Source organism: Erythrolamprus reginae, chromosome 4 (genome assembly GCF_031021105.1).
Source record: "Erythrolamprus reginae isolate rEryReg1 chromosome 4, rEryReg1.hap1, whole genome shotgun sequence".
In the NCBI taxonomy this organism is placed as follows: domain Eukaryota; kingdom Metazoa; phylum Chordata; class Lepidosauria; order Squamata; family Dipsadidae; genus Erythrolamprus; species Erythrolamprus reginae.
This window is the reverse complement of record NC_091953.1, coordinates 65,147,273-65,219,361: the sequence shown is the minus strand read 5'-3', so window position 1 is coordinate 65,219,361 and position 72,089 is coordinate 65,147,273. Positions and strand designations below refer to the sequence as shown.

The following is a 72,089-nucleotide window of genomic DNA, read 5'->3' as shown; positions in this document are numbered from 1 at the left end:
CGACTGGCCGAAACCAGCCAAGAGGGACACGGATCCAGTAAACAGGTGGCGGAACTCACAGCTCCAATGGCCTTGTCCACTTCATCAGGTGTCACCAAGTCAAACTCCTCCCAGACAGATGGACAAAGACGTTTAGCCCCAGTCACCTCGACTGACTCATTGTCAGTCGACTCTGTTTCACAATTGGAGTCGAGTTCCGCTCGGATCCGGGCGATTTTATCAGCGAAAAACGTGTTAAAATCCTCGGCACTACTCTGCAAGGGCTCCCCAACTCCCCTCTGATTAAGAAGGGAGCGGGTTACCCTAAACAGAGCGGCTGGGCGGGATTCCGCTGATGCAATCAAGGCGGCATGATACGCGCATCTTGCCGCCTTGAGCGCCACTTTGTAAGTCTTAATATGAGCTCTTCCAAGTGTTCGATCGGATTCGGACTTACTCTTCCTCCATCGCTTCTCCAGACGTCTCTTCTGGCGCTTCAACACCCGGAGCTCCTCGTTGAACCATGGAGCTCTACGGGGTCTAGTGCCGCGGAGAGGTCGCAACGGCGCAATCCGGTCAAGAGCCTCCCCTGCAGCCTTGTTCCAGGCCTCAGCAAGAGACTCTGCCGAACTGTGGACAAGTGTATCTGGAATAACCCCAAGCGCCATCTGGAAGCCTTCTGGATCCATCAGGCATCTGGGGCGGAACCTCCTAATTGGTTCCGCCTCCCTGCGGGGAAGGATTGGAGCCAGGAAGTTAAGCCGCAGTAGGAAATGATCTGACCACGACAAAGGCAACACTTCTAAGCCCCTTAATCTCAGATCATTACTCAGTTGCTCAGAGAGGAATATCATATCGGGTGCGTGCCCACCCTCGTGAGTCGGACCCTGAATTACTTGAGTCAGGTCCATGGCTGTCATGGTGGCCATGAACTCCTGTGCCAGTCCAGAGGAACCGCCAAGCGACGGAAGATTGAAGTCCCCCAGGACGATAAGTCCGGGGAACTCCACCGCCAGCCCGGCCACCTCCTCAAGTAGCACAGGCAGGGCTGTTGACACGCAGCTGGGAGGCAGGTACGTGAGTAACAAGCCCACCTGAACCCCTAAGTCCAACTTCACCAGGAGGGACTCACAACCCGCAACCTCTGGAGCAATGAGCCTACGCAGGCCAATACTCTCCCTGGCTATAATAGCCACTCCTCCCCCCCTTCCCTGGGGTCGAGGTTGGTGCCATACCCGAAACCCAGCTGGGCAAATTTCAGAGAGAGGAACTCCTCCCTCTGGGCCCAGCCAGGTTTCGGTCACACAAGCCAGGTCGGCCTCCTCATCCAGGATCAGATCCCAGATGAGGAGAGCTTTATTTACCACCAACCTGGCATTGAGTAGCAACAACTTGAGCCCAGGGCCAGAATTACACTCATCACCAGTGCCTTGAGTTAAGCTCATGGAGCCTGAAGAAGGGATCGCTACTAAGCAGCGATCCCTCCTTCCCCTGGAACGGCTAGCTCCATGGGGTGAGGTATCATCAATGTGCTGATGATACCCAGTTATACATCTCCACCCCATGTCCAGTCAACGAAGCAGTGGAAGTGATGTGCTGGTGCCTGGAGGCTGTTGGGGTCTGGATGGGTGTCAACAAGCTCAAACTCAATCCAGACAAGACGGAGTGGCTGTGGGTTTTACCTCCCAATGACAAGTCCATCTGTCCGTCCATTACCCTGGGGGGGAATTATTGACCCCCTCAGAGAGTGTTTGCAACTTGGGTGTCCTCGATCCACAGCTAACATTGGAACACCATCTCTCGACTGTGGTGAGGAGGGCGTTTGCCCAGATTCACCTGGTGCACCAGTTGCGGCCTTATTTGGACAGGGGGTCATTGCTCACAGTCACTCAGGCCCTTATCACCTTGAGGTTCGATTATTGCAACGCTCTCTACATGGGGCTACCTTTGAAAAGTGTTCGGAAACTTCAGATCGTGCAGAATGCGGCCGCGAGAGCTATCGTGGGGCTTCCTAGATTTGCCCACGTTTCTACAACACTCCGTGGCCTGCACTGGCTGCCTATCAGTTTCTGGTCGCAATTCAAAGTGTTAGTAATGACCTTTAAAGCCCTACATGGCATTGGACCAGAATACCTCCAGAACCGCCTTCTACTGCACGAATCTCAGCGGCCGATAAGGTCCCACAGAGTTGGCCTTCTCTGGGTCCCATCAACCAAACAATGTCATTTGGCGGGACCCAGGGGAAGAGCCTTCTCTGTGGTGGCCCCGGCCCTCTGGAATCAACTTCCCCCGGAGAATAGAACGGCCCCCACCCTCCTTGTCTTTCGCAAGTTACTTAAGACCCACCTATATCACTGTATGGTTTTTAATTGTTGAGGTTTTCATATATTTTATTATTAGATTTGTTCCACTGTTATACTGTTTTTATTACTGTTGTGAGCCACCCCAAGTCTTCAGAGAGGGGCAGCATACAAATCTAATGAATTGAATTGAACTGGTGCCTAAGTCAAACTGACAGTAACAAATTGCAGTTCCCTGCCATCTAAGGTGAGAAAATGTGTAGTGTTCTCTATTAGCATGACATTCAGTTGATACTTATTCAAACTTTGTGGCACTACGAAGAGTGTGGCAAAGATCATGTATGGTATCATAAGAATCACTGTTTTGAAATCCTTCAGTATTAGTACTTCTTATTAGCCTCTGGAGTGTGTTTCGTTTTTTCAACAGAAGCAGGCAGACTAAAAATAAATATTGATCTGAGCTTGTTCCTTTGGGAAGTCTTGTTTTCGGAAGTTTTATAATCCAGACAGGGTGGATTTTAATTTATATATGTGCTACAAATTGCCCTGCTTTATATAAAAATTTGCAGGCCCAAAGTGGAGCACAAGCCCTCCCCTCACCACATTTTCGCTTCCAGGGTGGTCCAGGAAAATATTTCGGATTTTTGCATGATCATAACTGTGGCATGTTTCATTACCAAACTAGGTAACTTCATCAGTACTAGAAGAAGAAGTGGGTTCCTCGCGTTTTGGACTGGTTCAACCAAACTGGTAGCGACCCACTGGTGCTGTCACAATGACATCACAGAAGCGGTTTGATCAGTGCCAGGTCATAAGCACTGCCATCTCTTTTTAATTTTTTTTTCTTCTGAACATGCGCAGAAGCCGAGTTTCCGGTACTGTGCATTAAGTGGGCATCTTGTTTTTGGCTTTTTTTGGCTTTTTTATTTTTTAGGCACTGTTCATGTGTGCGCGACCACAAGTGCAGCCACACAGCGCGGGAGGAAGTGCAACAACATTAGAACCAGTGTTCCCTCTAATTGTTTTTTTGGGGGGGCGAAAAAGTATAGTGTCTGAGTGGCAGTCCCTTCGGGACTGGGCGGCACAGAAATAATAAATAAACAAACAAACAAACAAACAAACAAATAAAAAACCCACCCTGTTTTGCCTCAGAGAATTTCAAAATAAAATACTGTACTGTGTGTCTATAACAATGAGCTCATAATAGGGCAACTCTATCAATATCAAAATGCCACTTAAATAGTTGAGCTAGTTTCAAACTAGATTTTGATTTTCTTTCTCTCTTCCTTACTCCCATTCTTTTTCTTTCTCTTTTCCTTCCTCTCTTTTTTCTATCTGTTTCTCTCCCTTCCTCTCTCTCTCCTTCTCTCTCACTCTTTCCCTCTCAGCTTCTGGGCAGGTTTGGAAAACTCTGAGTTGATGATGATTTTTAAGTGAGTGATTGCTCACTGCTGAGCTTAGAGGGAACTATGATTAGAACCCACCCCTAGCTAGAAGGGGAGTAGAGTTTGCTCTTTTTTTCATACATTAGTGGCTTACCCTGTCAGTGCTGATCAGTTGCTTCACAAAAAGAGTTTTGATTGGTGCCAGGTCTCTACAGCCTCCAATACAACCTCCAATATGCAAAATATGGTTACTCATCCTAAGATGAATCCTCTTTACCTGGAAGCTGAGTGCTGTCACGCCCCCTGGCTAGACCCATCCCAGCCACGCTTATCCCGGCCATGCTCATCAAATTGGTTATTAGGACAGAGAACCAGTGGTTAAATTATTTGAAGTCCGCCACTGATGGCAGCTACAACAAAAATTATGGCATTATGACAAATTGAAATCCACTCCATATGTATGAAATTACTTTTTTGTAGCATCAAAAAAACCTAGTTTTTCAGTCTTAATATTTTTCCAACAAATCTTTATTTTCAAGAATATACAATCCTGTAGAGTCAGCAAAGGTAACACTTTCAAATTCCATCATAGAAAGGTGTGACAGATCATGTGACCTCTAGACTAAAGTAATCATAGCTTTGAAGACTGGATTGAAACCGATTGCTGGAATCAAGTGAATTAAACATTTATTGCTCACATGGCCTTTTTACCTAAAAGGGGAAAAAATGAACTTATGATTTATGGTTTTGATGATTAGATAAGATAAAGAAAGAAGAGTCATGTTGCAACTGTAGAGTGAATAGTAAAATCATAATTTATAACTGTACTTATAACTACTATAAAAAAGATCGGAAGCTTTTTTCTTTTTCTCTTCCTTTTTCCATTCCTTGCACTTTTAACTTTCACTTTGATTTCTTTCTTTTGCTTTTCCTACTCCTATTTTGTATTAATTTTAAAATTATTTCTTTTAAAAAAAATAGTTGTTGACTGAAAGGATAAAGAAATAAGCAGACAATTTATAATACATGAAATTTTGTGAGATTTTGTGAAAATGGTCCTCTCCAAAAACCAAGACACTCAAAAGCCAGCCAATATTCGGTGCTAAGGCTAAGCCTGTTGGATGGAAGATGGCCGGATGTCTGGTAACCCTAACCAATAATTGGTTGCACTGGATTAACATGTCAGCCAGTACTGATACATGGTAACGCCAGAGAAGGGCTCATAAAGTAAAAGTAGGAAATAAAAACCTAAAAACCACAGTTTTTAAAATAGGCCATTAATGTTTTCATAGTCCAACTATGTAATGTGTTCTGTCTGGGTCACTCTGGAAGCTATGACCAACCCAAAAACATAAGCCAGACACACCGGTTGAATCCAAACACAGTTTTATAATGGCAAAAAGCAAAGAAACCAACAGAAAATTTATTTATTTATTTATTTATTTATTTATTTATTTAGTTAGTTAGTTAGTTAGTTAGTTAGTTAGTTAGTTAGTTAGTTAGTTAGATTTGTATGCCGCCCCTCTCCGCAGACTCGGGGCGGCTCACAACAAAGTGTCCTTACAAGTCAGGAAAACAGTGGAACTCCAAATAGATACATAAAGGCAATTGTTCATACAGAAACACAAGATCCTTAATGCCAAACGAGGCTGTTGCTTAACAGACACAAACCTTCCATGGGTCTTCAAGACTGCTGGACCATGAGCCAGGAACAAAAACACTGAGAGAAAATGCAGATAACACCAACTCCCCTTTGATAACACTCCACGCTGCCAGAATGGTTCTCATGCCTTATAAACCCTTCCCTGCTAATGAAGACCACACCCAACCCCCTGGTGTTCCTCATTCAACGCTGATAATATCTACGCAGTTGATTTCTCCTTTGAGCTATGCGTCTCTGTCGCATACTAATGATAGCTTGTGCGTCATCATCCAGGGACTCCAAGGAATCACAGCTACTTGCTTGAGATAGCTCTTCCCCAGGGCTCCCAGGCCTTGCATCACCTTCACTTTCGTGACTACTGTCTGCACTGTCTGACTGCAAAGAACTCTCCTCTCCACTCTCAGCCTCCCCCGGGCATGGAGCCAGCAGAGACGCAGCTGGTCTTTGATCTGACTCAGGCTGAACCACAACAGTAATGGTATGTGAGAATGACCTTGAGAGATAGGAGAAAGATACAGTGCATGGTTAGATTAAGAGGCAGATGAATCGCCTTGCCATGTCCCCTCACATTCTCTCCCTAAGGATCTGGTCATGACCTTGCTGTGTTACCCCCCCTCCCAGCTCTTCGGCCAAGCGGGGGAGGGCATATGTTCCAGCCCAAAGTGGCAAGAATTCTGCCACTTTGGGCTGGAGCTTACATTCTCCTCACTGGTCTGAAGAGCTGCCTACGGGGGGGGGGGGGGGGGAGAGAGACAGCAAGGTGATGGCCAGATCCTTAGGGCAACTGTGTCCAAAGATCCTCCTTAAGCAAGCCAGCCAGGGAGTCACTAGAGGAGAAGGATGGTCACCCAAGGGGAAGCCTCCATTGGGGGTGGCGATTGTTCCTCAACAGAGTGAGAGAGAAGGGGAGAGAGATGTGAGAAAGAGAGAGACTGGAGAAAGAAAGAAATGAGGGAGGGAGAGAGAGGGAAAGAAAGAGAGGAATGAGAGAGGGAGGAAGAAGGAGAGATAGGAGAGGGAGATGGGAAGGAAGAGAGGAAGGGAGAGAGAGGGAGAGATGGGGCGAGAGACAGAAATGGGAGTGGGAGAAAGAGAGAGGAGAAAAACGAAAGCATTATAAAATGGTATTAACACTTCACAGGATCTTGATTCTATTCCTATGTTAATGAAGCCTAGGACTGTGTTGGCTTTTTTGGGCAACTGCAGCACACTGCAAGCTCATATTTAAGTGATTTCGATTAGGATCCAAGATCTCCCAGTTACTACTATTGAACCAGGTACCATCTATTCCAATGATGGTGAACCTATGGCACAGATGCCACAGGTGGCACACAGAGCCATATCTGCTGGCTTGCCCTAGCAGCTGATTTTTGGCTTTGTGCAGAGGCTCTGGGAGAGTATTTTTGGCTTCCAGGGAGCCTTCTGGGGGGTAGGGGAGGGTGGTTTTACTCTCCTCCAGCTCCAGGGAAGCCTTTGGAGCCTGGAGAGGGCAAAACACAAGCCTACTGGGCCCACCAGAAGTTCAGAAACAGGCTATTTCCGGCCTCAAGAAGGCCTCTGGAGGGTGGGGTAAGCTGTTTTCACCCTTCCTGGGCATTGAATGGGTGTGGGCACTCGCACATGCGCAATAGCAAGTGCCCATGCTCTTTTGGAGCCTGAGGAAAAAAGGTTCACCATCACTATGATCTATTCTATATCTGTGCATTTTGTTTTTCTTGCCTAGATATAGGACCTCACTTTTCTTACCACTGAATTTAATTTTAATTGATAGGACCCAGTATTCAAGTCTGTCAAGATCCTTCTGTACCTTAAGCCTATCATTGGGAGTATTGACTATTCCTTGCTAGCTTGCTGTCGTCTGCCTTCACCTTGAACTTACTTCTCTCATATTTATAGTAACATGTTCATTTTCCATTCACCAAGTCACATTGCAGATACAGTAATTCTGAACTCCTGGTGACACAGTTCCAGAATGGATTACTTTCTTCAGACACCCCTATTTGCCAAGTGGTTTCTGGCTACATCTGAGAACACAAGCTCAACATATTGAAAACTGATTGTATATTTTTCTTTAACCATTTGTAGATATTGAAGTGAGATTATTTGAGAGAATATATTTCTATTACAAGATTTAAAAAGGACTTAATCCCTGGATAGTTGAGTGGATTTGCAGCTGGCTGAAGCATAGATATCAGAGAGTTGTTGCTAATGATGAGTATTCTGAGCAGAGCCTGGTTACAAGCAGTGTGCCACAAAGGTCTGTTCTGGGTCCTATTTTTTATAATATCTTTGTGAGTGACATAGGGGAAGGTTTGGTAGGGAAGGTTTGCCTATTTGCCAATGATTCTAAAATGTGCAATAGGGTTGATTCCTGGAGGCATCTGTAATATGACAAATGATGTAGCTTTACTAGATAAGTTGTCAAAGCAATGGAAACTACAGTTTAATGTTTCCAAATGTAAAATAATGCACTTGGGCAAAAGGTATCCTCAATCTGAGTATTGTATGGACAGTTCTGTGTTAGCAAAATCTTCAGAAGAGAAGGATTTAGGGATAGTGATTTCTGATAGTCTCAAAATGGGTGAAGAGTGCAGTCAGGCAGTAGGGAAAGCAAGCAGAATGCTTGGCTGCATAGCTAGAGGTATAACAAGCAGGAAAAGATAGACTGTGATCCCGCTGTATAGAGTGCTAGTGAGATCACATTTGGAATACTGTGTTCAGTTCTGGAGACCTCACCTACAAAATGATATTGATAAAATTGAATGGGTCCAAAGACAAGCTACAAAATTGGTGGAATATCTTAAGCATAAAACTTATTAGGAAAGACTTAATGAACTGAATCTGTATACTCTGGAGGACAGAGGGGAAAGGGGGAGGACATGATCAAAACATTTAAATATGTTAAAGGGTTAAATAAGGTTCAAGAGAGAAGTGTTTTTAATAGGAAAGTGAACACAAGAACAAGGGGGCACAATCTGAGGTTAGTTGGGGGAAAGATTAGAAGTAACTAGTGATGGGCGAACCCAACGGTTTGGGTTCAGTGAGTTCGGACGAACTTCACGCAAAGTTCGGCCAAACCTGAACCCAAATGGTCTGTGGCATCAAAGCTCCGCCCCCACAGTACCATCATTTTTTATTTTTACAGATTTTTTATTTTTATTTATTTTTATTTTTACAAAAAAGGACACTGCAGCAGCGCCGCAAGCAAAGGGAGATCCTTTCATGTAAAAATATTTTTTTTATTTTTACATGAAAGGACCTCCCTTTGCTTGTGGCACCACTGCGGCCTCCTTTCACATAAAAATATTTTTTTAAATTTTTACATGGAAAGACCTCCCTTTGCTTATGGCACCGCAAGCAAAAGGAGCTGGGGAATCCCACAAAGAGATTCCGGAGGCAGAGCTTTGACATCACGTTTACAGGCAGGTTGCTAAGGATGCCCAGGTGATCACTTCCTGGAATCCTTTGCTTGCGGCACCGCTGCGACGTCCTTTTTCGTAAAAATAAAAATAAATAAAAAATCCATAAAAATAAAAAACGATGGGATTCCAGGGGCGGAGCTTTGATGTTACATATACCGGCAGGTTGCTAAGCACGCCAGGGCAATCACTTCCTGGATTCCATCCTCCCTCCATTATTCTAGTGCCGCCCCCGGATGATGATCTTGGCGTGCTTAGCAACCTGCTGGTATATGACGTCAAAGCTCTGCCCCTGGAATCCCTTTGTGGGATTCCCCAGCTCCTTTTGTGCCTCCCCCCCAGCCTGCTGACCATCCGACAGCTCCCCGGTGTTCGCCTTCCTCCGCCGCCACCAGCGCCCAGCTCCTCCTCCTCTTTTCAGTAAATGAGGAGGAGGCGGTGGCGCTTCGCAGTATTCGGCACGAACGCTGAACCAGAGCAAGGGTTCGGGTTCGGTATGCCGAACACCGCAAAATTCGGTACGGACCCAAATTGTGCAGGTTCAGTTCGCCCAACACTAGAAGTAACATGAGAAAATATTATTTTACTGAAAGAGTAGTAGATGCTTGGAACAAACTTCCAGCAGACATGGTTGGTAAATCCACAGTAACTGAGTTTAAACATGCCTGGGATAAACATATATCCATCCTAAGATAAAATGCAGGAAATAGTATAAGAGCAGACTAGATGGCCCATGAGATCTTTTTCTGCTGTCAATCTTCTATGTTTCTATGATGTTTCCTCACCTCTCAAACTGTGGTCTTAAAGGACCACTTTATAAGTCTGTGAGAAATGAAATTATCATTTATAAATACAGTATATTAATCTGTTATGATTGGAATATTAGCAAAATGATTTCAAAAATCCTTTCATATTTTGCAGAATGAGGGTGCCATTCATGTGCGAATATGTGTATCATAAGTTGATCCTCACCAAATCATAGAACGTTCTATAAAAACTCTGCCTTTTTATATGACCCCAAAAACATTAACAAAGTGCCAAAATTAAACAGATAAATCCCTTATACAGCAGCACTTTTGCCTTTTTGAAAGTGATTGTACTTCAAGACTGAAAAAGCAACCTAAAAGAAGCTGGAGGGTAAAGAGAGCCAACGTCCACCCCACGTGCCTTCCTCCAAGGTAGTTTATTGGTTTCTGGAATCATAAAGCATGAATATAAGTGAGCAGAAAAGGCTTTCGGACAATCGTAACAAGCAAGGTGGTGAGAAGGTGAGCATTTCTGCAGTTAATGCCTGATTATGTTTCTTTACTCTTTAGCAGATTTGATAACATATGTGCAGACTTGGCATTTAGATCTGACTACTGTTTACTGATGAATTTGAAAAGGAGACTTTAAGATAAGCACTTAACATAGTGCAGGAGTTACAGCAATAACAGATTATTACACTTGTAAAAACCAGTATCTTAAATTATCCATAAAATTATTTGAAGATTAACAGAGTCCATCTGTGAAATAACCTTATGCTTTCTGCTAATTGACTATGCAATTCAATCTCTGCATTTCTGTTAACTGATTATTTTTGAAAAGGTGCTTTATGTAATGTGTTTTTAGGTATGTTTTTTTAACATATTATATTTAATCAATTAGCAGAAGAAGTCATTTAATTGCTAACAACATTGTGGTCTCATAAGAGATACAAACAATGCATGAGCTAAATAATAAAATTAAGGCTATCAGATTTGAAGTACAAACCTCCAGATGACCATTGAAAACTAGACCAGCAATCCAATCATATATTTCTTTTTCACCATCTAGTGTAGTCCAATTATTTGTATTCCAAATCTGGAATTCCTAACAAAATACATTAGGAAAAAATATTATTTCAGTTAGTGTAAATGCCGACCAATAGATTGTAGCACAAAAATTGCCAATTTAATTATATTTATCTCCCACTAGACATCAACAATATATTATTTATCCCTTTTGAGATAGCAATTGACTTTACCGGGGGAAGTAGTGTATTAGAAAACTTGCCTTTCTGTCATTCCTTCCTCGTGTTGTGTTGTGCGAGTTGTGTCTTCTTTGTAAATTTTGCGACCTCTTTGAATACTTCCGTTGGTAGAAGGGATTTCAGCTCTTGGACTTTGCATTCCACTCTCTTTTTCAAAACCTCAATTGTAAAATTAATCTGTCTTATTCTTTCATTGAGAAACTGGAGCTGTGCTTTGTGCAGGATATTTTCTGCCCTGTGTCCTTTCACAGTTGCATATAGGTGCAGGCTGTTGGGGATGAGTCTGTGTTGTCTGCATCTCAAATTGAAATGGTTCCTGTGATCTGCAAGTTTTCTTCAATAAAAACAAACAAAGAAAGTCCAGTTGCTATTTGAAAAGCACCTTTGGAACGACTATGACTTGGATTATTGAGAATCTCCAAAAATATTGTATAGGCTTCCTAACTATAAGCTACCAACTGACAAGTCAAGTGATGAATTGTTCTTTGCTGGAGGTCTTCAAACTGAGACTAGATATTAAAGATGCTCAAGTGATCCTACACAGAGCAGAGGGCTGGACTAGATAACCATCAAGGTCATTGCCAACTTTCTATGAGATAACATGCTCTGATATGGCTAACAAGGGCTGCAGTGATATGAGTGCAAAATTAATTACGGTCCCACCAACCCTACAGAAGAGTCTGAAATGAGAAGCAAATGGGCAATGGAACATGTACGTGTTGATAACAGGTTGTCTGCTAGGAAACTGCAAAATATACTCATAAAGGTTTTGTGTGATGCAGAAGGGAAATGTGTGTAACTCCCTGCTTTGGTTTGTAGAGCAACAGGCTGTCTTAAAGAAGCAATTCAAAAAGATCTGCACTGACATGGGTTTTCAAAAATCGTACAAACAGGACATGCTACTTCAGTTTATCCTGATCTATTGTTTGCCTAAACTGTAAAAGTCCTTGAAGCAGCACTAAGTTACAGTTATAACTATTTCCATTAACATTTATTTCCAAGGAAACAGGCACTGTTTTGTCCTGAAAGAAAGATTTGTCTTATTCTACATCTAACATGCCAGCTTTTCCCCCACTGATTCACCCAAGCCATATTTTCATTAATGCACATTTAAGGAACTCATTAACTCTGGTGGAACGTCAAGGGTTCATCAATTTGTGGACTATATATTTTGTCAAAAGCCTGGTCAAACTACAAAACTACAAAAGACATGCTAAGCAGGCTAGCATTTTGAAGTTGTAGGATATGGTAAGGATGCTCATAATCACATCAGCCAGTACCGCACCTTGTTGCTCCAATCTTACTCGGAGAGCAACAAACGTTAAACCAAGTTGACTTTGGATAACCTCAATAAAGTTCAGTGGGGAGAAAAAAAAATCAAAGGTAACAAGGTTCATTCATACAATAGGGTTGTAAAGATTACCGGTACATTGATAGTGCCTGGAAATTGGTAAAAAAATATAGCCATGCTTTCAAATAACAGACTTAATAGGCTTAACAGATGTATGTATTATATTGTTGTCCATAATTGGCTGTTTTAAAATTCAAAGTCTATTGAAAGGTAAGCTTAATAAACCAGCAGGTAGTTCCTGAAACACAGAACCAGAAGGTAAAATGAATCTAAGTTTTAACCACCTTCATTCTAAAGTCACTTGGGCCTATAGATTTTCTGAAATGTTACTGTACAGTGTTATTCCTCCTCTGAGCTGATGTTATCTACAGTAAATAATGGAGTAGTCTGGCCATCTGCTAAGTAGTTTTATCCAATAAAGTTTTGGTGCTCGTCATAGTAAAGCTGCAGACAAAAATGGAAAAAAAAAATCAATTTCACATGTGTTTAGAAGGGCAAAAAGCTATATTTGGAAAATTCTGGTTTCTTCCTGAATTCCGTGAGAGGGAAAACTAGCGGCCCCAGCAGCAGGAGAATTCGGCGGGGTTTGTTTTGTTTTGTTTTGGAGCCGCAAGTCTTGGGCTCAGTGTGCTGGCGGGTAAAAATGGCTTAGGGTACCGGTTACCTTCTCTCTGGTGCACGTTTCCTCGTCGCCAGATGTTAGATCCTTGGCGGAATGAAGGACTGCAATCTTGAATAACAACGGTTCTTTATTAACAGAAGTAACAGTTACAGAACTGGAAACGAGACCAAACATGGCCGTGCCTGGCAGCTATATATATGCCGGGCTGCCACGTTGAGCCAACCAATCGCCTTGCAGTATTTTCCCGCCCAAGGAATGTGGGGCGGCTACAAGGCCTAACTGTCCTCTGGACACAACACAGAGTTGCCTTGAAAACTTCAAGGTGAGGGGTAGTATTCATGTTGGTTAAATATATGGGGAATGAAAACATTGGAAAGTGTGGGGAAGGTATAAAAAATTTAAATCTCATTATGTTATTTTGTTCCTGAGTCAGTATTAACTTCTGGAGACTGCCTGGACTAGTCCCTGATGTTTTCTAGACAAGATTTCAGAAGTGGGTTTGTCCTTGTTTCCTTTCTAGACCTGAGAGAGAGTGACTGGTCCAATTATCCAGATGGCTTTGTGTCTAAAGCAGAAGTCACCATCCCTAACACCATCCCTTTTAACCCTAACACCAAACTGGCCCTCATTTAATAAAACAGACTAATGTCATGTACTTTAAAATATTATCTTATTTTTAAAAATTGCGCAAAATATTTTATTTAAAATAATCGTTCATGAGATATTTCACTCCAAAATCAGAAGCTGAGTAACCAACAGAATGCAAAAGAGTAGTTGGACGCACATCAGGAATTAGGTTATTTAAAAAAGAGAGGGGGGGAAGAGGGAGGGAAGGAAAGGGGAAGGGAGAGGTGGGGGGGGAAAGAATGAAAGAAAGAAAGGAAGGAAAGAAGGAAAGAAGAAAATAAAATGAAATGAAATAAGAAGGAAACAAGGGACGGGAAGGGAAGGGAAGGGAAGGGAAATTCAAAAAATCTGCTCAACTGTGTAAGTTATGAAAGCTGCAGTTCAGAGCCAATCTTACAGTGGAAGTAGTTACAGAGATTACATTTCATAGTTCTTCTTACTCAGAAAGCACTGATATTTGTGGGGGGATGATCCCACTTCAGATAATGGGTTTCTTTAAAAAAAGAAAAGTATATCTCCTCACTTTCCCCAGTATAGATAGTTATCTGCCTAATTATATATCTATTTTTGCCCATAATTGTTTTAGAGTTCTGTCTTTGACACTGGCATTTCTCAAAAATCAAAACATGAGAAAGATTTATTTCAGTATAATAAATGAAAAACTAAGTGTTTTCTCAAATAGTAAACATCAGTAATAATAGATTATTGGTGATTAGAAAAATATTCAAATAAAACAAAGATAGATAGATAGATAGATAGATGGATGGATGGATGGATGGATGGATGGATGGATGGATGGATGGATGGAGGGATGGAGGGAGGGATGGATGGATGGATGGATGGATGGATGGATGGATGGATTGAAATGCAGCTGGAAACAAAATTAAAATTCAAAATAGGTTTGTATCTTCATAATAATATGTTAACTGGGGAGGTGTTTTGACTTTGCTGAGTGAGTGATTCGTTGCAGGATGTCAGTGATTATACCATAGAATTGTTTGCTTGCACCTTGATCCTGTTGAACTCATTGTTCAGGAAGTACTTTGAATTGTAATTGAGGCTAGAGATCTTTCTTAAATAAACTTTGAATGGGTGCAGTGTTCTTCTACATGTCAATGGGGGCGAGGCCTTCCTGCCCCAATGCCAGCTCCATTCCCTACACAACTTTGGCTAAGTCTCCTCATAACCAACAGTTATTTTTTACAGACTACCCTTGAAATCACCCAGGGTTGTATTTACAACATAATTTTATCATCTTTTATCATGTTTTGTAAACCATAGGTTATTTTTATTCAGGGTATATGTGTGTGTGCGGGAGGGTTGGGATGGTTCAGAGTGGCTGGGGGAGCTGGGGGCAAAGAATAGAGCACCCTCCGCTGAGCGTGCAAACAGAAGCGGATGAGGGCACAGATATGACCCTCGGCTTGATGTGAGTGGGAGACCTTACCTGCCAGGTGTTGTGGTTAGCTCTGGCCCAGCTCCTGCCCCAAGGACTGTGGATGTGGGGGAGACATCCACATGCTGCAGGCCTGTTTTGCCCCCCCCCCCCAGTGGAATCTGCTGATGAAGGCTCCTCTGACCAAGAAGACATGAGTGACAGGGAGGAGGAGAGTGTGGCAGACAGCTCAGAAGGAGATCAATTATCTAGCTCCTCCTTGGATTCAGAACAAGAGTTAATGATACAGCCACGCATGCGGAGAGCAATGCATAGGCAGCAACAATTGAGAGATTATTATCAAAGAAAACGAGGCCACCTGTGGTTGGGTGGGGCTGTGGTAATTAGTGAGGCTGCTATAAATAGCAGCCTGTGGGTTTGGCCATTGTGGAGGATTATCTGATCATTGAGTTTCGTGACTGCTTTACTGACTTTGACCTTTTGTGTGCTGATTTTTCCCCACTTTGAAACTAAACCAGAGCAAAGTGTGTTTCACTTTGTGAAAGAAGAAGGACTGTGAATTGCCTCACAGCTGCAAGCTAGAAGAATCTTGCTCCTAGCGGGATCCCTGCCCTGGAGTTTGTTGAGTGTGAATCTCTCCTCTTGAGTTTGGACTCAGTGGTTCAATTGGATTTGTTGTTGACATAGTTGCCTGATGCATTGCAACAACCCTGCCTTCATTGCTACAGGCAGTAGCCGAGTTGGCGGTGGAGTTCCCCGGGATTATGGTACTGGGGGACTTCAGCTTACTATCACTTGGATGTGGCTCAGGAGTTCATGGTTTCTATGACAACCATGAACCTGTCCCAAGTAGTTCAGTGTCCAACTCATAGGGGTGGACACACACTTGACCTAGTGATCCTCTCGGGGCAGTGGAGATATGATCTGGAATTAAGGGGTATAGATGCTTCTCCCTTGCCATGGTCAGATCATTTGTGGCTGAGGTTAGACTTTAAGGCACCACTCCTCTATCACAGAGAGGCGGTGTCAATTAAGTGGTTCTGCCACAGACACCAAATGGACCCTGTAGGGTTCCAGAGGGAGCACCTGACTCCCTTGTCCACAATCCAGCTGAGTCCCTGGTGATTGCCTGGAATAGAGAGACATATGGGACACTGGATTGGATTGCGCCTTTACGACCTCTCCGTGGCAGTAGATCCATGAAAGCTACATGGTTTACCGAGGAGCTCCAGGAGATGAAGTGCTAGAAGAGACATCTAGAGTGATGCTGGAGAACCAGTACTGGTTATTGGTTACTGATTAACTCCGAATCTGACCAAAAACTGTTAAGAGCCTTTATTAGGATTTATCTAGTGGCAATATTGATGGCAAAATGTTCACATTTTTCCATACTTATTGCATCCACTGGTTCATGCCCAGTTGCCCTCTTTAAGATGACTTCTCCCTGTTCCCTTCTCAATGTAGAGGGAACAGAGGAGTCCCTGCAGCGTAGAGCTGAGGAATTTGTTCAGTTTCTGTCAGATAAAGTTGCCCAAATTCAGATGGACCTGATCGAGATGACAGGGGCAGGTCTTAGTCTTATTGTATGGGATGAATTTGATCCAGTGACTCCTGAGGACGTGGACAAGGTTGTAGGAGTGATAAGTTCCTCCACTTGTTCATTGGACCCGTGGCCCTCCTGGTTGGTTTTGGCCAACAGGGAAGTGACAGAAGGCTGGTTCCAGGCTCTGCTTAACGCCTTCTTGAGAGAGGGGTCCTTCTGATAACCATTAGAAGCAGTTGTTATGCTCTTCCTCAAGAAGCCTTCCCTGGATCCAGCAGAATTAAAAAACTTTTGTCCAGGCTCCAAACTGCCCTTTGTGGGAAATGTTATGGATCAAGTGATGGTGCTCCAGCTCCTACAGTCATTGGATTAAATGGATTATCTAGACCCTTTTCAATTGGGTTTCAGATCTGGCTACAACATTGAAACTGCTTTGATCATTCTGATGGATGATCTCTGGTGAGCCCGAGGTGGGGGCCATTCCTCTATCTTGGTGTTACTTGACCTCTCAGCTGCTTTCGATACCATTAACCATGGAATCCTTCTGCGATGACTAAGGGAGCTGGGAGTGGGAGGCATCATGGTACGGTGGTTCTCCTCCTATCTCTCTAGCCAGTCGCAGTCGGTGTTGGTAAGAGGACAGAGGTCGACCCCCACAGCCCTTGTTTGTGGGATGCCACAGGGTTTGGTCCTCTCTCCTCTCCTATTTAATGTCTACATGAAATTACTTGGTGAGATCATCTGATGACACGGAGTGAGGTATCAGCAATGTGCTAATGACACCCAGTTATATATCTCCACCCTGAGTCAGTTCAGCAAAGCAGTGGATATGATGTGCTGGTGCCTGGAGGCTGTGTGGGTTTGGATGGGCTCATACTTAAACCCTACAAGACTGAGTGGCTGTGGGTGTTGCCTCCAAAAGACTATATCGACTGTCCATCCTTGGTTTGGAGGGGGGAAGAAATTGCCCTCCTCAGAAGGGGTTGACAATTTGGGTATCCTCCTGGACTCACAACTATGATTACACCAACATTTGAAAGCTGTAGCTAGAGGGACATTTGCACAGGTTCACCTAGTGCACCAATTGTGACCCTATTTGGATCAGGAGACTTTTCTCACAGTATTTATTTATTCATTTGTTTGTTTGTTTGTTTGTTTGATTGATTTTTATGCCACCCTTCTCCTTAGACTCAGGGCAGCTTACAACATGTTAGCAATAGCACTTTCTAACAGAGCCAGCATATTGCCCCCACAATCCGGGTCCTCATTCCCTTGTCACCTCACAGTTAGATTATTGCAATGCACTCTACATGGTGCTAACCCCAACAGTGTTTTGAGTCTATAGTTGGTCCAGAATGCAGCCATGTGAATTGTCGTGGGTGCACCTAGGTACACCCACACCACACCAATATTCTGCGAACTGCACTGGTTCCCAATTGGTCTCTGGATGCAATTCAAAGTGTTGGTTATTACTTTTAATGTCCTACATGACTTATCTTCAAGGCTGCCCTGGCTCTTTTCAAAGTGTTGGTTATTACCTTTAATGCCCTACATGGCTTATCTTCAAGGCTGCCTTCTACCACTTAGCTCCCAGAGGTAAGGGCCCACAGAGTTGGTCTTCTCCAGGTCCCATCAGCTTAACATTTTCTGGTAGGTCTGCAGGGCAGGGCCTTCTCTGTGGCTGCCCTGGCTCTTTGGAACCAGTTACTCTTGAGATCCAGATTACCCCCACCCTATTGGCCTTCCGGAAAGTGGTAAAGACCTGACTTTTCTAACAGGCCTAGAGCCGCTGATCTTATGGTGGTAACCAGTGAGATCCGGCCATAAACAGTACACAGGGGTCTAAATGTGTGAATTGTAAACTGTTTTTAACAGTTTTAAAACTTTTTGTATTATTATTGATGTTTTATATTTCTGCTGTAAGCAGGGAGTTGGGAGGCATAGAAATTAAACAAACAAACAAACAGACTCAGAATGAAATGAATAATGGAAAATGTAAGATAATAACTTTGAAAACAACTTGGAATAATGTAATGTTTTAGTATTGCTAAAATGTAACACTGCAGTATAATTGTGAGAAATATTCCTTCAGCTTCAACAAAAATTGCCATGGTGCTGGATTGGGGAAGCACAGCAGAATGAGTATTTATTCTGGAAGTACAGGGAAAATATGCAGTGAAAATTGTAGCTCTTGAGACTTCCGGAGGAAGAAATGGCAGATTGAAGACAGTCCCGTGAAAAGCGGAGCCAATGATCATGGCGAAGAATAAGAGTCAGTGATATGGACTGACTCTTTGAACTTCTCCAGACAATGAGAGGATGGGAGATCACCCATAGGTGCTCCAGACAGTTGCTACTTCCAACGAGACTACAAGACTGGTGTATTTTCAGAAGTGAAACTTAAATTGCAGTAGTGCCTTTAAAAGATACTAAGTTCATATAGTTCCTTTCTAATCCTATTTAGAAATTGCTTATTAGCTACTTTTCAATTAATAGAAACCTTTGTATCTACACATTTGAAAACACAAGGTGAGTCTGCCTTCAATTCTTAATGAAAGAAACATCTGACTTTAATCTTAGGAGCTAAATTTAAAAAAATAAAATAAAAAGGTTGATTAAAATGTTGGTTTTAGAAAGCTACAAGTCCAGATAAATTTAAAATAAAATTTTAGAATTAATTATTTAAAAAATCCTTGCTGTGGAAAATGCTTTTGTTTTGATTTTTTAAAAAACACAAAGTTTTAAAAATTGGACACTAGAAGACATGAAAGATTTCAAGTAAATGAGAAGAACACATAAATGTGATGAATTGTTACAGAATGGTACAAAATAGTGAAGAACACTTTCAAAATGGGAGTTAGAAATTATTATTGACTCTGTCGACAGCAATATTTGCGTCTATGACTAGACTTTATATAAAATGTATTATGGAACAAGGACAAGTGTTACTTGACAAGCCAGAGATTCAATTGAAAGTGGACTTATTTTACAGGTACAGGTTACAAAGTTGACATGAAAAAAAATGCTACAAGAAATTGGCTGATATTTTAATAATTAAAAATTCATAGCAACAATAAACCAAGAGAATGATAATCTTTCTTATAAAAGAAACTTAAATTCTTGATGAATCTTGTAAGAAAAAAAGAAATGAAATCTAGTTTTAGATCATGATTTGAATGAACTAAAGATTAAGGTTGTTATGAGTAAACAGAAGGAATAGAAAATTAATTTATTTAATCAGGATTAGAATATAGGGGAAACTCTACTTATGAACTTAATTCGTTCCGTGACCGGGTTCTTAAGTAGAAAAGTTCGTAAGAAGCATTTTTTCCCATAGGAATCAATGTAAAAGCAAATAATGCATGTGATTGGGGAAACCACAGGGAGGATGGACGCCCTGTTTCTCCCAGGAGATTCCTAGAGAGACCCCACGGAGGCTTCTCCCTGCATTTTCCGGCCCTGTTTCCTTCTTGAGAGAGGGGTGTCTGATGCTCTGGACCCTCCTTCCTTTTCTCCTCCAGGAGCGGTTACAGTTTCGTAGGCTCAGGTTCGTAAGTGGAAAATGGTTTGTGAGAAGAGGCAAAAAAATCTTGAACATCCGGTTCATATCTAGAAAAGTTCATAAGTATAGGCGTTCTTAGGTAGAGGTACCACTGTAGATACATTCATATTTCTGATGATCCTTAATGGTCTTTTACTGAAACTTGGGAGTCACTTCTTTATATATTTCTTCTATTTTTTTCACTATGTTTTTACTTTTTTTCTAGTATTTTCTTTCTTTTCTAATTTATCTCTTTGCGCCTTTTATTCATTCTTTTTTATTTTATAGCATTCTAATTATAATCTTTAATAAAGTTATTTTTTTTTAAAAAAGAAAATTGTAGTTCTCTAGTTATTGTTGATAGTATCCCAGTAGAGATTATTGTCAAATACCTATGAAACTCTCAAAAGATGTTGGTTTCCAGAAAGGGAGAGAGGAGTGAATTCATAGCCTATAGTTGATTAAGATGAATATTCTGCTTTACCTGGACTGATGTCCTCATATAACTGACATGCCTTCCTTTAATCTTTGCTTACCCAAAATGATTTTAAAAGTCAGCTATAAAATGCTATATGTTGCAAAAGTAGTAATACCTTCTATAATACATAAAGCATATATATACTGCTCCCAAAAATAAAGGGAACACTCTAATAACACATCCTAGATCTGAATGAATGAAATATTCTCATTGAATACTTTGTTCTGTATAAAATTGAATGTGCTGACAACAAAATGAAATTGATTGTTAATCAGTGCTGCTTCCTAAGTGGACAGTTCAATTTCACAGAAGTTTGATTTACTTGGAGTTATATTCTGTTGTTTAAGTGTTCCCTTTATTTTATTTATATTTTTTTAGCAGTATATTTGAACATGGTAGATGCTTTCAATTAGTTATGCTTTGTTTTACTGGAGTTCAAGGTTTTGTTGAAATGCTTGTTTTTCTATATTTCCTTTTTTAGCTTATGATGGCTTCTATTTATACTTCAAACAAAAAAATCAGAGTTTGTTCTTTCCTCAATGGCGATATAGAAAACCCAGAAGCCAAAAGTAATAACTGGATTAGTCCCGATTTGCCTAGCAGATGCACTTGGAAACCAGGAAAATCCATCCCAGAGTCACCTCATCACTATGTGACTCAGTAAGTAGCAACTTAAAGTAATGTCTGCTTTAGAACTGTATCTGGAACAGGAAACAAAGATACCTTTGGCTCACAGCAATATGATGTGCTAAGAATTTGCTTCTGATAAAAGATACTTTAATCCAGAAGTGGGTTTCAGCAGGTTGTGACCTGTTCTGGAGAATCAGTAGTACAATTTGGAAAATTACACAATTAGTACAATTTTGAGTAGTTCAAAGAACTGGTAAATACAGTACTACCTTTGACTGGCTCTGCCCCATCTATTCTCTGCCTCCCGAGTCCCAGCTTATCGGGAGGAAATGAAGATTTTACAATAACCTCCTCCTGCTGTGCCGACCAAGGCACATCCACAGAATCGGTAGTAAAAAAATTTGAATCCCACCGCTGGTTCAATCCCCTAAATCTCCTTGTCTTCTAACACTTTAGAACAGTGGTTCTCAAACTTTCTAATGCCGCAACCCCTTAATACAGTTATTCATGTTGTCGTGACCCCCAACCATAAATCTAGCCCCAATTCTCCCAACAGAGCTTTAAGCTGATTGGCAGAAAGGTCAGAGGGACACCCCCACTGTAATGCTTGATTGGTCAGATTGTAAAAATATATTCCAAGGCACCGGAATAGAAGCTTTAGTTCCTAACACCATGGGAAATATCTTTTCCCACAGTCTTAGGCGACCTCTGTGAAACGGTCATTCGACCCCCCCAAAGGGGTCCCAAGCCCCAAGTTGAGATCCACTGCTTTAGAAGATGTATTCTTGTCATACATACATTTATACAGTGTATTAATAATAATAATAATAATTTATTAGATTTGTATGCCGCCCCTCTCCAAAGACTCGGGGCGGGTCACAACAATAATAATAAAAAATATTATAGCGAAACAAATCTAATATTAAAAAAGAAGCATATAAAACCCTATCATATTTAAAAACCAAACAACACATACATACCAAACATAAAATATAAAGAGCCTGGGGAAAAAGGTGTCTCAACTCCCCCATGCCTGGCGGTATAGGTGGGTCTTGATTAGTTTACGAAATTTCAGCTTTTATTAGAAATTAGAAATAAATTAAAATCACTTTAGACAAGAATTCTGAAATGAGAGAGAGATAGACAGCTATGACCGGCTTCAGCACTAGCTTCAGCATATTCCAGGAAATTTATGCAACCTTTTGTTATTTTCATATATTGAATAGTGTGATCAACCTTTGTTAAATTAATGACTTTGGACTTTGAATTTTCTTGGCAATAGCTTAGAAACAATCAAAGCAAAATTTTAAATATATGTTTAATTTAAAGAACTAATTAAGGAGTGTTGAAAGAGCATGCACAGAGTTGGATGAATGATGAGTACAAACTTTTGATAGTGACAAATGTCAGAAATAAATTACCAATTCTGTTCCAAAGCTCATCTCTCAGTGAAGGCACAGATTAGTGAATACATTCATGTTCTGCTCACTCTGGATTCACCTGGTGGATGAACTGTACTGGAAATGATCCTTCACATACCGATCCCCTGCATAAGATTCCTCAACTTGATGATGGAATCAAATGTTCCTTGCATAGAGGAGGCCATGGTTTGTATCCATTTCAGTGTGAAGCCAGTTGGATGTGCTTTCACATGTGCTTTCAATGCCTAAAGTGGTTCACAGATTACTAGTGAACTTAAGAAAACAATACTTTAATGGAAGATAACCATTATAGTTCTTCTGTATTGTTAATATTAATGGCATCTGCCATATTACCATTGATTTGAACAATGACAGGTTATAATCTGAGCCTAAGGTTGCTATGCAATTGAAGAGTGGAGAATGCCTCATCCAAAGAGCCTGCAAGCTTGAAGGAATGATGGTAGCCATCCTTTATTAGTACAATAGCTAATCAGAGACAAATTGTTCTACCTCTTTAAAAAAATCTAGACTGATGAACAGAAATATAAAATAGATGCAAAATAGGATATTGATTTAAGAATGGTTGATAAGAATGCATAATTGTGTTATGCTGGGCTTCACCTTATGAGCCCCTATTAAGTCAGAAATGTAAATTCAAACACACACGCTGTTGTAAAGTAAACAGAAAGTCGGTTTATCAAAACAAAAGTATTATACGCACGCACTTTAAACAGCCAAAGTGCTCTCCCACAAACCACAAGCCTGGAATGCTGCGAAAAACAAAAACAAAACAGAGCAAATAAAGGCAGCTGTGTAGGCGTCACAGCCACCCCCCTTCAAAAGTCCACAAAATATAGTTAACTCTGAAATATCCAAAAAGTCTTTGTAAGTCCTGGAACAGTCCAAATCAAACAACACTCGTCCTTCTCCAAATGGATAATCTCCCACACATGCTCTCAGCGATGCTGGCAATTTATCCCTTATCGTCTATAATACTTCCACAGTTGTTCCCTTCTTGTCATAAAGCTGTGCCTGCAAGCATCTATTAATCTATCTTCCTCTGAGTCTAATGACTCACTAATAGGGTCATTAGCTAATGGGCTGCCTGCATCTACCTCACCGTCCGATTCTGCTTCACTCCCAGAGTCTGCCCTTGACACAGAATCTTCACTGTCCAAAGCTGTTGGCAGTAAAATCAGTCTCTGAGAACTTGAGAATTCTCCCAAACCAAGAATTGTTCTAAAAATGCAAGTTCCAGGTGTATTTATAAATGGAGAGGCAACAGCCATCACAATCTCTGGAACGTTTAAAATTTATTAAAAACTACTAAAATTACTAAGCTTTTGTTAGTCCTCTACTAACATCGTCAGAGTATTATAATCCCCATTGAAGACATAGTTGGCTTACATAATGCTGCTCAATTTTCTCATTGCCTGCATCACAGGCCCACACCCTTCCTTCCATCCTGTAATTCCTTTATATATATATAAATAAATTATGGAGAAAAAAATATTTTTTTAAAAAAAAACACTCATTTTTTATCAGCGGATTCACGGGTTCTGTAGGGAGGGAGTTATCTAAAAAGTTAGGATAGTGGCCACAGTCATGATAAAAACAAAATCTTTTTTAAGTCTGCCAAAGGACCACATAAAAACGTTTTGATCATAAGGTAGTGGCCACCTTAACTTTTCTTCCTGTCAGTAGACACACCTGTAGGTTGTTTTTTTAAAAAAAACCTGCCTTCAGAAATGAGCTATATGGGAAAACAAGGTGGTTTTCTCAAGGGATGCCATTCTGAAGAACTAAACTCTACTATGTTAATTTTGGACAAGTGGAATATAATACAAAAACAGTCTGATGGACCATGACACAAAAGAATTTGATTTTTCTCACTATCATTCCTTGTGTTCAACTGTTAAAAATAAATCAAAGCCAGGCTTTTCTTTAGTACACCGGCTCTCATTGGAGTCAATAATGCATTATCCTTTATCTTTGTGCAGGAAAAAAGAACCTAAGATTTTGTCAAATGTCTTAGAGAAAATTGGACACACTCCTCTGATCCGTGTCAACAAGATTTCAAAAGCTTATGGTCTCAAGTGTGAACTTTGTAAGTATTTCTTTGCCAAAGTAATCTGAAATGCTGTTGAATTGGGGCTAGAAATGAAAAGAAAAGGTTTTCTCTTTTTTTAAAAAAAATCTTCATTAATTTTTACAATTTTAAACATCATAACATTTCTATACAGATCTACACCGATATGTATATATTATTATTAAGTTTACATTGTTTATACATTGCTTATTCATATTTATAGAACCTTACATCCTCATCTCACATTGTCTATTAAGTCTTCTTATTTTTTGGTCCAGTCATACCATTTTATTCATATGTCGTAATATTCCAAGTCCTTTCGTCCTTTCAATTCACTTATTAATCTGTCCATCTTGGCACAATCATATATCTTTTTCATTATTGTCTATTGTGTATGCACAGTGTTGTGTATACACAATCCTTGCCGCTGTCACTCACAATATACAATATTAAGTATTTGAATTTTTGGGGGTATTGTCTTCTGATTATTCCTAACAAAAGAAATTCTGGAGTATATGCTATTGTTCTTCCTGTTATATCTTGGAACCAATTATGTATTTTTCTCCAATACCTTTTTGCCTCAGGACATGTTAACCACATGTGAAAGAAGGTGCCTAAGTCTTTTCTACATTTTCAACAAGCCTAATTCAAATTTGGATATAGCTTAGCCCATCTCATTGGGGCCAAATGCCGCCGATAGAACATTTTATAATAATTTTCCTTATAGGCTACTGATTTTGTCATTTTATAATTCCTGTTTCAGATTTGCTCCCAGTTGGCCAAATGGATGTTGTGACCTACATTTCTTGCTAAGGCTGTCATTGGTCCCTTTACTATTTCTTCTATTTTATCAAATTCTAATAAGTAATTGCACAATTTAGAAATAATTTTATCTTCTGGGCCCGTCAGAAGTTTATCCAATTGTTGTGATTTGATATCTATACCCGTCCCTTCTATATCTTTGTATATCTAGATTGTAGTTGGAGATAGGGCCACCAGTCAATTTTTATGTCACATTCTGCCAATTCTTCCCTACTGAAAAAAAAAGTTTTCATTCCAGTATATAGATTGGGCTATACAATGGATTTTACAGCTGACACCCACCAAAGTGGCATAATGTGAGTGGAGTCCAAACAATGTGTGGGACAGAGTATGGGTAAAATTGGGACAAAAATGAAATGTGAATTTAGTTTAATTTAATTGTTTAAATAAAATATATTGATGGTTGTTGGTAATATTTTCTATTTTCTGCCACATTAATAACAATTATTGAGTGAAGATTTGTAGAGGATCTCTCACATTGGGCACTGTGATCTAACTGACACTTAATAAGAAATACTGAGTATAGAAATAAAAAGAGATGAGGAGTGATGGGCAGTTATTAGAAGACAAAACTTCTGATTTTGGCTGATTTGTCTGAATGTCAAGATTCCAGGATTTCCCTAGCATTTTTGGGTTTTGGATATTCATAGTTTCCCAGCATTTTTGGATTTTAGATGTTCATAGTTCCCCAATTAACTGTGTTGGGTCTGTCCATGTGTTGTAAGATTATTACTGAAGGATAAAGAAACGTACTTCCCATAAACACCAACTCAATATAAAAACTGCACATCCTGATGAACCCACCCACTTAAGCCAAGAGTGCTGAATGTCTAAAATATAAAATACTGTACCGGAATATAATTTCAATAGTATAAATGGTTAAAACTGATTCATCTGTCTATCTTTAACATCATTTCCACAATATTAGAATTGTGTGTTTTTTTAATTTTGACAAGAATAACAGAGATTTTTACTCCAAATTTAAATTTGTTCTTGTTCTGAAATTGCAGTGGCCAAGTGTGAATACTTCAGTGCTGGAGGGAGTGTAAAAGATCGAATCACTTTAAGGATGATAGAGGATGCAGAAAAAGCTGGTATCATAAAACCAGGAGATACACTCATTGAACCTACATCAGGAAATACAGGTATAAAACATGAGTAAGGTAGAATAGCTTTTTTAAAAGTAGCCTCAATGTTTTTTTTAAAAGATTTTTATCCATTCCACAGCTTGGCATTTTTCAGATATATAGGTTTCATAATATTGTTTGACAGTTTTGAGAGTTACAATGCTAACATATCTAAAGTGCCCAAGGCCGAGGAGTTGATTTAGATCAAATTAGCATCATTAGCACCTGGAAAGAAACATTCGGAGCAAGTAGAGCAATGAAAAAAACCCTGCCACCACATAATGGGTCTTAAAAATTATCTGTAGGGTGGACCAGGTGACTGTCTGGACCAGCATTGGTTCAGTGAGTGCCTGGGCTTTCTCAAACATGTATGTGCACTCGTTTGTGGTTGTCTGATAGCCCAAGGAGGTTGTTTGCCCACATGAAGCATTTGAAATGAGTCATGTAGGTGTCCCAGTGCTCCTGTGCTGGGTTGAAGTGACTCAGTGGGGTGTGTGTCATCATGTTAGCTGAATTGGCGCTTTAGAAAGGCCGTTGTGAGGTTGTCAGCTCTTTTCTGGCCTATCTGCCTTCCAATCCCACCTTCGTCACCAGTGTTAGATAGGGTGAATGGAAGACACAGACAGAAGTGGCTTCAAAACAGCAGCTCTAAATATACAGATATTTGGTAAATATTTACAACCCAGCAAAGGCTCTGTCTGACAGCCATCCCTTTAATAGGGAGCTGCCAGACAGTCTAACCAATCAGTATTTTAACACCATAATGGAAGACCTGACTGAAGCCTATGTGTTTCAACCTGAGAATGTAACGAAGGGCTTTATCGGTGATAAGCAGCAGCTTGAATTGTACACAGAGGGTCACGCTGTAGTTTTTGGAGCAGTGATGTTACATGGATCCAGGAAGGCATGTCTAATACTGCTCATGATACTGTGTTCTGGAACAGCTGTAGTTTCCATGAGGTCTTCCAGGGCAGCTGCATGTAGAATACATTAACAATAATCCAATCATGAGTGACTGCTTGAAAGACTGATGCAACTGAGATACCAGATGAAGTTGTACAAGGGCACTTTGACCACAGTTCCTGCCCCCTATTCTTTGGGCAGGAACTGTGAATCTAACATGATTTCCAATACTAATGCTTAACCAAGGGTGGGCTACTGCCCAAATGGTGGAGAACGCAGTGGGCTGGTGAAAATGGAGCTCCACCCCAGAGCACCCAATTTGCACTGAAAGATGTTGAAAGAAAATGCAGGGCGTCCTGCATATGCCACGCCCACAGTGTGGTACTAAATATTTGGTAGCCCTTCACTGTGCTTAACGTCACAAATGCAACCAACAATCACTTTTACTCTATACATTGTCATACTGTTTTATCCAAGTTAGAATTTTTAAATTAAATATTACCTTACATTACCAGCATACTCAGACTACAAATATAGCAGCTATTTTTATACAATAGAATAGTGTATATGCTCTCAGTGTACATAAAAGAAAAGATACATTCATCAAGGTACAGCACTTAATGATAGTCTGAGTACAAATAAGCAAGCAAATCATGTTAGAAACCAGTCAATATAAATTGTAATGATACAAGCAACAAAGTTACTGTCATACAGTCATTTGTGGGAAGAGACGGGTGATGGGAACAGTGAGAAGATTCATAGTAGTCAGACTTAGTAAATAGTTTGACAGGATTGAAGGAATTATTTGTTTAGCAGAGTGATGGTGTTTGGGGAAAAACTGTTCTTGTGTCCAATTGTTCTGGTGTGCAGTGCTCTATAACATCATTTTGAGGGTAGAAGTTAAAACAGTTTTGTGTCCAGGATGTGAAGGGTCTGTAAATATTTTCACAGCACTCTTTTTCACTCGTGCAGTACAGAGGTCCTCAATGGAAGGAAGGTTGGTAGCAATTGTTTTTTCTGCAGTTCCTCTGAAGTCTGTGTCTGTCTTGTTGGGTTGCAGAACTAAACCAGACAGTAGAGAGGCAGATGACAGACTCAACAATTCCTCTGTAGAACTATATCAGCAGTTCCTTGGGCGGTTGAGCTTTCTGAGTTGGTGCAGAAAGAACATTCTTGGTTGTTGTTTTTTGATGACATTTTTGATGTTAGGTGTCCATTTTAGATCTTGCAATATGGTTGAACCTAGGAATTTGAAGGTGTCTACTGTTGATACTGTGTTGCCTAGTATTGTAAGAGAATAGAATAGAATAGAATAGAATTTTTATTGGCCAAGTGTGATTGGACACACAAGGAATTTGTCTTGATGCATATGCTTTCAGCGTACATAAAATAAAATATACATTTGTCAAGAATCATGTGGTACAGCACTTAATGATTGTCATAGGGGTCAAATAAGCAATGAAGAAGCAATATTAATAAAAATCTTAGGATATAAGCAACAAGTTACAGTCATACAGTCAACATGGGAGGAAATGGGTGAAAGGAATGATGAGAAAAACTAGTAGAATAGAAGTGCAGATTTAGTAGAAAGTCTGACAGTGTTGAGGGAATTATTTGTTTAGTAGAGTGATGGCATTCGGAAAAAACCTGTTCTTGTGTCTAGTTGTCTTGGTGTGCAGTGCTCTGTAGTGACGTTTTGAGGGTAAGAGTTGAAACAATTTGTGTCCAGGATGTGAGGGGGTCAGTAAATATTTTCCCCGCCCTCTTTTTGATTCGTGCAGTATACAGGTCCTCAATGGAAGGCAGGTTGGCAGCAATTGTTTTTTCTGCAGTTCTGATTGTCCTCTGAAGTCTGTGTCGATCCTGTTGGGTTGCAGCACCAAACCAGACAGTTATAGATGTGCAGATGACAGACTCAATGATTCCTCTGTAGAACTGTATCAGCAGCTCCTTGGGCAGTTTGAGCTTCCTGAGCTGGCGCAGAAAGAACATTCTTTGTTGTGCTTTTTTGATGATGTTTTTGATGTTAGGTGACCATTTTAGGTCTTGAGATATGATAGAACCTAGAAATTTGAAGGTCTCTACTGTTGATACTGTGTTGTCTAGTATTGTGAGAGGTGGAAGGATGGAAGGGTTTCTCTTAAAGTCTACCACCATTTCTATGGTTTTGAGTGTGTCAGTTCTAGATTGTTCTGGTCACACCACAAGGATAGTTGTTCAACTTCCCGTCTGTATGCGGATTCATCATTGTCTCGAATGAGTCCGATCACTGTTGTATCATCTGCAAACTTCAGTAGTTTAACAGATGGAAGAGGTGGTAGAATGGGAGAGTTTCTCCTAAAGTCTACTACCATTTCTACGGTTTTGAGTGTGTTCAGTTCCATATTGTTCCAGTTGCACCACCAGGTTAATTGTTCAACCTCCTGTCTGTAAATGCTTTACTACGAGCTAAGAGTACTTATAGCATGCTCAGGCTACAAACATAAGAGCTATTTTTTTGAATAAATGCTTTGAAGTACATGATGAAGAAACTAAAAAATACAGGAAAGTTATTTCTCATGGTAATTTTGTAGGTTTGCTTCACCTCTTGCACAAACAGCTACTGTTAAATCTTTAAATGTTCCTTCCCCATTCCCTGTGGTATTGAAATACAGCTACATAGAGTCATAGATTGAGCTTACTATTGCACATTTTTAACCTAAAAAAAACCCCTAATTAGTACAGTGTGTTTTCAAGCTTACAGGAAACCCAGCCAATCTTCTTTATCCTTTTTATTTTAGCGTATATGGGAAAACAGCTGAAGAAAAGATGCCACATTTTTATTTTATTTTTATTTATTTATTTTTTTATTTTGTCCAATACACAATGAGGGTTTTAGTGGGTATATATCAATATACACATAGTAAAATACATGATGAAGGTTATAGAGGAGATACTCATAGTAAAATATATCAAAGAAATAATAGAAAAGAAGATATAGGAATAGAATATATCAATGAAAGAATAGAAGAAGAGATATAGGAATAGAGGAAAGGTATAGGAGATATAGGAGAGCAATAGGACAGGGGACGGAAGGCACTCTAGTGCACTTGTACCTTTTAGAAATGTCAGTGTGACAGATCTTTCCATCATTTTAAGCTAAGACTCAGGAAGATTATTATGACAGCTATTGCAAGCTGTTCCAATCTCCTTTGTGTTAGAACCTAGCAAATAAATTGCTTTATGTATTACCATATCTCATATGCAACCTCAGCCTTCCATCCTTCTGAGGTCAGTAAAATGAGGACTCAGATTATTGGGGACAATCTGCTGACTCTGTAAACTGCTTAGAGAGGACTGTAAAACCACTGTGAAATGGTATATAAGCCCAAGTGCTATTGCTATTGATTTTTATCTAAAAAATATTAAAAGATCAGGAGGTTTTTAAGATGAGATTGGACAACCAACCAAAAGGATATAGGGGAGTGATGGCAAACCTTTTTTCTTCTGGTGCCGAAAAAGTGTGCACGTGCACTATTGTGCATGCGCGAGTGCCCACATCATAATTCAATGTCTGGGGAGGGCAAAAAGAGCTTCCCCTACACCCCAGATGCCCTCTGGTGGCCGCAAACAGCCTGTTTCCAAACTTCTGGTAGGCCCAGTAGCTCATGTTTCACCCTCCCCAGGCTCCAAAGGCTTCCCTGGAGCTGGGGAGGGAGAAAACGTCCCCCGGAGGCTCTCTGGAAGCCAAAAATGCTTTCCCAGAGCCTCTGTATGAGCCAAAAATCAGCTGGCCAGCACACACATGCACATTGGAGCTGAGTTAGGGCAATGGCTCATGTGCCAGCAGATATGGCTCCATGTGCCACCTGTGGCACCTGGGCCATAGGTTTGCCCTCACTGGTATAGTGTTTCCTGCTTGAGCAGTGGGTTGGATTAGAAGACCTCCAAGGTCTCTTCCAACTCTGTTATTCTGCTATTCCATTATCTTCAAACTGAATATGCAGGAACATTCATTCTCCCCCAATGTTTTAAAATGAAAATCTGAGTGGTGCCCCATTGGAAGAGAGAGAGGACTTAGAGGTTTAATTAACTTGTAGCTATAATTCCTACTTGCCTTATTTCTTATTCTTTTTACCACCAGGAATTGGACTGGCTCTCGTAGCTGCATTGAAGGGTTATCGCTGTGTCATTGTCATGCCAGAGAAAATGAGTATGGAAAAGGTGAGAGTCTTCTAAGTGGCTCAGCAGAAACATAGCCATAGCCTAGTCGTTTTTTCCTTCACTTTCCTGCCATTAGCACAAAGCCTGTCTCCTGGGCAACGGAGTTCATGAAGTGGGGATAATCTGTTAACCTCAGAGAACACAGAATTTTCATCATTCTTCTTGTGGGAAGCAATTACATAAGAGCAATTTATTTTCTTTATTTTCATATCTATCTATCTATCTATCTATCTATCTATCTATCTATCTATCTATCTATCTATCTATCTATCTTCCAGCTATTGCTGTGCTGTTTCATAATGTCTTCTGAAGCTAGCAGGGTTCGTGGTGCTTCCTTCCTCTTCTTTCTTTCTTTCTTTCTTTCTTTCTTTCTTTTTCTCTCTCTCTCTTTCTTTCTTTCCCCCCTCTCTCTCTTTTCTCCCTCCCTTCCTTTCTTCATCTTTCTTCCTCTTTCTTTCTATCTTCTCTCTTCTGCTCTGCTCTTTCTTTATCTATTTTTCTTTTTTGTCTCTATCCCCCTTCCTTCCTTGCTTCCTTGCTTCCTTGCTTCCTTGCTTCCTTGCTTCCTTGCTTCCTTGCTTCCTTGCTTCCTTGCTTCCTTGCTTCCCTGCTTCCCTGCTTCCCTGCTTCCCTGCTTCCCTGCTTCCCTGCTTCCCTGCTTCCCTGCTTCCCTGCTTCCTTGCTTCCTTGCTTCCTTGCTTCCTTGCTTCCTTGCTTCCTTGCTTCCTTGCTTCCTTGCTTCCTTGCTTCCTTGCTTCCTTGCTTCCTTGCTTCCTTGCTTCCTTGCTTCCTTGCTTCCTTGCTTTTCTCTCTTATTCTCTCCCTCCCTCCCTCCTTTTATCCCTTCCTGTGAAAAACCCTAGTCTTTGGTAACAGGAAGAAAAAACAGAAGTTTTGAAACTGAGAACATGCCCACTGATAATCTGGCATTCTTACAGCTCCACTGTTAATTAGCCTAGTCTGAGAAGGATAGTTTAGCAGCCACTTACAATAAGTTCTCAATTCAAACTCAATGCACAGGGGATCCCCAAACAGTGAGAGTTTCTTTCTTTCTTTCTTTCTTTCTTTCTTTCTTTCTTTCTTTCTTTCTTTCTCCCTTGAAGCCCCCCTGCACCCTTCTTGGGCCTAGCAAGCAGGGATTTCCGTTCCATGGGCAGAAATGGAGCGCATAGGCTTGCTCCATTGTTACTGGGCGTGCACATGCTGTGCATGTGCAACAGGCACAATTCTGGTAAAAATTACCAGATTTTTTGCTTCTGCGCATGCGCAGAAGCAAACAAATTGGCAATTTTTGCCCAAGTCTCACTGCCGAATCTCACTGCGGCGCCTAGGGTGGCAGCTGGGGCTAGCAACAACAACAGCCTGCCCAGGCTCCAGCTGTGTGTCCTGCTATCTGCTCTCCTGGGGCGCAAGCATCCCTCAGCACACATGGGAGAGCACACAGCAGGCCACATGGGGCCACCCTACCTGCTCCCCGCACCATGGCCCATTGACCTGCAGGAGATCGAGAGCAAGGTAAGGGCCATGGAGCGGTGGAGGTGCGAGTGGACAGACCTGCCGCTTGTGGTAGCACCAGGGGGTAGCAGGGGCAGCATGGTGTGGGTGACACGGTGTGGGCGACATGGCAGCGGGAACATGTTTAGGGCTCACGGGGGCTTGCAGCGCAGTGGGGGGGTGAGCTGATGGAGCTGCCGCTTGCAACAGAGCTGATAAACCGCTAGTAGCAGCGGTGGGGGCTCGCAATGTGGTGGAGGGATGAGTGGACAGAGCTGCCGCTCATGGTAGCACCAGGGAGCAACAGGGACAGCACCACGGGGGCAGTGCAGCAGGGGTTCACGGGTGCTCACAGAGTGGCGGAGGGGCGAGCCATGAGCCCCCACGGCCCCCACGGCACGGCCACAAGCAGTCCTTACCTTGTTTTGCTGGTTGCGTCAGAGCGACCGGCAACTCTTATGTCCATTTTCTGGGTCTTTTTGTTTCTGTGTATGCGAGGAAGCGAAACCCAGGAAATTGCACACGTATTTTTACATGTGATTCGGCTTCTGGGCATGCACAGAAGCCAAAACCTGCGATGTGGGCGCGTGCGCTCCCAGCCCGTTCCAATAGGGATGGGAAGGATAGCCTACCACTGCTAGCAAGCCTCTCTACAGCCCCCTATGGCCCCAGGGTTATGGGGAGACCCTAGAAGTAGGGGTTGATTCTAACTTATCTTGCTATCGGTTTGCTTCCTCTCTCGCCACATGGCAAAATAACAAATCCAAGAATAAGATGGCAACTGCATGCACAGTGACAGAACTCGGCTTCTGCGCATGCTCAGAAGATTATTTTTAAAAAATAAAATAAAGATGGGGGCGCCCACGGACCAGCACTGTTTGATCCAATTTGGTGACATTACTTAGCGGGTCACTACCAGTTTGGTTGAATTGGTACGAACTGTGAGGAACCCATCCCTGATTAGCTTATGATGTTGCATGCATGTTTTCAGAATCCCAAAGGCAGCAGAAGTAAAGGTCACAGGTTGATTTCAGATTGCTTTGTCAGAGATTGGGAATGGAAATAATGTGGTTTGGAAATACCTATTAGTTGATGATAAGAATCCATAAATGAATGACTAAAGGTAGGTAATAGTTTGCTAAGAATTATGGAGTTTGTCTTAAAACATGTTAAAGGTATTTGACTGATTAGAAACAGTGACAATAAACTATAAGGTCTTAATTTTAATAATGTGATCAGTTTTTTCCCAACTTTTGTGAAAGAAGAATTGTCAACTTAGTTATGCACAACCATGTATATCAGACAACTTTTTGTGCTCAGCAGTGTAATGTGCATCTACTGTAAGTGTGGGTTTTTTTTAAAAATCAATCTTGGAGCAAAATATTCCTTTGTGTGGACAGATCTGCAGCTGTTTTCCTGTATCCTTTTTCCTGGAAAATATCACACCAAGTATAGTGAGTCTTAGCTCAGATCAAATAGGCAATAAGTCAACATAAATGTTAATTTTCTGGTTTTTAATGGCCACAACTAAGCCAGTTGTATTATTGATACTGTGTCCCACTTGTTTTTAATTTACATTTTTTAAAATTATAAGCCACCCGAAGTCAGTTGAATTTGGATAATATCAAAATTGAAAAATAAATATTTTATGATGGACTACTTCATTCATTTATAAAGCATTTATATATTTATCTCAATTAATATTAACTAATACAGTGCAGATAATTAATTTAATTTTTGGTTTCTACATTATCCTTATAGGTGGATATTCTGAGAGCACTTGGGGTTGAAATAATAAGAACTCCTGGCGTCAAATTTGATGACCCAGAATCCAATGTTCGTGTTGCTTGGAAGCTGAAAAGTGAAATTCCAAATTCACATATTTTGGATCAGGTATAGACTCCTACTTCTGGTTTAGAATGGATCAATATATTCTGAATTATTTTCCATTCAGTTGCTTTACTCAACCTGGTATGCAAAACTATCTGTATAATATTAATTTGAAAAAAAACTAACCTTCTTCAGAAGTCTTATGAAAGGAGGGAGGAAGGGACATAAGAGATTCTGAGCATAAAATTAGGGCAGAACTACAAACTTTCTAACCTTTAGCACCAAACAGACCTGTAGCAGCCCCAACCCTAAATACGCAAACATTGATTTCTAATGATCTTTTTCATCTGCAAGGAAGGAAGTAGTAATAGTTTCCCAGTCTTCTAGACAGCATCTGAGTGTCCAATATCAGTATGGCTGGCTGAGGAATTCTGGGCACTAAAGTCCACAAATCTTAAAGTTGCCAAGGTTGGAGAGCCTCGCTTTAAAGAAATGTCTATTGCATGGCCAAATTACTTATCCTGTGCCATGTGCTGCCAACACAGAAAGGTATATCTATTAATGGGAGGGAGGGATCTTTCATGCTGTGTAAGAAAACCATTCAGATACTGTATTCTCCATCAGATTACTAAAAAGCAAGTGGTAGTGTGTCATCATATTTACCCCAAAGTTCATAAAATTTACTAAATGAATATACATATTAAACAAATCTCTATATTATACCTGTTTAACACAAATAGAGTTTTAAGAAGTAAAAGAACAAGAAGATGAAACGATTATTTAAATGAAGGGTTTTTTTATGATAATGAGTTTAGAAAGAAAGTTGCAGGATTATTCGTTGGTAGGTGACCATTTCAGAAAAAGAGGAACCAGGTGGTGTTGTGGTTGAATTACAACCAGCTCCTTTACTCACAGACTCTGAAGAGGAGGAACCGGTTCCGTCTGAGCATCATAGGCCCATGTGACTGTCAGAAGAATCAGATAGTGAGGGTGAGGAAGGGATGGAGATTGAGGGTCCTGCAGAGAATATAGAACACCCAGCTAGGGCCTTGTCTGGATCTGATGGTGAGGGGGAGATTGTGGATCCTATTTTAGATGCACGGGTGAGAAGAATGTGTGAGAGACAAGAGCAGTTAGGCAGACGTAGAGGGAGGCCTTGAATACTGCTGTGCACAGTGTGTAATCACAGAGTATTTAAAAGGGGAGAAAACTGGGAGGTTCCCTTTGCAGGGAATCAACGTTTCTAACTACAAGAGGGAAAGAGCAAGTTCTGAGTTTTCCCCTCTCAAATATTGCTGTAGTCTTGAAAAAAATATAGTTTTGAGAAGTCTGTGAGTATTTCTGCTTCAGCCAAGTTAAAGGTTTTAAGTTACAATTCTGTTTTATCAGTTTTGTCCTTATCAGTTTTGCCTCTTGCTTTGAATTTTGGCAGTTGACAGACATTCTTTGCTTTAATTTGTGGTTTTCAACAAGTTTGCTTGTACAGTAGGCTATTATACTTCCCAATTCTGTGTCTGAGTATTAATTGGAATCTAATTGCTGGCTGGTCATCGAGTCAGACAGAACAGGTGGCATGCCGGTTTCTTGGCTGAGTTGATAGGGTGGGCAATGCTGCTTTTTGGTCTGCAGCCAGAGCTATTTTAGGTATTTTATTACCATTAAGTAGCAGGAAATAAATATTAAATATCATTACTCTAGTTAATATATGTTGAGTCTCAGCTGAACCATTTTTCACATTATTTTGAAAGGCAACATGGCATGTAACACATTGTTTTTCTCACTGTATTTCACTAGAGCCTGGGTAACCCATTCAATATATTTTCAGTAGCAAGTAAAGAATAACAATGCTTCTCTATTGCTATGCCTTTTTTTAAAAAAGTTTTTATTATTTTACTGTTTTTTACAAATGTATCAATGCATGAACAGTTTGGCACCTGGGTGTTGTAGATTCTAATACAAATAAAATTAATAGCATTAGTAATAGTTATTACTTTCAATCAACTTAAATATTTCTAATAGTAATACATATTTATATAAAGTTGCAATCTTTCATTATTCAATTATTCCATGTTTTCCTTCAGGCAAGTTTAAGGCAAAAAAAGAATCCCCCCCCCCGCCCCAGTTCCAATCATTGTTCACTTACTTCATTCCAACACCAGCCGTAGTTGTTCTTCAGTTCTCCCAGATTTATGGCAGCCATCTTTAGGTTGTCTCTTCTCCTTGCTGTGGCTAAGTGGGAAAACGAACCCTGAGTCACATGGGAGATCTGCAACTCTCCTCGACCTGATAGGTGGCCCTCTTTGCTTCATCGCCACTACAAGGCAAACTTTGGCTCCTCTCAGAGCTCACCAATAGTGGGAAGTCAGCACAGAAAATGCAGAGACCCATTCCTTGTGTTTGATGTCACCGTGACATCAACCAGAAGTCACTACAGTGTTCCCTCGATTGTCGCAGGGATGCGTTCTGAGACCGCCCGCGAAAGTCGAATTTCCGCAAAGTAGAGATGCGGAAGTAAATACACTATTTTGGCTATGAACAGTATCACAAGCCTTCCCTTAACACTTTAAACCCCTAAACTGCAATTTCTCATTCTCTTAGCAACCATTTAGATTATTATTCACCATGTTTATTTATTAAAGTTTATTTAAAAAAATATTTATTAAAGGTGGACGAAAGTTTGGCGATGACGTATAATGTCATCGGGTGGGAAAAACCGTAGTATAGGGGGAAAAACCCACAAAGTATTTTTTAATTAATATTTTTGAAAAACAGTGGTATAGCCGTTTCGCGAAGTTCGAACCCGTGAAAATCGAGGGACCACTGTATTGCGATACTTTTAGATGTATATGGCTTAATATACACATACACATGATAATCTAGAAACCTACAATTAATTCCAGCAATTTGAACATCAGATGTTTTTCTTTTGTCTCTGTTTCTTTCCCACAATAGTATCGAAATCCAAGTAATCCATTGGCACACTATGATACCACAGCTGAAGAGCTCTTGGAGCAGTGTGATGGTATGATTATTAATACTTAAATCAATATAATGTGCACATTTCCTTTAAATAAAATGAAACATACTCTACTCAATTTATTAGAAATCTTGATTGCTAGTTGCCATTCCTCACTCCTGATTTTCTTCTACCACATCAGGATTTCATTTGGATGTGAATATGGCAACCACTAGTACAAGCTACAGTTTATGATTATTACAAGATTAAAAGCTCCCTCCAAGTTAAGCTGGATCTCAGCATGATTACACAGACATTCCCATAAACAGTGGTACTTGGTGTGCATTGTTAATTGGCTCTGGGAGATGTGATGAGTACCAGGTGGGGGTTGCAATTTGCCTCCGCGACTGGTGCTGATGTGTGCACAGTTCCGGGTGACTGGCGGGCGTATGTGTGCATCAGAGTTGCGCATGCGCAGGAAGCAAATCTCGTGAGAAGACACACGGCACATGAGATTTCAGCAAATTTTTTGCTTTTGTGCATGGGCCGAAACAAAAAGTCGCCAAAAATCACCAAAATCTCACATGCCCTGCTCTCATGAGATTTTGTTTCCTGTGCATGACCAGAAGCTAAATCTCACTCCAATGGGTGTACTTGCCCACTGGTCACCCAGTGCTGTGCACGCAGCTCCATTTTTGCTACCGGAACACCATCTCCACACATCCAGGTAGGAACCCAATACTGATGAGTACCAACATATTTTTCCCATAAGGAATATGTAGTGACTCACAAGGCAGCCAACATCAAAAAGTTCTAGTTCATGCATTGAGTATCAAATAAATGATGAATACCGGGACAACTTTTTTGTGTCAAAATGTGTTAAGTACCATATTTGATATGTTTCAAAGCAGTTAAATACCAAAGTACCACTGTATAATTATCTTTAACAATAAATATGAAACTAAACTCCTGTTGTACTTTAATTTATTTTAATTTAATTTATTAGATTTGTATGCCGTTCCTCTCCGGAGACTCGGAGCGGCTCACAACAATAACAACAATGTAAACAAATCTATTACATTTAAAAAACATCTAAAAACCCACTATTAAAACCATACAACACGTATCATACATAAATAATATAAACCCAGGGGCTCAGTTTCCCCATGCCTGATGACATAAATAATTTACAACGACGTAGGTAATTTACAATTACTGACGACATTCAGTAATTTACAAAAGGCAAGGAGGGTGGGGGCGGTTCTGATCTCCGGGGGGAGTTGATTCCAGAGGGCCAGGGCTGCCACAGAGAAGGCTCTTCCCCTGGGGCCCGCCAGACGACATTGTTTAGTTGACGGGACCCAGAGAAGGCCAACTCTTTGGGACCTAATCGGTCGCTGGGATTCGTGCAGCAGAAGACGATTCCGAAGGTATTCTGGTCCGATGCCCTGTAGGGCTTTATAGGTCATTACCAACACTTTAAATTGTGACCAGAAACTAATTGGCAACCAATGCAGGCCGCGGAGTGTTGACGAGATGTGGGCAAATCTAGGGAGCCCCACAATAGCTCTCGCGGCCGCATTCTGCACGATCTGGAGTTTCCGAACACTCTTTAAAGGCAGCCCACATTTTTCTGTGATGTTACTGTAGCTTGTTGTTCTTGTTTGCTTCCCAGCCTGGCTTTTAGTCTAGGATTCTGGTGACCTTTTATCTTAGTATTAACTAGATTTATTTTATTTTATTTTCAAATTTACATAGTTGCCCATCTCACAGAATCAGAGATATTGTCATACTTTTCAAGAGCAGCAAAAGTCAGCCAAGTGCTGCCACCTGCTGGATATAAAAGATAGATGCAGGTCATTAAAAATGGATGTAAGTGAAAATTAGAGTAAATCAAATACTGTATAGCTAACAGTGGTTAAATGACTGAATTTATATATTAGTGTGAACTCTTGAGATATGGTTATGTGCTTTTTTTTTGTTTTGTTTTTCTTAAATACAGGGAAAATTGATATGTTTGTGGCTGGAGCTGGCACAGGTGGCACTATCACAGGTGTAGCCAGAAAGTTGAAGGAGAAATGCCCTGCATGCAAAGTACGTGAGCCTGACTTTGCTATTTTGACCTGGATCAGTTATTTGATTCCTTGAGAGTCAATCCCCAACCTGGGTCTTGGGAGCTGTTGCTATTTCTGAAGTTCTGATTGTGCATTTTCTGGCATATTGCTTGGAATGGTAATAGTGGTTAGCTTCCCAATGGCTGTCAAGTGCCAGCAGGTGGCCCTCATCAGGGGTGGGTTCCTCCCAGTTCCCCCCATATCACCCAAACCGTTAGCAACACGCTGGTGATGTAATTTTGGTGTCATGCATCCGATTCCTTCTGTGCCAGTCTGTGCTCGCCGTCATCTTTTTTTCTGAATTTTCGGCCAATTTTCCATTGTTTGGATGGCTTATCCTTGTTCTGTGCTGTGAAATAAATCCTCCCACCTGCCCCCAGGTTAAAACTGGCCTTTATTCCTTTACCGGAAGCACAGCTGATTAGTTCCTCAGCTGTGTTTTGGGCTGAATCCACCTTCTGAGCATGCGTGGAAGTCAAATTGCATGCAGGGTCGTGCACGAAATGTCGCAATGCAAACCGGTAGCAAAGGCAAGTGGAACTCACCCTTGGCCATCACTAACATAGGTGGGCTATGTCAAGGTGAAACCTTCTGACGAGCAAGTCAGTGAGGAAGCTAGAGTCACTTAACAACTGTGTTACAAATATAACTACATTGATTCATTTAACTACGGCAAGAAAGGTTGTAAAATGGGACAAACTCACTGAACAACTACTTTACTTAGCAGCAGAAATTTTTCAGCTCAATTGTGATCATAAGTTGAGGATTCTCTATAAAGGCTTCATAAGACTCCAGTGATTTACCTCCAATGAAAGTTATCCCTGTAAAAACTCCCCACCAGTTCTACATTATTATAACCAAATGATTGACTGAAGAAATGAATGGCATTAAACAGTTTATCTTCCTTCACAGATTGTTGGAGTAGATCCCGACGGCTCCATTGTTGCTTTGCCCAGCTCATTAAATACAGTCTCAGCCAAGGATACAACAATGGAAGTGGAAGGGATTGGTCACGACTTTATCCCAACTGTCCTTGATAGATCCGTAAGTCCCAATGTGACAAATGTCACCAGAGATAGGAATGAAGTGTGTGATGCTAAGAATAAGCAGCTTCAGGATCCACACAGGATTCATTTAAAATCATTTACTGATGTTGATATGAATGAAAGATTGACCTCCTTTTTGCCTATGTTTGATTTCTGCCTGTGGGATGCATTCATCTTGTTATCCCAAGAGTTTCCCAGCACCAAATATATAGGAAGGAATTATGGTCCAAATCCTAAGCCAGGTGAAAACCTCATGTCAGTTGTAACTTTAAAAATGTTCTGAAACATCTTGTTACTTGTCATTTACCCTCTATGATGCTTTTGTTGCTAAAGTGGGGAAAAAGACTTGCCTGTAATTACTGAAAAATGCTGAAATCCATTTTTTTCCTTTTGTATTCTTGGTAGGTAATAGATCAATGGTGCAAAAGCAATGATAAAGAATCCTTCCTTATGGCTCGTAGATTAATTAAAGAGGAAGGCTTGCTTTGCGGTAAGTTTTGCGCAGTGATAAACATCAGAAAAAATTGCTTAGCTCCTAAGCATAAATATAAATCAGCATTTAAAATTATAAAAGCAGTTCTTATATTGGTGGAATTATTATGTAGGTATTAATCAGTGATGACATCTAAAATTTTTCTCTACCGGTTCTGTGGATGTGGCTTATTTTGTGGGTGTGGCTTGGAGGTCAGATGGGTTTAGGTTCAGGTGGGCGTGGCTTGGTGATCAGGTGATCAGGTGGGCATGGGCAACTTGTAATTTGTGGTGAAACTCACTTAACCAAGCTCATGCTTGGCAACCAAAATTTTGGGCTAAATTGTGCTCATAAGTTTTTCTTTCTTTCTTTCTTTCTTTCTTTCTTTCTGTCTTTCTGTCTTTCTGTCTTTCTGTCTTTCTGTCTTTCTGTCTTTCTTTCTCTTGCTCTCCCTCTCTTTCTTTTTCTTTCTTTTGCCCTCCCTTCCTCTTTCCCTCCCTCTCTTCCCTTCCTTCCTGCCTTCTTTCTTTTTTCTCTTTCTCTTTCTCTGTCTACTCCTTTCCTTTTCCTCCTTCTCTCCCCTCCCTTCTCTTTCACTTTTCATTCTCTTTTCCCTCCTTTTTCCTTGCCTCTTTCCTTCCTCCTTTTCTTTCTTTTTCCCTTCTTCCTTCCCTCCTTCTTCTCTTCTTTATCTTTTTCTTTCTGGCCGGGGGAGAATCCTACCCCATTGACACATGTCTCTACAGATAATCACTCCATTGGGAACTGGAGTGTGGGCAGGCGGGCACCACCTTTTCATCCCCTCAGAAAGGCTCTATCTTAAACAGAGCCTAGGGTGTAGGATTTCCGTCGAACTCCCGTATTGTTGTTGAAGGTGGAGGGAATCCAGCTGCTGCCAAGTCCTTGTTCCTAGTTTGGGTCCCTGAGACCCTAAGATGCTATCTTTTCTCCTTAGCTTTACCCAGCTTGATGCCATCACTATCGGTTCTCAGGAACCGGTGTGAACTGGTAGTATTTCACCCCTGGTTCAATCCTGAACGTCTCAAGGTTGACTCAGTCTTCCATCCTTCCGAAGTTGGTAAAATGAGGACCCAAATTGTTGGGGGTAATAAGCTGACTCCATAAACTGCTTTGAAAAGGTTGTAAAGCATTATGAAGTGGTATATAAGTCTAAGTGCTATTGCTATTAACTTATTGTAATGGCCATCATTTTTACAAACTTTTGATCAAAGTATCTACTAGATATGAAAACTGTTTATTATTTTCTTATTCAGGGAAGTTTTTTAAATGGAATCACATCCAATCCAAAATTGAATCCCACAGCATTAGGATATGAAGAACAGTTGCAGGAACTGGGCATGGCTAATTTAATGAAAACTATCATCTCAAGGGTTGCCACAAATAACAAGGAGTCAACCTATTCTCCAAAGCACCTGAGGGTAGAACAAGAAGCAATGGGTGGAAACTAAACAAGGAGAGTAGTAACTTAGAACTAAGGAGAAATTTCCTGACAGTCAGAATGGTTGATTAGTGGAACAGCTTGACTCCAGAAGTTGTGAATGCCCCAACACTGGAAGTTTTCAAGCAGATGTTGGCTAGCCATCCAACATCTGCTTAATGAAGTAGTGTAGGGTTTCCTGCCTAAGCAGGGGGTTGGACTAGAAGACCTCCAAAGTCCCTTCCAACTCTGTTGTTGTTGTTGTTGTGTTGTTGTTGTTGTTGTTGTTGTTGTTATTATTATTATTATTATTATTATTATTATTATTATTAACAATTCTGCTTATTGCTATGAGAAGATCCACAAATCTCCATTGCTGGATTCTTAGATCAGTATAAGAATATCATGTCAGAATAGAAAAAATCCTTACTCAATGCAGTACCACTCACCGTGCCCTTTTGCTGTAAAAACGTGGTTAAACAGGCAAAGCTGCATTTATGGAATTCAGTTTATTGATGTAAAATCAAGATTGCTCCGACAAGGTTTTAAAGGCTTCAAAAGAAGTATGTTTGATATGTTGCAAACATCAGAATGAGGAAGCATCAAGGTTAAAATTTTGGGGGGGGAACCTTTACAAGTTCCCACTCCTTTATTCTCTTTGGGTTCAGAGTTTTGCTATTTCTTTTTCCTTGTTGAGTAATGTGTGTATTATCTGGCTTCTACACTAGGTGGCAGCGCAGGCAGCGCAATGTCTGCAGCTGTGAAAGCTGCCAAGGACCTAAAAGAAGGCCAACGCTGTGTTGTTCTCTTACCTGACTCTGTGAGGAACTACATGTAAGAGAATGGCTTTTCGTTTCTTTATGACGCATTCATTTGAACGTGAAAGGGGCCATGTTGATTAAACTGCCTGCCAAAAGAGTGCTCAGAGACCCTCCCCTTGCGGAATTCTACCCTCTTCCTGAAACTTCACTCTTCTGAGAAAGGGATGGGATCCTTTCCTTCCTTTCTTCAAATTACCCTTGATTCTTTATACATCTTTCAGCTGTGGCGAGGGGGGCGTTTGCCCAGGTTCGCCTGGTGCACCAGTTGCAGTGGGACTCACTGCTCACAGTCACTCATGCCCTCATCACCTCGAGGCTCGACTACTGTAACACTCTCTACATGGGGCTACCTTTGAAAAGTGTTCAGAAACTTCAGATCGTGCAGAATGCAGCTGCGAGAGCAGTCATGGGCCTACCCAGGTATGCCCATGTTACTCCAACACTCCGCAGTCTGCATTGGTTGCCGATCAGTTTCCGGTCACAATTCAAAGTGTTGGTTATGACCTATAAAGCCCTTCATGGCATCGGACCAGAATATCTCTGAGACCGCCTTCTGCTGCACGAATCGCAGCAACTGATTAGGTCCCACAGAGTGGGCCTTCTCCGGGTCCCGTCAACTAAAGAGTGTCGGTTGGTGGGCCCCAGGGGAAGAGCCTTATCTGTGGCGGCCCCGACTCTCTGGAACCAGCTCCCCCCAGAGATTAGAACTGCCCCTTCCCTCCTTGCCTTTTGTAAACTTCTCAAAACCCACCTTTGTCGTCAGGCATGGGGGAACTGAGATATTTCCCCCGGGCCTATATAATTTATGTATGGTATGTTTGTATGTATGTCTTTTTAATAATGGGGTTTTTAAAATATTTTAAATTGTAAATTATTAGATTTGTCATGAACGCCAGCAATGCCGCCGGGCCGATTGCCGAGCAGGGGCAACGCACGGGAGGAGGCGAAGGCGCCGCCGCACCGGCCCCCTCAGGCTTCTCCGCCCGGGATGGGGCTCCTCTGGAGACCCCGTGCGTCCCTCCAGAGGAGCCCCATCCTAGACGGAGCGGCCTGAGGGGGCCGGTGCGGCGGCGCTTCCGCCTCCTTCCGCGCCCCGCCCCCGCTCGGCAATCGGCCCGGCGGCATTGCTGGCATTTCAGGCGGGCCGCCCGGCATGAGCACCGGTTTCGTGCCTCTCAGGCCGGGCAGACAAGAGGTGCGGCGCTCCCACGGGGAAAGGAGAAGGCGACGGCTCAAGCCCTTCCCCGTGCGCCCCTCCGTAAGAGCCCCTCCGGAGGAGCCCCTCTGGCGGTTGTCCGGGCAGGTGAAGGTGGCTGGGCCGCTGACAGGGACAGGCGGTGAGCGCTCGGAGGGGGCACAGCCCAGAGCGAGACTTGGCCTCCGCTGCGGCTGCTGCCCGTCTGCTTCTCTCTCCCTCCTTCCCCGCCGGATGACATGCATGGCAAAGGGGCGGGGAGAATCGGGGGGCTCAAGCCTCCTTCGGTGGTGGCGGCCGGTTTCTTATTTTTGGGGTTGCACGCATTAATCGCTTTTCCATTGATTCCTATGGGAAACAATGTTTCATCATACGAGCTTTTCGACTTACGAGCCTCCTTCCCGCACCAATTAAATTCGTAAGTCGAGGTTCTACTGTACTATTACTAATAATAAATGCACCCAAAGTTTTGCATCAAAACATCTGCTTTATAGTATTGCAGAGGTTGGTTTTAAATTGCACCAACTGTAAAGGAGGTACAGTGGAACTTCTACTTACGAACTTAATTTGTTCCGTGACCAGGTTCTTAAGTAGAAAGGTTTGTAAGAAGAATCAATTTTTTCCATAGGAATCAATAAAAAAGCAAATAATGTGTGTGTATGGGGAAACCACAGGGAGGGTGGAGGCCCTGTTTCCTCCCAGGAGATTCCTAGAGAGGCCCCACAGAGCCTTCTCCCCGCCTTTTCCGGCCCCGTTTCCTCCTGGGAAATCCCGAGAGAGACCCCACAGAGGCTTCTCCCTGCCTTTTCCAGTTACCGTTTCGGAGGCTCAGGTTTGTAAGTGGAAAATGGCTCTTGAGAAGAGGCATAAAAATCTTGAACACCTGGTTTTTATCTAGAAAGTTCATAAGTAGAGGCGTTTGTAGGTAGAGGTACCACTGTATTTGACTTCATTCTACCCCCTTCCTTGACAAATACTGTTTGTAGATGAATCATATTAAACAAAGCCAAACCAAAACACTGTTGTTGGCTAAAGCCACCCAGAGTTAGTTGGAAGATGGATGGCTATACAGTATAAGTATTTTAACTAACTAACTAGCTCGCTCGCTCGCTCGCTAGCTAGCTAGCTCGCTCGCTCGCTCGCTCACTCACTAAATAATTAAATAAATCAGAAAATCAAACAGTGTTTGTTCAAGTCAAATGCATTAAATCCAGAAGGTGCCCTCTAGTTATGAGTAAAAATAAAATAATACATAAAACAAATAACTCTCTCCTGCCTGCCTTTTCATCACATCCCCAATTAGCTGACTGTTGCATTTTATTTTATTTTATTTTATTTTATTTTACTTTACTTTATTATTTATTTTATTATGTTACTTTATATTATTTTATTTACTTATTTTATTTTATTTATTTTATTTTTTTATTGGCTAAACAATATTTGATATTGGCTTACAATATCAAAGTTAAAGTTGCCTAACAGTAAAGCCAGTTATTCTTTTATACAAGTTTTCAACTTTATCACCAACTTCTTAATAAACCCATTCCAATCATGTTCCCTCCCCAATACCAACTATAGCTAATTTGCTGATTGGATGATTGTAGTTTAAAGATTTAAAATGTGGTTATATAGATTGGTTCATTAATAGATGCAACAGAATCAGCAAAGAAGCATCAAAATAGCCAAGATGACAATTGTGGTGTTAAATGCAAGCCGATGTCCCTTTGTACCAGATTTGACATCACACCAATGTACCAAAGGAGCAAGGCTTAGATTGTAATGCCAGGTTCCTGTTTTGATCCGTTGAATTAGGACACCTCAAAGTTTAACACAATGCCTTCATTCTTTTTTCATTGTTTCCAGGTCTAAGTTTTTGAATGACAAATGGATGGCCCAGAATGGATTTCTAAACGATGTTCAGGAACATTATCCTTGGTAAGTTCAAAGTACTTGATCTGTTTTGATACTTCCCCTGTTTTCCCACTATCATCACCCAACATACAGTAGGGCTATATTAAAAGGCTTTTATTCGCAACACAGTAGAAATCTGATAGACTCTCCCAATCCTTCAATATTCATTCTGTGCCAATGAGGAGATGGCATCTGCCAACAGAAAGACTCCATAATCCTTAGAGAAAAATTAAACTGAAAAGGAAGAAATCAAATAGGGAGATTTCAACCGAGCGTTATACAGTATTTTCTTTCTTTTTTTAAAAAAACCCCTTCTGTATTGAAACCAGTTACAAGGAGAGGTGCTAAGCATTCTTTCATGGGATATGAAGCCTGTCAAATATACCTATAAGGAAGACCAGAACAGATTCTGAGTGCAGAGAAGTAACAATATATACTACTCTTTTTCCTCTGACAGGTGGTGGAATATTAAAGTCCAGAAGTTGAATCTTTCTGCTCCTCTGATTCTTCTCTCAGATGTGAACTGTCAAAAAGCAGTTGAAATCCTGCAAGAAAAATCCTGCAATCAAGCACCAGTTGTAGCAGAATCAGGGTAACTTTCTTTTTAGTGTGAGCACAGGCAACTGATGTTGGGAGGGGTGAGCCTTCATTTTTCCAAGGGTCCATTTTAACAGGCTCTTTTAACAGTAGTTCTTGAGGGTTAGGATGCCTTTGGGGGTTGAATGGCTGTTTACATGGTTCACCTAAGACCATGGGAAAAGACAAATTTCCCATGGTGTTAGGAACTAAAGCTTCTATTTTAGTGCCTTGGAACATATTTTTACAATCCGATCAATTAGGCATTTACAGTGGGGGTGTCCCTCTGACCTTCCTGCCAGTCAGCTTAAAGCTCTGTTGGGAGAATTGGCACTAGACTTATGGTTGGGGTCACCACAACACGAGGAACTGTATTAAGGAGTCGCGGCATTAGAAAGGTTGAGAGCCACTATAGAGCTTTACGGAGCAAAATAACCATTACATCCTGAAGAAGTTCAATGTAATGATTTAACAACTTCTGGGGAAACAAAAGTAAAAAAAGATAGTACCACCAAATGCCAATAGCACAATGGTTTTATCCACTTGTGCCTTGTTTCAGCAGTCACTTCCCTTCAAGATAATAAATAAATAAATACATAAATAAATAAATAAATAAATAAATAAATAAATAGTTTCTAAAAGTTTATGCCTAAAGCAATAAAGGCATTATTCTCCTAAGAGGATCCTTAAATAGATACTAAGAATGTTAGACTCAATATGGGCTCAGTCCCTGCACATGGAGAATTTGGTAGGATTCCACTTTGTTATCTTCCATGTCTGAATGTAAAAAAAATTGTTTGTTTTCTTGAAGCGTCATCTTGGGAATTGTAACTATTACCAATATCCTCTCCTCGATCCTGGCAGGAGATGCACAGTTCTCAGACCCAGTCATAAAAGTCACTTGTCAACAATTTTCAAAGGTATTTATGTTTACTTTGTTGAAAAATTCATAACGCATCAATGAGTGCATCATCTTCATAAAAGTGTCTAATGAACAAGACAAGGAAGAAACAGAAATTGTGGATGCAGTTTGAGAGCCAAAGAGGTTAAGTAAGAGAATGGGCTTATAGGGCTTAATGTGATATAGGAGGGAGAGAACTGACCCCTGAGGCACCCCACAACAGAGGGGCCTAGGAGCTGATCTCTTTCCCCCTACCAACACCAATTGCGACCAACCAGAGAGTTGGAGAAGAACCACCGTAGAACTGTGCCTCCCACTCCCAGCCCCTCCAGACGGCGCAGAAGGATACTATGGTCGATAGTATCGAAATATAGAGTATTATGAATATAGAGTACAACAGTACACACAGTTTTAAAAATGCTTTTATTAAATGAATACAAAAAGAGGAAGCAGAAAAATACATAAAGTTATAAAGAAAGAAATAAAACTCTAAGGTATAAGCCTAGCTGAGTAAACATGTGCAAATATAGTTGAAGTATCTGAGTTTAGGAAGACAGAGCACACTTATGAGTATATAGGATGTAAATTGCATTTCAAGACAGGATCTTTTCTTGGTTTTGAGAATGTCATCACCAGAACTTCATATAAATTGGGTTCTCCATGCCGAAATCATATTTGCACCATTTCCCCTCTTTCTCAGGAAACTAGGGAAGTGATAGGTGTTGTTGCTGCAGCAAACTGACTCAGAGTCCCTGTGTAAGATTTAGTTTAAAAGAGGACAATATGGGGGAGGAATTTTGAATGGTGAACTTGATCTTGGGCTCCTAGTAACCATTTGATTTACTTGATTATTTGGGATGCACAGATTAATCTGGATGACACCCTGGGAAAGCTTTCACATGTCCTGGAAAATGAACAATTTGCTGTTATACTGCATGAAGTAGAGCAATGTAAGTACCAAGGGAGGGAGTTTATATGGCATTGAGGATTTTCAGTCAGTATTCTGACTTCAGCATGAACATGCCCCATTAACCATTTTTATATGATGTGTCTTTATGATGTTGATCTTGTTTCATCCTAAGACTATATTTGAGGCACTTAAGCTCTTTCATGCTTGAATTATTGTTTTCTTTCTTCTCTCGACACACCTTGAGCTATGGATATTGTTCTGTCGGGCTCTCTGGTAGAATCCTCCCAAAAATTCACAGGTACAAATTTCAGACACACACACAAGTTTGAAAATTCAAAACAATGTTCTTTATAATGAAAATTCACTTAAACTAAGCCCTCTTTTGGTATAGCAAAGAGCACTCCTCTCCAAACAAACTGGTAATTTATACAAGTCCCTTATCAGTCCTGTGATACTTAGCTTGCAGCTGTGAGGCAATTCACAGTCCTTCTTTCACAAAGTGAAACACACTTTGCTCTGGTTTAGTTTCAAAGCAGGGAAAAATCAGCACACAAAAAGTCAGTCAGTAAAGCAGTCATGAAACGATCAGATAATCCTCCACAATGGCCAAACCCACAGGCTGCTATTTATAGCAGCCTCACTAATTACCACAGCCCCACCCAACCACAGGTGGCCTCATTTTCGTTGATAATAATCTCTCAGTTGTTGTTGCCTATGCATCACTCTCCCCATGCATGGCTGTATCATTAACTCTTGTTCCGAATCCAAGGAGGAGCTAGATAATTGATCTCCTTCTGAGCTGTCTGCCACACTATCCTCCTCTCTGTCACTCATGTCTTCTTGGTCAGAGGAGCCTTCATCATCAGATTCCACCGGGGGCAAAACAGGCCTGCAGCATGTGGATGTCTCCCCCACATCCACAGTCCTTGGGGCAGGAGCTGGGCCAGAGCTAACCACAACAGATATGATCTAGCATGTTTCACTACTGGTGCGGCAAACAAATATAGGATCTCCTTGGTATCGAATGGCCATTTTATGCTACTGCAAGCGTGCACCCTTCAGAAATGCACCCAGATTCTAGAATAGCCCTTCATTGTTATTTTGGCTTGGACTGCAAGAAAGAAACCAGACTCCTGGCTCTCCTCAGTGACTCTGCCTATTGACCTGTGCTTTCTGAAGTCCCTGTCTTGTCTTATGTGAAGTCCCTGTCTTGTCTTATGTTAACCAACTCCCCCCAGAGATTAGGACTGCCCCCACCCTCCTTGCCTTTCGCAAACTCCTTAAAACCCACCTCTGCCATCAGGCATGGGGAAATTGATTCCCAGGGGCCGTTCCCGCTTTATGTATGCCACCCCGTGAGCCACCCCGAGTCTTCGGAGAAGGGCGGCATACAAATCTAATAAATCTAATCTAATCTTTATGTGCACAGGTTTAATGCTTTTTGTGAGGGGAGGGGAATCATCTGGATTTTCACAGCTCAGATATCTATCCCTGTGATAATCATTGCAATGGTCACCTTAATAGCAATGTCTGCCCCTAATGGTCAGTGATCTGGAGATGAGGGAAGAAATTGAGCTTTCCATTCCAAACCTTTTGTGTCCCTTGGAGCATAAAACATTATGATAAATTGCAGGCTTTTCCCCTCCCCTCCAATCTGAGAGGAAAGTGAGTGAGATCCAAGGGACTACATGGAATCAATGAGGCATGTTCCTCTGTATATTTTAAGTCAGAAGTTAGTCTTAAATAAAGAGTATACTGTTGGATGCTGTCTTTTCATTCTTATTTAGAAATACATTCCTTTTCTTTTCCAGACAGTGCAAAGGGGTCCTCCTTGATGAAACAGATGGTATTTGGTGTGGCCACCGCTGTTGATCTGCTCAGCTTTATCACACCAAAGAACAAACCTCAAGATCTAAATGCATCACTCACATCTGTTTATGAAAGGACTTTTCCAGAATCAGGAAAAAATAACTATGATGTTTAACTTAATGGTTTACAATACAGCAGGGGTGGTCAAAAAAATTAAGATAGTAGCTGTGATGGGATAATACACATAAACTCCAAGAGAAGTTTCAAACACCTCATCATAGCTGCCATCTTGATTTTTTTTACTGTATCCTGCTGGCACCTTTATAATCCAGGATATTTTTTTTAATATATAAATGTGCCTTGGTTTACTTGATGTCTCCCTGAATAACAATTTTGTCAATAATCTGAGATTAAGATGATCTGAGAACAATTTTTAACAAGCTGGTATTCTGAAACATTTTCAAAATAAGTTTCTTGGAGATAACATAGCACTAAATGAAGCTCCCAGGGATGTCTTGCTGTTCTCCTATTTCTTTTGATTTTTTTTTTAGTATGTTAACTTTGATTGATAAATGCATTTCAAAATCTGTTGGCAGAAAAATAAAGTAAAAATATCTGAATGACACCCAGAACATTGACAAAGAATGGGCCTGAAGTTCTGGCAATAAGGCAAAGGTGTGGCAGATTTTTTTTCTCCAGAGGAAAAATATCTTATCTATATGGAGTGCCTACAAGTTGTATCTGTTAATACTGATCAATACAACTTTAATCTTCCACATTTTTAGTAAAAAGGGTTTCTATGTTGAGAAAATTATATCTATTTCCTCCTGATTTCAGTGTACTGTATTTAAATTCTCATTTTAATCATTGGAAACAAACATTGCATGCAGAATATAGATAGTCCTTGACTTGAGCTCAAATTTTCAATTGATAAGCAAGTCAGTTGTCAAGAGATTTCCCCCTCCCCATTTTATGATCTTTATTGACATTGTTTTTAGGTGAATCATTGCAATTTTAAATGATTATTAAGTAAATCTGGCTTCTCCATTGACTTTGCTTGTCAGAAGGTCACAAAAACTGACCACATGACACTACAATGGTCATAAATACATACCAGCGCTAAGCATCTGAATTTTGATCACTTGGCCATGCGAGATGCTGCAACACTTGTGTGAAAAATGGTCAGAAGTCACATTTTAGCGCTGTTGTAACAGTCTTTAAACAGTCATTAAACAAGTGATTGGAAGTTGAGGACTAGATGTAATGCAAGCCTATTTAACTCTACATAATTTTATGAAAAGAGGACAGTAGGAGTAAAAAAAGGGAGCCTTGCCTGAAATAACATAGAAGACAGGTGGAAAAGATATTAGTGTTAATCATAAACAACATGATAATCAATTGTACATTCAGTGAAGTTTCTCCAAATTGAATTCTACTTTCACAGTTGTGTTTTTCCTATTGTCTGGTTAGCACCATCTTCAAAATTATGGAATGTTCCTGTATAAATGGAATGGGAGTGAAGATAGGGTAATCTAAATTTAGATATACAGAGAATATTGCAAAAATGTCCATAATTTTATTTTATTTTTAAAGAAAGGCAACTTGTTAAAGAAATATTGGCTTTAGTTCTGGGGAAATTATTTAAATTTACCTCTTGGGGCTAATAATTTGATTATTTAATTGTGGGCAGATAATATTCCCGATTCCTTGATTATATTAATCATTGTCTTAGAACAGCCTTTCTCAACTGACGTGTCACAGACCCCCTCTGTTTGCTGGGGTTTTGTGAAAGATCATGATTGGAAAAGTTTTTTTTTTTAATGTTGCACTCTGTGTGAGGTTAGTTCTCAATAATGTGTTTGTTATCTCCTGGATTTTAATGTAATGCTTACTACATAAGCTATTAAACACAGAGAATTGACAGAGAGTCACTTTACTCAAAATACCTTGTATATATGACTTGTCCAGCAGCTCCTATCAGGAAATTGGCTCATTTCTTCAGAATGTTTCTGTGATTTGCAACTGAATTTAAAAAAAAACATATTAAAACAAGGGAAAAGCATATTCTTTATGGTGAAAGATAACGTAAAGCTAACATCTGGGATTTGGGAATAATGCTTTCTGTTATTGTTGTTATGCGTAATCATATACAAAGAACAAAGAAACAGAAAAAAGAAAAACTGCAGCGTAAACCAACTAGAGTAGCCCAATGGCAAGATAGGCCATAAATAAATTTAGAAAATAAGTATGATACTAATGCACATCTGCCTATCTCAGGTCTTTAGGAAGGACTCAGTAGGTGAACTAAAATGTAATAAACCATAATATTAGGCAAATCATTTCCATCTTTACTGAGAGAAAAGAATGGCATGGCAAATTTCATTTTCTGGTATCCAAAATAAAGGTTAAGTTTGCTTGCATGAAACCGCTACATCATACTGAATGGAAACTGATGAAAGTATTGTTTTGCTTATAATTTTTTTCTAATTCTAAGAGGAAAAAATACATCATAGATACTTATTGACTTTGTATTTTAGTCAACAGGGTGCTGTTTGAAATTTCAGAAAACTGGAGCAAGGTTCAATCTTGGTTCCAAAATAAAATATCATAGGTTTTATGAAAAATAGTCCAAAGTACTCTTTCTGAAACATTTCTTTTTGCAAATTTACATTGTCTGTTTCACCGGAGACATTCCTGAATGTTTTTTGAAGAAACTGCAAGAACAAGAAACTTTTCCCTCTCCTTGGCCAGCTCCAACAAACGTGAATATATATTTGTGCATACCACTATGCATAGCAAAATGTTCTGCTATACTTAAGAACAATCAGGGCTGTTGTTAAGTCAAAATCAACATTGAAGCTTGCTAATGGAATTTGAGACTATTGGCAAGGGGAGAGGAAAGAAATTATCAGCACAATTACTGAAAGCAATTTCAGTACTGTAATTTCAATTATTTTCCAATGTGTGTGTACAAAATTCACTGACATCATTTACAGGTTGCTCCATACAATAACAATGATAGTCTGATAACAGGTTTAACTCAAAAAGGCTTTTTATAGACTGCTATTTTTATGAAAAGAAATGTAATAAGTTGCATAAATTGTTTGTTGTGTGCTATTGTTGTTCCTAGTTCAAAACTTTTTAAAATATAAAATATAAATAATGCCCTGTAATAAGACAGTTTTCAAACATTAGTGTTTTCTGATTCTGCTACAGATTTATTTTTTAACAGTTTCATTAAGAGTTACAGTAAGCATCTGAAACTAACACAAGAACGTAATACAAAAACACATGAAATCATTTTAAAAATGAAGAATAACTGGAAAAAACGCCCCCTAAAGCAGAGGTCTCCAGCCTTGCCAAAGCTGGCTGTGGAACTCTGGGAGCCCACAAGTTTTAAAGCTGGCAAGGTTGGAGATCTCTGCCCTAAAGGAAATAATAAGAAAAAGAAAGTTCCCCTTTTCGTCCATAGCAATCATATACAACATTAATAATGTATCACAGTCTTTTAAAATAATTCTCTATCTCACCCTATTTTCTATAAACTTATCTCTAAACATTTAGGTCTCCTTATTAATCAGCAAAGGTTCAGTAAAAAATAACAGAAATACCTTACATAAATACTTAATTCTCCTTTCCATTTAGTTTAAATCCCTCTCCTAACATTAAAACATTGCAGAAATATTTAAAAACTATTATACATTACTAAAACCAACAATTTTTAATTTACCAGTAGATGTAAAAATAATAACATAAATGTTATAAATTTAACTTAAATTAGTGGTGTAATTTAATCTATTACACCACTAAACTCTTCCAAAAGAAAAACTATTCAATCAAGATAACCGCTAAGCAGCATCATAGATAGCAACATTATCTAAATAGTAAAATAAACCAAATTAGTTTATTTTATTATTTAAATAATGTTGCTATCTGTGATGCTGCTTAGCAGTTATAAAATAAACTAATTTGATTTATTTTATTGGTCTCCGAATGCAATTCAAAGTGTTGGTCGTTACCTATAAAGCCCTACATGCCTTAGGGCAAGGTTACTTAAGGGACCGGCTCCAGCCTCATGTATTCCAGCGACTGGTCAGAGCCCAGAGAGTCAGCCTTCTCCAGGTCCTGTCAGCTGAATAATGTCATCTGGTGGGCCCTAGGGGAAGGGCCTTCTCTATGGCAGTTCCAACCCTCTGGAACCAATTCCCCCAGGAGATTCGCACTGCCCCCATTCTCCCGGCCTTCCAGAAGGCTTTAAAAACTCACCTTTGCCGGCAGACTTGGGGCTGTTGAGCTCGAACATCCTGCCCCAGCCATCAGTTTGATTGTGATATGAATGAGTGGGGTTGTATGATTTTATAATTGGGCTTAGAATTATTTTGTTTTTGTTTTTTAATGTTGAGAGCTGCCCTGAGTCTTCAGAGAAGGCTTAATTTAACTCTTAATTATCTTTAAGTCCCAGAGATAAAATTCACCTCCCTTTTTGTTCTATCTTTGTATCTTCTCTCAAAATTTTATAATCTTCATCCAACCCATTTGTAAATTCCATCAAGGAATCCCAGTAGAGCTCTTATATTTCATTTTAAAAGTATAGTCCATATAGGTCTTTTGATACATTATTTGCATCTCCGTTTTCATTTTTAAATGATTATTACAAATGATCAAATGATCATTATTTGTAAATCCAGTACTTCCATCTCTTTCTTGTAAGTTACAATTTTTAAAGTCCACCTTAAACTCTATTTTTCTTATCTTTAAAAGAAAATAGACATCTTATGCTCTAGTAATTGATTTTCAATGGTTTTTTTTACCCTAGTCTGAAATGTAAATAAGAGGATATTTCTAATTAATTTCAATTAATTTAAAATACTTTATTTGAATCAATTTCATGTGCCTTAGAATTTAAAAACTTTTCAAAAATAACTCTAAAATCACCCTTTTGCTGCATAGTGCAAAAAAAAGGGGGGGGGGAAGGCCTTACCAGGTTGGAAACACAATTTTCAATATGTGATGAATAAAAGAATATAAATCATAAATACATTTATTTCTTTTAAAAAGAGTTGAAAATAAATTCATCCAGCAACTGTAGGTTCTGAAACTTTTTCAATCTTGAAGAAATAATAAAAAGTGACCCTCCAAAATGATTAAAATGATGAGATTTGGTTGAACCATGAGTCCATAAAATTTGTGTTTATAGCTCAGAGTGTAATGGAAGCCATAACTCCCAACTGATCACAAACAACTATAAAAATGTCAATTTCTAAAGCATATTCACAAAAATCAGCTGTTCAGAGTACATATGGACAATCTCAGATTTGAAGCCAAGCACCCAAATTATAATCATATGACCACTGAGATATGTGCAGCCATCAGAATTTGGGGAGACTGTTGTAACTTTAAACGGTCACTAAGAGACAGGTTATTAGTCGAGGCCTCTTTGTATTAGTGACACATAAGAAGATACTATGACAGTTCATATTCTGTTTGTAAACTTCCTAGAAATGCCTAATTGATCTCCATAGAAAAACATTGGAGTAAATTGGCCACCATAGCTCCTTTGTCCTTAAATGAAGAAATAAGTTAAAGCATCATGATTTTGGCATTCTGTTTCTTTTATCCGTGTGCACAGTGTGATATTTAGCTTTAAAGACTGCTTAAGATCTGTCTCAGACAAAAGGTTTGCTGTGTACCTTTTCTTGTAAAATTAGAATTTATCCTTGTTTTTTTAAAGGGCAGTTGGGGGAGATAGAAACTGTGCTATGGGAATGATACTCAGTCTTTCTTTATATGTGTAGCAAATGCAAGAAGGAGCAGCTGTTCTAATCTTAAACAAAGCATAGGCAATGAATTGAGAACCTGCACCAACAGGTAATAATTCAAATCCAGCTTATATCCCTGCAGTATTTATTAGAATACAAAGATGAATTTTATAAGGGCAAACCATGATAAATGTTGAATCAACTTTGGCCCTAGTTATATCACAGATTCTCAATGTTTCCACATTCTTGCAGAGATTTGTGATTATCTTCCTTATGACCACAGTAGGGAATCATAAAGCCCTAGGAGTTTAGCAATTGAGCTAGTTTGGCAGGTTTGCTTGCATTTTTGTCAACATGAAGAGACTGTAAGACTTTTCTCATTAATAATGTTTTGAGTAGGATCTATATCTTCTTGAAATAGCAGAAAGAACTTCTGGTATAATGACGAGTTCCACTGACAAGGGGCATTCATGGAGAGGGAGGTTTTTTAAAAAGTCAAAACTCTTGCCACGACTACATAAATGAAACTGTCCTTTTGACAGGCTTTGATTGCACAGCCAGAACTGACAGCTCCTCCGTTTTCATGTCAACCCTTGCATGCCCTCCATTTCAATTCTATTATTCTCTATGTTCTCTGGTTAGCAAGTGAGCCAGATGTTGCTTTTGAAGTCCTGCTGTAGGACAAGGCAGAACAGAGCTAGCATTATAGCAACACAGGATAAAATTGGGGTTGCCAAAGTGTTCCAAAAAAGCAGTAAATAACTTCCAAATCAAAGCGCTTTTTCTCAATAGTTATCTGGCTTTTATTACCTTTAATTATTATGAAATTATCCATAAATTAACAATTATTTAATTTATTTCTCTCCCTATTTTGTAATTGCAGTATTTTGATCAGTGGGACCAGAATGATGTCAGAAATGCAGAATTTAAAAAGAGAAAATATTAATATGGGTTCAGATACGTAGTTTGAGATTCCCCCCCCCCATGGGTAACTTCAAAAATGAAGGAAAGAGATCCATGAATGAAAGACCTCACTTGAATAACCAATGAAAAATTGCTACTATTTCTTATAGTATCAGGTTGTCATCACATCAGGATAGCCATATTTTACAGGAACAATTACAAAATGCCCAACTGGCGACTTAATGCCGGTCAGGATTTGTGGCAGGGCCAGGGAAACGCGGGCCTCGGCCTCCGCCGCAATTTGTGGCCGGGATCTCGCGAGATCTCGCGAGATCTCGGCTATGCCTTGTCATCGGCGCTTGCCGGTGATTTTGCCAGGGCAGAGCCTGGCAGCCCTATAAAAAAGGTTGCGCAGGCTCAGGGCTTCCTTTCGCCCCAGACAATGAGCAGGTGAACACCCGGCCGCCCTCCCTATCTTTCAGTGTGCTACAGGGGTCGCCCTTAGGGGGCCGAATAGGAATTTTTGGCGGTCTCTGTATTTTCTGCGACCGTTTTTTCGCCTATTCCACACTGCGGTGCGGGATGGATGGTTAGGGGGTGCTTCGCTCCCCAATTAGTTCTAATTGGCTTACCTCTGGCCATTGGGTTGGCAGGTTAGGGGCGGAAATTGGGAGGTGTTTAGCAACTGTGTGTTCTCCGTTGGGCATCTTTGGGGATGATTGGCAGACTCTCTTTTAAATCGACCTGAGCAATTGGGAAGAACCTGCCTCTGGGTCTCGCCCATTTTAATTCCCTTTCAGGGATTGGACGGTGAGACCTCCCACATGCATTGCATGGCTGGGATCCAGGTGAGGGCACGGCCCCTTCACCTGGATCAGCATGGAGCTATGCCCTATGTTGCCCCAGAAGTTTTTATTGCATCATTTCCACCCCGGAAGTATTTCAGTTGACCTCTGCGAGTCCATGTTAGGTTGAATTAAATTAATTTTAATTTAATTAATAAAAAAGACCCAGTTTTAAATCCAGCTCTGTGTCCACGTTGTTATTCCGCCTCTGCTGCAATTATCACAATACATGATAATTATTTTTGGGTGCCTTGAATTTAAGAGGGCAATTCTGTTACTCTTTAGTGAAGCTGTATCCTTTTTGCCTTGGGAGAAGGAGATACATATGGCTTAGGAAGTTCCCAGGACATGCTGCATACATGTCCATTCAAACTCTGGACCACTGTTTTCCCCTTTCAAATCCAAAGTGCTGCATATCTCAGTTACCTGGCAGCTGCTGTAAGAAACCTTTATATGTACAAATGTATTTTGTAAAAAGTGGATTTTTAAAAAATTATGGATGGGCAACATTTATTTTTCTTTTGTTGTTACCTTAAGATTGATGAATATGTGAGCATCCCAAGATATTCTTTTTCTGGTAGACTCTTTTTATTTTGCTTAAGCAGCAGCAAAGACCAGCTATTCTACACCATCACTGTGTCTACTCCTTATCTCTTAAAAAAGAGTTTCAAATAATATGTGACCATAATTACTTGCATTGGTGTCAAGGCCCTGCTGTGAGAACTGCAAAACTGCCAAGTTGCTATTCCTCTATTACAGGGGTGTCAAACTCAATTTCACTGAGGGCCACATCAGGGTTATGCTTGACCTCAGGGTGCCAGGTGGGCATGACTAATCCAGGGTGGGAATGGCCCCCACAGCCCCAAGCTCCGTTTTTGCTGGCAGGAGGCTGTCCCAGCTGAAAACAGCCTGAGAGGGTCATGTGTGGCCCTCCTAAGCTCCGTTTCCACTGGCAGAAACACCATGGGTCAGTCCTTTGCTGTTTGTAGGGTAGTCCCAGATCTAAGCAACCCCTGGATTTGGCTTGCGAGCCTTGAGTTTGACACTCCTGTTGCATTGCACTAATAAGATCCTATGAAATAGTACTTGGGAAGTGAGTGAAGGATTTTTACTAATGAATAAACACCTTGTCTACAAACTGAGCAAAATTATAGGATTACAAAGTCCATTTGATATGACCCCAAATACACTACTGAACTATAATAAATTGGCTCAGCTATCAAACCCAACGAACTTGGAAATCAGGTAAGTCTGCAGATGATGCAAATCCTTCATGTTGAAGTGCCACAGAATTCTAAATTTCTACCAGTGGAGGGTTGAAATTAGGCTGTGAGATTAATAGAGTCTCAAGCTAAATAAATGACTGCAGAAATCTGCTAGGAATGTTATAAAATAAACTAATATCTATTCACTTTGAGAGTTTAAACACTAATATTCAGAAAAGACTCAGATTCAAAAAAAGATTCAGAAAAGTTTCAAAGAGGGAAAACTCAACTCTTAGCATATTACTTATGAGAAATCCTGGATAAATGACAATAAACCAGACTTCCTTATCAAAGAGTGAAAAGGAAGATCTAGTTGGTCTACCATCTGTGCCTAAGAAGACAGTCAGATAAATCAGTTTGTAAAGTATGTAATAAATACCAGAAATCAGCATGGAATGAATATATGAAACACTGTACGTTAATATGTGTTTAGGTGTCTGAGGTATGTACTCTCTCTCTCTCTCTCTCTCTGTCTCTCTCTCTCTCTCTCTGTGTGTGTGTGTGTGTATTACACATATATACCCTGGTGTGTGTATACCAGGGTGATTCGACAAAAAAAACAAAAAACCAAACATAGGGCTGTTTCCTGGTAGAAAGCTGAGTGGAGGAAATCCTGTAGTTTAGAGGTTAAAACTGACCCCATGTTCAAATAGAGCTGGGGTGGCGCAGCAGGTAGAGTGCTGAACTGCAGGCCACTGCAGCTGACTGTAGATCTGAAGGTCAGCAGTTCAAATCTCATCACTGGCTCAAGGTTGACTCAGCCTTCCATCCTTCCGAGGTGGGTAAAATGAGGACCTGGATTGTGGGGGCAATAGGCTGGCTCTGTTAAAAAGTGCTATTGCTAACATGTTGTAAGCCGCCCTGAGTCTAAGGAGAAGGGCGGCATAAAAATTGAATAAATGAATGAATGAATGAATGAATGAATAAATAAATAAATAAATATAATAAATCCCGGTAAGGGTATGGCTAGCTGAAGAGAGCAAAAGAGATTGAAATAGATCTATACTAGTCTCCCTTCTTTTTCATTATCAGCAAAAATATATTACACACATACACACACAAACATACATACATACATACATACATACATACATACATACATACATACATATACACACACGCCTAAAAACAAGAGACCAGTGTATGTGTTTGGAGAGACAAATGTAGGGAGGGAAGGAGGAAGAAGAGAGAGACAGAGAACACTTTGTAATTTTTTCACAATCATTTTAGCTACATCAACCAGAAATACCACCCTCTGTTGTCTGGGTTCTGAGATCATACTTAACCATGGCTTAACATGGTTTATCAAATCCCTCATTGGCTGAGATTGCACAATTTGCTTAACCATAAACCAGAGTACAGTGGTACCTCTACTTAAGAATTTTTCTAGATTAGAACCGGGTGTTCAAGATTTTTTTTGCCTCTTCTTAAGAACCGTTTTCTACTTAAGAAGCAGAGCCCGGAAAAATTTCCCAGGAAATTTAAGAGCAGCATGAAGGCCCGGCCAGTTTCCTGCCATTTTTTTTAAAGCCTTAAAGTTTTGGATTTTTTTAATTCCCCTCACCTCACCTTCTTCCTTTGGCAGAGAGTCTCCTCCTCCTCTTCTTCCTCCTCCTCCTCCCATCCAAATTCTGAGCTTTTATTTTTTTCCTAATGGGTTTGCACGCATTATTTGCTTTTACATTGATTCCTATGGGAAAAATTACTTCTACTTTCAAACGTTTCTACTTAAGAACCTGGTAAAGGAATGAATTAGTTCTTAAGTAGAGGTACCACTGTATATTGTAGATCATAACAAATCTCATTGAAGAAGCTGCAGTTTTGAATGCGTTGCATGGATGTGAAAATTCAATAAGGTTCACAAATTGTTTAGAACAATTGTAATTGCTTTCCATTCAATTGTCCTTCTTCAGACAACCACAGCAACAAAGTCTGATTAGATTGCAAGTCTGAGGTGTGTTAAGATGCTAATTATTTAAATGGGATTGATAGGGTACATCACTGTTCATTTTCCTTGCACACTTCTACCGATCATCGTTTAAAGTTGCAAAACAAACATATATCAGGAAATGGACTCCTGCATCTTAACAGCTTTAAATACTTCAAAACTGTTGTGTAAGTCACTGCTTCCTAGTTCCTATACTTATGCAACTGCAGGCAACCTGCACAGTCAAAATGGATTACTGTACTTCATTCTGATCTTTTAGCTCCTCCCAGCAACTTTTTAGATGCTTCACTTTCTGGGTATCCATATAAATAGAGGTCTTTCTGGTTGGATTTGCACAGCTACTCAGGAAGAAAACTGCTGTGGAACAAACTCAGCTGCATAAATTACCCGAAGTTTACCAAGGTAATATTAGTTTTTCCTGCACAGTTTGGCTGAACTTTCCATTACCATTCTAAAAGAAAAATGAGAAATGCCAAGAATGAATATTATGAATACTTTGTTCATTTCTATTTACAAGCTAGAAAAAGGTTGAGGAAAGAACTATATTGATAGTTCCACCCTCTCTTCCTCTGCAGTATAAAATCATCATTGTAAATCACATTAGAACTGTTGAGCTGAAGGCTGTATAGAAATGTTTCAAATAAATTTAATGAACTTGTGCAGGAAGTTGAATGGGCATGTTATGGTCAATTCCAATTTTGCTTGCCAGCCCTCTCCCGTCTTTATCTTATTTGGGGATATAACCCATTTAGATAATTTGCTTTTACTTCTAAGTAAATGTAAGATTATATAATTACAGTGAGTAAACCTAAATGCAACCTGCTATGTAAGTGAACTTTATATCAGTGAGAAAAAAATGTTATATAAAGTAATGAAATTATTTCAGTATAGATTTATCAGTCGTATAAAATATGTATTAAAATCATAATAAACTGAATCTTTTTGTTTCAATATAGAATGATCAATCGTGGATTTACCTTTTGCCTTCTGGTGGGCTGCTGTTTTTTACAAAACATCAACTGCAAGCGTATAAAACCAGACTGTTCTGCTGTAAGCTGCTTAGCCTGTCCTAAACATCACAAGGCTGTGACTGTCAAACATGAATGCTGTCCTCGTTGCATCCCTCAATGCTTGTGTCCTGCCTTTCTGGTGGATGAATGCCTTAACCAAGGCTATAAAGACAGGATTCTTCTCTTAGATCAATCTGTGCATACCGACTTTGGGACCAGGGTGTGTACATGTAAATCAGTTCAGAATATCATATGCCATTCAACTTGCCCCCCAATTCCTTCAGAATGCAGGCATATAGAAAGACCTTTGGATGGTTGTCCGTTCTGTGCTTGAACCGTAGAAAATTGTGATGGGATACTTACTTGCTGATAATACAATTACTGAAAAAATGTAAGATTTGTCTACCAGAAAGTGGAAAGTTGCCTTACATTTTCAAATGTTAAGTAAACATTTGTGCATAGTAAATATAAACTCGGACTATTTGGGTATATGGAGATTCATGTACTGAATTAATAAACTTGATCTCTTGAAAACTCTGGTATTTTGTGTAAGTCTTCTGTTACCCTTGAAATATATTGGATTTCAATCCCATAATTCTTCCTTGCCATAAGGAAGGAATACAGTCAGTATTATTTTTTCTTCATAGCTGGAGAAATGAAAAGATCTTTCTTTATTAGCATTCCTAAATGAACCCAACTCTGTTAATAAGAACACCTTTCACAGGGATACTCTACATGGCCCAGACTTTTTCCAGATGGCTGTTGGTGCTGTTTGCAGCACAGAAAGCAGCATACCATATTTTTTGGAGTATAACACTAAAAGAGGCTGAAACTTTGGGTGCGTCTTATACTCCAAATATAGCTTTTCAAAGCTTTTCCCCCAGCCCTAGCTAGATGCTAACGGTCTTCCTGGCTTGCAGGCTTGTTTTCATTGCCAAAGTTTTTTCAGCCCTAACAAGGTGTTAACGATCTTTCCGGCTTGCAGGATTTTTTCACTGCTACTCTGAAGCTTTTTTTCTAGCCCTAAGCAGGCTTGTTTATGTTGCAATTTCCTCTGAAAAAGATTTTTCCCCCCAGCCCTAACCAGGGGATAAAATAATGTGTTGAAGCTAAACAGGCTAAGGGCACTAGCAAGATGAATACCTGGTAGGTAGATTTTTCTCCTAATACTGTACTCCGAAAAATACAGTAAGTCTGCATAAAATGTTCCAGTGATGAAATAACTCATGATGACAGAGACTAAAACTGGGATTGATATGTTCCAATGAAACTGCATGTTCAGTTATTTAAAAAAGGGCTTAGAGGATTTTGTGAGAAATGTTAGAAAAACAGAGGATGAGAGATTTTAAGTACATAATTTCAATTCAGTTAGCAGGAAAATCTATGTTACAAAACCCTAGTACAGTCTTTTTCTAGATACCATGCTGTATTCTCAACAAGTTTATTTATTTATTAGATTGGTATGCCACCCCTCTCCGTAGACTCGGGACGTTCAAGATGGGAGTGTCAATTTATTGAGCACAGAACAGGAAGATATTAGACACAGTTAAATATTATATTTATTTTTTCTCTGCAGAACAAAAATTGGTGCATTAAAATATGTAGAAAGGGATTATTGTAAATTGAAAAATAAATTAGGAATTAGTATATTATGTATATTAAAATTTTAATCAGTCTGATGAAACAATTCTAGCACTAGGTCAAGCCCAGCCAAACTTTATTATACCTTATTATAAAGGATCCAGTATGAGCAGAACTGGAAACAATTGTAATTTATGAGGGTTTTTTATTGTTGTATCAAGTGCAGACACCAATATTAATGCTGATTTGTATTTTTATTGTATAAAAGAATTCCAGGCATACATTTCTAGATGTACCATTTTTTCACATTGAAAAAATACTGAAATTCTAATTTGAGATCTCAACTTCTCTTATCCTTTTGAGAAAGCCAGCTAATAGCATTTTGTTTATAAAACTCTTTGTGTGTGTGTGTGTGTGTGTGTTTGTGCATACACTCACACACTCACACATAGGGTAACTATTTTGCATAATTTTTTTCTTTGAAAGTGGTGGCATACGGTTCTTTTTAGATACAAGAAAAAGGTTTTGAAATACAGATGAACAAATCTGTTTTTATTTCCTGAATACTGACAGGATAGCATGAAAACCTGACTACAATTTGAACATGTTGTCTACATAAAAATTGTCTCTGTCACAAATGACATCATCTTACCTCTTCTCTATCTTAGTACATAATGATTTAAAAGTTAACTGTTAACAATATTCAAGAAAAAGGGTGAGACTTTTTGAATTTCTAAGGCATTATCTCTTCGGATAAAGGCCCCTATTTTCTGAAAAAATTGTCCTGACTGTTGTCTATTAATATTAATATTAATAGCTAATAAATGCCTTCAGGATCAAGAGAGGGATAGAATAGAGGTAATTCTTAACATTCAATGGTTTAGTGACTATTCAAAGTTACAATGCACTGAAAAAAGTGACTTATAACTGCTTTTCACATGACCGTTGCAACATCCCTATAGTCACATGATCACAATTCAGATGCTTGACAACTGATTCATATTTATGATGGTTGCAGTGTCCTGGGATCATGTGATCACCTTTTGCAACCTTCTGAGAAGCAAAGTCAATGGGGAAGCCAGATTCATAAGACCATAAGAAGAGCCATGCTGAATCAGGCCAAAGCCCATCGAGTCCAGCATTCTGTGTCACACAGTGGCCCACCAATTGCCCATGGGGATCTTTGTATTTGTATTTATTAGATTTGTATGCCGCCCCTCTCCGAAGACTCAGGGCGGCTAACAACAATATAAAAAGACAATGTAAACAAATCTAATATTAAAAAACAATCTAAAAAACCCCAATTTAAAGAACCACTCATACATACAAGCATACCATGTATAAATTCTATAAGCCTAGGGGGAAGGGAAATTTCAATTCCCCCATGCCTGACGACAGAGGTGGGTTTTAAGGAGCTTGCGAAAGGCAAGGAGGGTGGGGGCAACTCTGATATCTGGGGGGGAGCTGGTTCCAGAGGGTCGGGGCCGCCACAGAGAAGGCTCTTCTCCTGGGTCCCTCCAAACGACATTGCTTAGTCAACAGGACCCGGAGAAGGCCAACTCTGTGGGACCTAACCGGTTGCAGGGATTCGTGCGGCAGAAGGCGGTCTTGAGCAGAAAGAGAAGGCAAGACCCTCCCTTTCCCTTGACCCCCAACAAGTGGTACTCAAGGGAATCCTGCCTGCCTCAACCAACATAGAGGCAGCACTTGGACATCCGTTTCAATAACCATCTATATGCTTGGCATCCATGAATCTGTCTAATCCTGCCTTGAAGCTATCAAGGCTGACAGCTGTCACAACCTCTTCTGGAAGTGAATTCCATAAACCAATGACCCTCTGGGTGAAGAAATATTTCCCTTGATTTGTCCTCACTTTCTTACCTATGAACTTTAGGGAGTGCCCCCACACAGTATTGTGTGACAGAGAAAAGAATTTTTCTCTATCCACCTTTTCTATCACACGCATGATTTTATACACTTCGATCAAGTCACTCCTTAAACACCGTCTTTCAAGGCTGAAGAGACTAAGGCATTGTAACCTGGTATCATAAGGAAAGTGCTCCATTTCCTTTATCATTCTTGTTGCCCTTTTTTGCACCTTTTCTAATTCCATTATATCCTTCTTGAGGTGCGGTGTCCAGAACTGTACACAGTACTCCAAGTGTGGTCTCACCATCGATTTGTACAGAGGCAATACAACACTGACCTATTTTCAATTCCCTTCCTAATCATGCCAAGCATGGAATTTGCTTTTTTTTACTGCTGCTGCGCACTGGGTTGACATCTTCATTGAGCTGTCCACCAAAACCCCAAGATCCCTTTCTTGGGTTGTTTCGGAAAGTTTTGTCCCCATCAGTTGGTAGGTATAATTGGGATTCTTTGCCCCGATGTGCATCACTTTGCATTTGTTTAGGTTAAAAGGCATTTGCCACTTTGTTGCCCACTCACTCAATTTCAAGAGATTCTTCTGGAGCTCCCAACAATCAGTTTCACTTTTCGCTACCCGGAACAATTTAGTGTCATCAGCAAATTTTGCTACCGCACTATTTACTTCACCTAACAATTGTATCACTAACTTAACAATTGCAACAATTCACTTAATAACTGTGGCAAGAAAGGTCACAAAATAGAACAAAAAACTACTTAACAGATGTAATTGTAAGCCAAGGATTACCTGTACTGAAGTTGAGGTGATGTGGGCTGATTCAGCATGGCTTTTCTTGCATTTCTTTAGCTCATATAATAAGTTCATCTGCCGTTGTTAACATAATGCAAGTACTTCTAGAATTATGAGAGAAAGAATATGGTTCTTTCCAGTGGTGAAATACTAGTTCTGTGGGCATGGCTTGGTGGGTGTGACTTGGTAGTGTCATGTGACTGAATGGGCGTGGCTATGTAATCATGTGATTGGGGGATCAAAAGACAGAAACTCATTTTAACAATGTCCTGATGAAGGAGGAGTGGACTAGATGACCTCCAGGTCTCTTCCAGCAACTCCAGACCTCCAGGTCTCTTCCAGCAACTTCTCACTCTCTCTCTCTCTCTTTCCTTCCTTCCCTCCTCACTCTCTTTCTTTCTTTCCTACCCCCGTTTTTGGTCTGTTGCTGGAAGCAACAACTGAGCCCCCTCCACATTTTTGGACTACACCAGGGGTGGGTTCCTCCCAGATTGCCCGAACTGTTAGCCACCCACTGGTGACATAATTTTGGCATCACAGATCTGGTTCTATACATGTCAATCTGTACTTGCCGCCATCTCTTTTTCTGAATTTTCAATCAATTTTACTCTGTTTGGATGGTTTTTCCTCGTTCTGTACTTTGAAAAAAGCCCACCCCCTGGCTAATACTGTACTTTATTTCTTCGCTCGAAGCACAGCTGATGAGCTTCTCGGCTGTGTTTCGGGTTGAATCCACCTTCTAAGCATGCCCAGAAGGGAAATTGCCTGAAGGGACACATGTGAGTGGTGCAAGCAAAATCGCGATGCAAACTGGTGGTGATGTGCGATCATTGGAACTTTTTCTTTTACTTCTTTTAGTATTTTTTACTACCGGTTCGAACCAGTGTTCCCTCTAATTCAAAATAAAATACTGTACTGTGTGTCTATAACAGTGAGCTCATAATAGGGCAACTCTATCAATATCAAAATGCCACTTAAATAGTTGAGCTAGTTTCAAACTAGATTTTGATTTTCTTTCTCTCTTCCTTACTCCCATTCTTTTTCTTTCTCTTTTCCTTCCTCTCTTTTTTCTATCTGTTTCTCTCTCTTCCTCTCTTCCTCTCTCTCACCTTCCCTCTCACTCTTTCCCTCTCGGCTTCTGGGCAGGCTTGGAAAACTCTGAGTTGATGATGATTTTTAAGTGAGCGATTGCTCACTGCTCAGCTTAGAGGGAACTATGGTTCGAACGGCATTTTTCTATTTTTGTTTAACTTTAATCCTGAAAAAAACCAAACAATAATATTCAGTTATTTGATGCTTGTTATGCTGCATGTGACACATCAAATAAAAAAGGAAAAAGGAGAAGTCTCTGCAAAAGACTCTAATATCAGTCAGTACATATTTTAACATTTTTAACAGAATAGTAAAGTAATCCTTATATAGCTTCTAATTGATCAGAACAGGAAAACTGGCCCAGCTTGGTTTTGCAAAAACGTCATGGAATGAAAAATATTGTCATGAATTATTCTCCACAGATCACCTTTATAATTTCAGTGAGCATTCAAATTTTTCCCATATATTTAAATAAATAAATAAAATGGTTAATGATTTGGGGAATATAGAGAAGAGAGAAGTTTCCTGAGGAGTGTTCTTGGCTGGGTACTTCCAGGAAGAAAATCTTGTGCCTTTCAGAAATGTAGTTCTACTACAGTACTTAAACTTCTCACATTTCATAGAAAACGTCTTTTGAAACTGACAAGACTTTCAGAAACAGTTTTTTTGTGTGTATCTGGTGCCTAAAACAGCATTTTGGTTCCCATTAATAAAAACCAAGGGGCTTCCATTAATTTATATTGATGGAAATTATGGAACAAACCTATAAATTATAAGTGTTGTTGCTTAAAATTGATACTATTTTAAAAGTGCAGAGTAATAAAATGTTTTTGATGGTCTTTAAAAGGCATTTTCTAAAGAGTTTCAAAATTTGATAGCCCTATCATTTTTATTTAAGGAGATAAATACTTTGAAATCTATTATTTCTATTAATCTATTTCTGTTCAGTTAATGTGTAGTTTTCCTTAGCAAATAAAAAAAATATTTAATTTCTATGCCCTAGAATATTGTCAATAATCAGAACACTTGCAATTCAAAAAACTTTCCATTGTTAAAAAATCCTCTTGCTTCATTGCAATTAAATTTGAAAACCAAAACAATATTAATGGTTGCATTATACAGAACACAAAACAGGGAAAAACTAAATGCAATCAATACAATTAATATTTATCAAGGTAATTTGATAGCATAGAGAACATAGATGTTTTGAGTAAAAACATTGATGAATAATTCTCTAGCACATTTCCAAATATATCATTAAAAATATGCCCAAATTTTCAAATTTAGATTTCAAAAAGTATCAATTAAATATTCATGCCCCTGCTGAAAACACAACCTTTTACAAATAATTAATAAATCTGAACTGAAAGCTCCATTGTTATCTCACTCACACTGATTATAATTAAGTTATTTAATCCTTCAATTGATGGTCCTCAAAATCCAATCTCCTATTCTTTACATCTGTCATGCCAAAACTCAAAAATAGGACAGAAGGAAAAGGGGGGACATGATCGAAACATTTAAATATATTAAAGGGTTAAATAAGGTCCAGGAGGGAAGTGTTTTTAATAGGAAAGTGAACACAAGAACAAGGGGACACAATCTGAAGTTAGTTGGGGGAAAGATCAAAAGCAACATGAGAAAATATTATTTTACTGAAAGAGTAGTAGATCCTTGGAACAAACTTCCAGCAGATGTGGTAGATAAATTCACAGTAACTGAATTTAAACATGCCTGGGATAAACATATATCCATCCTAAGATAAAATACAGAAAATAGTATAAGGGCAGACTAGATGGACCATGAGGTCTTTTTCTGCCGTCAGACTTCTATGTTTCTATGTTTCTATATCTGGAATCTGCTCCCCCCAGAGATTAGAACGGCCCCCACCCTCCTTGTCTTTCGCAAACTTCTTAAGACCCACCTTTGTCGCCAGGCATGGGGGAGTTAAGTTATTATTTCCCCCTAGGCCACTACAAGTTATGCATGGTATGTTTGTGTGTATGTTTGGTTTTTTATAATAAGGGTTATTAGTTGTTTTATTAAATTGGATTGCTATATGTTGTTTTACCATTGTTGTTAGCCACCCCGAGTCTGTGGAGAGGGGCGGCATACAAATCCAATAAATAAAAATAAATAAATAAATATCCCAAAAACTCAAAAAGAATCTTAACAATAGAAAGATATAATCTCCAAATTGGTTGGCACAGGTTCATCTGAGGGATGGGAACATAAAATACATGCATACTTTCTTTTACACCTTCTCTTCTCATTCCAGCATATGCTTTGGTCCTGTTCCCTAGATGACTCACAATCTCTTAAACAATCCTTGTGTTTGTGGTCGCCATAGCTAGGACAACAAGTTGTCTTCTGTTTTGTTTTTTTAAAATATTTTTATTGATTTTTTAAAAATATGAACACACACACCTCAAAATTCGAGATGAACAATATAAACTGCAAGCATTTGCGGATGATTTAGTTTTCATTTTGGAAGAACCACTTACTTCAGGCCCCAAACTCCTAACTCAAATTGAGAATTATGGAGAAGTAGCAGGACTTAAAATCAATAAAGAGAAGACAAATATGATTGTAAAAAATATGACAGAAAACCAAAAAATTGATTTAAAGACACTTTTAAACACACAGGTAGTGAAGAGGGTAAAATGTTTGGGAATTCAGTTAACAGTAAGATGTTTAACCTTAATGGAAGAAAACTATATTAAATTGAAGAAACAAATTGAAACTGATTTGCAAAAGTGGAAAAACTTGCAGTTGTCATTGATGGGCAGGATTGCACTAATTAAGATGAATATCTTATCTCGATTGCTTTTCCTATTTTCAAACATACCAATTAAAGTTAATAAACCTTTTTTAATGACATGAATAAGATAACTACTAAATTTATTTAGCAAGGAAAAAGACCAAGGATTAGTTTAAAATGTTTACAAGATGTACGAATAAGAGGAAGATTTGGACTTCCAAACTGGCATTTGTATTATCAAGCGGCGGCAATGACATGGATTAAAGAATGGACAATGCTCAGAAACAAAGGACTTTTGACTTTAGAAGGGCACGATTTACAGATAGGATGGCACTCATTTGTATGGTATGGAAAACGGACTATACATAGGTACTTTCAAAGACATAGTATTAGAAACTCTTTAATTGAAACTTGGGGAAAAATTAAAAACAAACATTATTCAAGTACCTTATTGGACTGTACCTTTGGAAGCTCAGATACACCCCAGCAGAGTACAGTGGAATAAAATTTCAAGATATAATGATTTAATAGGACAGTCAAAAAGATTGAAAACAATGATAGAATTAGAAAAACAAGATATAAACCTTGATTGGTGCATGTATATACAATTGCAGGCAAGATATAACGAAGATAATAAAGAAGAGGGTATAAATCTTGAAAAAAACTAAACTAGATGAAATTTTGTTTGGCTCAGATGAGCATATGATAAAAAAGATTTATGGTTTTGTCTATTGATTTAGAATTTGAACAAGTTAAAGATACAATGATAAAGTGGATGAAGAATATAGGATATTCAATAGAGATAAGTGGCAACAAATTTGGGAAAGAAATTATAAAATGTCAATGTCAACAGCATATAAGGAGAATATACAGTATATAAGATGTTTTATAGATGATATATGACACCAGAAAGATTAGCAAAAATGTTTAAGAATAGATCAATGAAATGCTGGAAATGTAATCAGCTACCAGGCTTTTTTTTTATCATATGTGGTGGACATGCACAAAAGTTAAGAAATTTTGGAAAGATTCAGCAATGGATACAGATTTTGAAAAGGACTATTGAATTTAAACCAGAAATATTCTTATTAGGTTTTTTACCAGAAAATTTTAATAAAGAAAAAATATATTTAATTATACATATTTTAACAGCAGCTAGAATAGCATATGCACAAAATTGGAAGCTGAATAAAATTCTAGACGAAAGAGAAATATTACGTAGGATTATAGATTGTGTTGAAATGAATAGGCTTACTTTAAAACGT

The 72,089-nt window shown here is 39.7% G+C and overlaps 1 protein-coding gene across 1 annotated transcript; it reads left to right on the top strand.

Annotated features, from left to right (window-relative positions):
• The first annotated feature begins 20,799 nt into the window (after window positions 1–20,799).
• Window positions 20,800–51,708, top strand: LOC139167324 (cystathionine beta-synthase-like). Its single transcript, XM_070751789.1, has 15 exons — window positions 20,800–20,975; window positions 24,367–24,473; window positions 26,288–26,422; window positions 31,431–31,510; window positions 34,766–34,897; window positions 37,787–37,856; window positions 39,793–39,884; window positions 40,817–40,948; window positions 41,356–41,440; window positions 43,589–43,694; window positions 46,740–46,811; window positions 47,245–47,379; window positions 48,175–48,283; window positions 49,130–49,214; window positions 50,986–51,708. Exons 1-15 carry the CDS (start codon window positions 20,800–20,802, stop codon window positions 51,156–51,158), a joined length of 1,689 nt encoding a protein of 562 aa, XP_070607890.1. The 3' UTR covers window positions 51,159–51,708.
• Window positions 51,709–72,089: the final 20,381 nt, after the last annotated feature.

What these genes read in the sequence shown, in the direction of transcription:
- LOC139167324 (XM_070751789.1), top strand. Translation starts at nt 20,800, where the DNA reads ATGATGGCTTCTATTTATACTTCAAACAAAAAAATCAGAGTTTGTTCT. An exon ending in ATTCACATATTTTGGATCAG is followed by an intron (nt 34,898 to 37,786) that starts GTATAGACTCCT and finishes TTCCCACAATAG; the next exon opens with TATCGAAATCCAAGTAATCC. An exon ending in CAACTGTCCTTGATAGATCC is followed by an intron (nt 40,949 to 41,355) that starts GTAAGTCCCAAT and finishes TATTCTTGGTAG; the next exon opens with GTAATAGATCAATGGTGCAA.